This window comes from Somniosus microcephalus, chromosome 10, assembly GCF_052327205.1.
Source record: "Somniosus microcephalus isolate GS21.2 chromosome 10, FLI_Smic_1.0, whole genome shotgun sequence".
Taxonomy (NCBI): Eukaryota; Metazoa; Chordata; class Chondrichthyes; order Squaliformes; family Somniosidae; genus Somniosus; species Somniosus microcephalus.
Window position 1 is genome coordinate 73,968,594 of NC_140996.1, and position 72,089 is coordinate 74,040,682.

The 72,089-nt window shown below is 47.8% G+C and overlaps 1 pseudogene; it reads left to right on the top strand.

The window, feature by feature from the left end:
* The first annotated feature begins 15,742 nt into the window (after positions 1-15,742).
* LOC147111549 (uncharacterized) lies at positions 15,743-21,095 on the top strand (annotated as a pseudogene).
* Positions 21,096-72,089: the final 50,994 nt, after the last annotated feature.

Here is a 72,089-nt window from a genome sequence, read left to right on the forward strand (position 1 = left end):
CCTGCTGTGGAAGCTGAGCTGGAAGGGCTAGAACGTTCAGGAGTACTGTCTAAGGTAGACTGGAGTGAGTGGGCCACGCCCATTGTCCCCGTCATGAAGCATTCATCGAGCAACAAGCCGGGGGAACCGGGGAAGGTTCGCATCTGTGGAGATTTCAAGATCACTGTTAATCCGCTGCTTCACATGGTGCAGTATCCGCTTCCGCGGATTGAGGATATCTTCGCTTCGTTGTCTGGCGGGAAACACTTCACCAAGATAGACCTGGCGCAGGCGTACTTACAGGTGGAAGTTGAGGAAGAGTCACGCCAGTATCTCACGATCAACACGCATAGAGGCTTGTACCGGTATAATAGACTGTTTTTTGGAGTGGCATCGGCTCCAGCAATTTGGCAGAGGGCCATGAAGCAGGTATTACAGGGAATTCCAGGCACACAATGTTACCTGGACGATATTCTGATTACAGGAGATGATGACGAGGAACACCTTGCAAATTTGGAACTGGTGCTCACCAGATTGAAAGAATATGGACTTCGAGTTAATCGCCAGAAATGTGAGCTCTTTCAGAAGCGGATCTCGTACTGTGGTCATGTCATTGACCAGGAGGGGCTTCATAAGTCTCCTGACAAGATCAAAGCTGTTGTGAAGGCTCCCGCTCCGGATAATGTATCCCAGTTGAGGTCGTTCCTAGGGTTGATTAACTATTACCATAAGTTTCTGCCAAATTTATCCACGGTGCTGCACCCGCTGAACGCTCTTTTGCAGAAGGGAGTACCATGGAAGTGGAGCGAGGACTGTAAGAGGGCCTTTCGCAAAAGCAAGGCATTGATCACCTCAGAGGAAGTGTTGGCTCACTTCAACCCAACGCTGCCTATTCGTTTGGCTTGTGATGCTTCTCCATATGGTACTGGGGCAGTACTCTCACACAAGTTGCCAAATGGCCTGGAGAGGCCAGTTGCATTCGCATCCAGATCATTGACCTCCGCTGAGCGCAACTATGCTCAGATAGATAGGGAGGCTCTCAACCTTGTGTGGGGAGTAAAGAAGTTTAATCATTACCTGCAGGGCCAAAAGTTTACGCTTCTGACAGACCACCAGCCATTGGTATCCATTTTTAACCCTAAGAAGGGTGTTTCGGTGATGACAGCACAGAGACTCCAGAGATGGTCCCTTTTCCTAGGGGCACATCAATATCAGATCGAATTCAAAGGTACAAAGCAGCATGGTAATGCTGATGGGCTGTCGCGCCTGCCACTACCTACAGAGGAGGAGGCACCGACGGTTGACCCTGTTGAGTTATTTCACTCGACCATCATCGAATGTTTACCAGTCACCAATGCAAGTATTGAAAGAGAAACCAGGAACGACCCGACACTGTCCCGGGTCTACGAAGTGACAGTGAAGGGATGGCCAGCACATGGTGATCCACTGTTACCGGCATTCTCAGCAAGACGAGAACAGCTGTCCGTCTGTCAAGGAACATTGATGTATGGAACAAGGGTGATTATTCCTCCTAAGTTAAGAGAGAGAGTTCTAAAGGAACTGCATGAAGGTCATCTGGGGGGAGTCAAGATGAAAAGCCTTGCTAGGGCTTATGTGTGGTGGCCGGGTATCGACCAACAGATAGAGGATCTGACGAAAAGCTGCTCAGGTTGCCAAAAAGTGCAAAATGCACCTCCGATTGCACCGCTGCATCCATGGGAATGGCCTTCAACCCCATGGCAACATGTACATATTGACTTTGCTGGTCCATTCATGGACTCCATGTTTTTAATTGCGGTGGACGCACATTCTAAATGGCCAGAAGTGATTAAGATGACTACCACTACCTCGGAAAAGACGATCGCGGTGCTAAGAACGATATTTGCAAGAAATGGATTGCCAGAACAAATATGTTCAGACAACGGACCGCAGTTCGTGTCAGAAAAATTCCAGAAATTCATGAAAAAGAATGGGGTGAAACATTATACCTCTGCCCCATATCATCCGGCTACAAACGGGTTGGCCGAGAGATTTGTACAAACGTTCAAAAAAGCAATAAAGGCCATGAGCAAAGATCAGATTCCACTACAACACAATGTGGACAAATTCCTACTGGCATATCGAAACGCCACTCATGCAGTGACAAACCAAAGTCCTGCCATGATGTTCTACAACAGGAGGTTGCGGTCCAGGTTGGACTTGTTAAAACCAAATGTGCGGAGGGAAGTTGAAAACAAACAGTTCCAGCATATAAATAACAAGACCACTCGGAGTTTCGAAATAGGACAACCAGTGTTAGCCCGGGACTATAAAAACGAGAAATGGCAATCTGGAACAATTCAGGCCAGACAAGGACCCCTGATGTACACGGTAGATATTGGTGAAAATGTAATACGGCGTCATGCTGACCAACTGGTAGAATCGAGAACAAGGGTGGAACCCATGGTTACGGCAGAGACAACCATGGAAGAAGTTAGTGAACCTGAAGCATCTACCTCAGAAGTGAATGTACCTGATGATGATGTCCAATCCATAAGAGACCAACTAGATGAGTCACCCCAGCAACGAGAATCAGAGACCCCTGAAAGGCGTTATCCAACTCGAATCAGGAGGCCTCCTCAGAGACTGAATCTTTGAACTGTTTTGCATGAAGTTGTATATATATGTTATTATGTTATGTTAAATGGGGATATAACTGTTAAGCTAAAAAGGGAGGATTGTGGTGTATGTAACCTGTTCCACCTTAAGAGAACTACCTTAAGAGATGTACTGCTTTCTCTTGGCTGCTGTATACTGTAATACCGGTGTTGTGTAGGGATTTGCTGGGCAGTTCAGCCCTGACCTCCGAATAGTAAAGACCTGTTAAAGTTATTCTTGTGGTCTGTGTCCAGTGATTTATAATAAGCATAACTGGGACACACAGACTTAACAGGGATCTCACCGAAACTTATAAAATTCTAACAGGACTAGACAGACTAGATGCTGGAAGGATGTTCCCAATGGTCGGGGAGTCCAGAACCAGGGGTCACAGTCTAAGGATAAGGGGTAAGCCATTTAGGACAGAGATGAGGAGGAATTTCTTCACCCAGAGAGTGGTGAACCTGTGGAATTCTCTGCCAAAGAAGGCAGTAGAGGCCAATTCATTAAATATATTCAAGAAGGAGTTGGATATATTTTTTAAGGCTAAAGGGATCAAGGGATATGGAGAGAAGGCAGGAACAGGGTACTGAATTTGAATGATCAGCCATGATCTCATTGAATGGCGGAGCAGGCTCGAGGGGCCAAATGGCCTACTCCTGCTCCTATCTTCTCTGTTTCTATGTTTCTATCAGACTGATTCCTGGGATGGAGGGTGACGTAAGAAAACTACTAGGCACTTGGTCTGAGTATTAAACAAGGCTTTAATCAACTGTTTTTCAACATGGAGTTCTAGTTGTGTCCTTCACTAGTTCCTGTTAAAGAATGTCCTGAGCAAGCTGGACCCATGTCCGAGTATTTATACTCTTCCTGGACAGCGCCACCAGCAGGCCACCCAGTATTATTTAATTAGTCATTTCTACATGAATGACAAGATTCATGTCAGAGGGATTGTCCTATGAGGAGAGATTGATGAAACTAGGCCTATATTCCCTAGAGTTTCGAAGAATGAGAGGTGATCTCATTGAAACATATAAAATCTTTACATGGCTTGACAGGCTATTTGCTGGGAGGATGTTTCCCCTGACGGGAGTCTAGAACCAGGGGTCACAGTCTCAGAATAAGGTGTTGGCCAGTCAGGACTGAGATGAGGAGAAATTTCTTCATCAGAGGGTGGTGAATCTTTGGAATTCTCTACCTCAGTGGGCTGTGGAGGCTCAGTCGTTGAGTATATTCAAGACAGAGATTGATAGATTTTTGGATATTAAGGGAATCAAGAGATATGGGGATATTGCAGGAGGGTGGAGTTGAGGTAGAAGATCAACCATGATCTTATTGAATGGCAGAGCAGGCTTGAGGGACCGAATTACCTATTCCTGCTCCTATTTCTTATGTTCTTAAATGCTACTGCTCCGGACGCAGCCATCATAGGTGGGGTCCTGTGATGGGAGGCTGGACGCCCGCCTCTTTCAAATAGGAGGCCACTTGTAATATAGGATGTACACAAGACCCCGATTTCAATTTTGAGGTGCAAATGGGAGGAGCATGTGCCCATTTATATCAGACGGTGAGCAGCCTAACCAATGGTCCTTAAAGTGACCGCTGGAGGCTGATCATAAAACAGCCCAGAAAACGGCTGAAGTGGCCAACTTTCCCACCCTCCCAGAACCGACAAGCTGCAGCAGGTACATCGTTTGGCACCTGCAGCTCACCAGCGACATGCAAATAAGGCCTAGACCTCAAAATTGGCCTGGCCTTACACCAGCAAGAACAGATCTGCCCGTTGCCTACCCGCACTTGACCAGCTTGGCACTCCAGTAAGCGTCTGAGCATCTTAAGTTTAGCGGTCTGCCTGTTTGGCCTAATATCTAACTATGCAATAACTCGGCTGTAACAATTGTATTGCTTTGTGATCTGAATGGGATATTCTCATCTTTCACACATTTTTCTTCAATCCTTTTGAAGGTGGACCAAGAAAACAATTGGTGAGACAAAACCAGATATAAATTTCACAGCAAGTATAAACACTCTTTGAAGAAGTTACAGAAAGAGTAGATAAGGGTAATGTAGTGGATGTAATATAGATGGACTTTCAAAAGGCCTTTGATAAGATACCGCATGATAGGCTCATCAGAGCATGTGGAGTCAGGGGACAAGTAGCAGAATGGATAGCAAGCTGGCTACCAAACAGAACACCGAGAGTAGAAGCTAAAGGTAGTTACTCAGACTGGCAAAAGGTGGGATGTGGTGCTCCACAAGGATCAGTCCTGGAACTACCGCTATTGAACATTTACATAAATGATTTGGACTCAGGAATCGGAAGTGCTATATCAAAATTTGCAGGTGACAATAAATTGGGGGTATAATGAATACTGAGGAAGACTATGACAAAATATAAGATGTCATTAACAAACTTGTAGAATGGGCATGTAAATGGCAAATTAATTTCAATATAGGTAAGTCTGAGGTGGTGCATTTTGGTAGGAGGAATAAGGAGGTCACATGCTCCTTGGAAAATAGTCTAAATGGGGTAGAGGCGCAAAGGGATCTCGGGGTAAAGATTCACAATTCATTCGAAGTAACAATGCAGGTTACAAAGCCATAAATACAAACAAAGCACTGGGGCTCATTTCTAAAGGAATAGAATTGAGAAGATATGTTAAATTTATATAGAACCTTGGTTAGTCCACACTTAGAGCACTATGTACAGTTCTGGTCTCTGTATTCCAAAAGGATATTGAAGCACTGGAGAAAGTGCAAAAAAGATTTACAAGGGTGATAGCAGAACTATGAGAGTACAACTTTTAGGGAAGACTGAACAAGGCTGGGACTCTTTTCTCTAGAAAATAGAACTCTGAGGTGACCTGACTGAGGTCTGTAAAATTATGAAGGGGTTCGATAGGGTAGGTGTGGAGAAGATATTTCTACTTGTGGGGGAGTCCAAAATTAGAGGTCATAAGTATAAGATAGTTACTAATAAATCCAATAAGGAATTCAGAGGAATCTTCTTTACCCAGAGAATGGTGAGAATGTGGAACTCACTGCCACTTGGAGTGGTTGAGGCGATTAACATAGATGGATTTAAGGGGAAGCTCGATAAGTACATGAGGGAGACGGGAATAGAAGGATATGGTGAAAGGGTGAGATGAAGTAAGGTGGGAGGAGGCCTATATCTGTGCTGTAAATTATATGTATTTCTATATAAAATAGAACAACAGCTATGAACAAACACATACAGTACAATCAGTACAACTTGTCTTCATGTAATGATACAAAATAATGAATATGTCACACTTCTCATTGGGTCATCTAACTTGACTTAAACAGAATAACTCCTAATTAAACTCCTGCACACTCTTTCGGAGTCTGGTCAAAGCTTGTGCTTTTAGCTTTCTGTTTGTAGACCAGACTGACTGCCTGTGGCTCTGTCTCAATTCTTTTAACTCCCTCTGTTCACAGCCAATAAAAAATTCCACCAGAATCCTGCCAAGCACCCCGGACCAGTGACCTCCCAACACAATAGGTGGCTACAAAAGCAGGTCAGAGGCTGGGTATTCTGCGGCGAGTGTCTCACCTCCTGACTCCCCAAAGCCTTTCCACCATCTACTAGGAGTGTGATGGAATACTCTCCACTTGCCTGGATGAATGCAGCTCCAACAACACTCAAGAAGCTGGACAAAGCAGCCCACTTGATTGGCAACCCATCCACCACCTTAAACATGCACTCCCTCCACTACCGGCACACCGTGGCTGCAGGGTGTACCATCTACAAGATGCACTGCAGCACCTCACCAAGGCTTCTTTGACAGCACCTCCCACACCCGTGTCCTCTACCACCTAGAAGGACAAGGACAGCAGGTGCATGGGAACACCACCACCTCCAAGTTCCCCATCAAGTCACGCACCATCCTGACTTGGAGATATATCGTCGTTCTTTCATTGTCGCTGGGTCAAACTCCAGGCACTCCCTACCTAACAGCACTGTGGGAGTACCTTCACCACACGGACTGCAGCGGTTCATAAAGGCGGCTCACCACCACCTTCTCAGGGGCAACTAGGGACCGGCAACAGATGCTGGCCTTGCCAACAATGCCCACATCCCATGAACAAATAAAAAAAAGGTATGAGGTGTTTATTGATTACTTACACAATTTAGTGAATTGCTTATTATTTACAGTTTATGGGGAAACAACTTCAACGCCAGTTTACCTTCACTCAAGTGCCAGTATGATGAGACTAAAGTTCGAACATTGATGTCCTCCACTCTTGCAGCACACATCTGGCAATCCCATTTAGCAGCTCTATGTCCACATGACTTTGACTCCATGACTCTTGAATGATCCGATAGATACTTAATAATACAACACTGGATACATTTGAAAACTGTCCTGCATTCACTCAAGCAAGCATCCAGTGTTTCTGCAGTTACTGACATCAGAAATATTGCTTTCAATGTTGACCCCTTCTATCCAATTAAAATAAAGCTCCTAATCATTTTTTCCAGAGAATGTTTCTTTTTCAGTTATTGAATTACAAGAAATATGATTCATTTCAAAATTGTTCTAATGTTTGCTCTCCCATCCTGAACAGACTGTCACTTTGATTACGTACCATTTTTTAGCCGACAACCTGCCTGAAAAGCTCTTGACTCGGCAGAATACTAATAATGGTATTTATTCTAAGCAGGTTTGCGCTGCAGCTGGTTCTCATCTGATGGATCTATATTGTCACAAAGAGTCTTAACAAACACTTATCATCAAGGAGCACATTTCAACCCAAATTTCACCAGGGACATCCAACATTGAAGGTGCTCAGGCACACCACTGTAGGCTCTGCCTTTAGAATGTTTGATTATTTTAGACAGCAATGGTCTTTACTTCCAAGCAACCACATCTGCCGATCAAGCTCTTAGCACTTTTCTATTTAAGAGGTTTGAACCTACCATTTGTGGTTTACTGTAAGTGAAGTGATCCTTTTGCAAAATTTATTTTCAATAATTACAAAAACAATGGGCTAGAAATTAATTTACTTACAGCCACTCTGTAGTGCCATGAAATGGCAAAAATATGGCAGCCACCGCTTTTTCGCCAGCTGGTGCCAGTGGTGGCCGCCATTTTCCTCCTATCCCTTTGTGATACCGGTAGTGCCTGGAAAACAAAATGGCGGCGTGCTAACGTCAATCAACGTGCAACACCAACTGAATGTCACCACTCCGAACTTTGACTCTAGCACTGAATTCACCACTGGGTCCTAGGCACACAGGCAGGCTGACAGTGGCAGTGTCAGCACCTCTTAAAGGGACACACACATTTTGCGGGTAAGTTTGGATTTCAGCTTTTGGACTGTTTTTTATTTTATTGAAGTAGTGGCTTGCTGCAATAGACGTTAAAAGTTTTTTAAGTGTGCAGGGAGTGCTGATGGACAGTTGCAAGGCCTCAGATTTTTTTATTTATTCGTTTTTATGGGATGTGGGCGTCGCTGGCAAGGCCAGCATTTATTGCCCATCCCTAATTGCCCTTGAGAAGGTGGTGGTGAGCCGCCTTTTTGAACCGCTGCAGTCCGTGTGGTGAAGGTTATCCCACGGTGCTGTTAGGTAGGGAGTTCCAGGATTTTGACCCAGATGGTAAAGGAAGGCCTCTGAGAAGACAGAAATGCTGGAAATACTCAGCAGGTCAGGCAACATCCGTGGAGAGAGAAACAGGGTTCACGTCTCAGGTCAAGATGCTGCCTGACCTGCTGAGTATTTCCAGCATTTTATGCGGTAATTTCAGATTTACAGCATCCGTTCGCAGAGGGAACAGGAAGACACAAAAGAGGAAGAAGCCGAAGAGGAGGAAGCAGAAGGATGCAACCCAGACAGCCCCTTTGTGGCCGGGGTATCAAGGATGGAATCATCCGCCTGCGGTACCAGTGACCACAACCCCAATTCCCCTTTCAACATTTGACCCACACCTTACATTCCCTCTGTTACTGACCATCACAGCATCATCTTGGCCACAATGCTGAAATAAAAGCCAGCACAAATCAAACTTTCCAATCCAACTTTATACATCTATCCATCCAATATGACATCATAAAATCAACTCATCACCCTTATACATTCTCTTGGTGACTGTCTTGTGTGTGCCTTTGCCTATCCTACTGATGTCATGCAATGCTTCCTCAGTGGCTGCAGCATAGCTGGTGGAAGGCTGCTGACTTTCAGTGGGGAACACTGCAAATGGCCTTGCTGGTCGATCTTGAGGAGCTGGTGGCTGGGAGAATCAAATCAAATGATGGTGTTTCTCCTCTTCTTCTTCTTCTCTCTACCTCTTCTTGGTCAACCATTGGCTGGGCAGGCTGCATTTCTTGGGTGTGTGAAATGAGGAAGGCACAAGGATGGAGTTGTGGTGAGGGGAGGGTGGGAAAGCAAGAGGTGCATGTCAGAAGGAGGATAACGTATGAGGATACCAGCATCTTGTATCCTTTCAACCCCGCCGCTGGCCAAGGGCTCAGCCATGCCCCTGCCAAAAATGGCCTGCACCGTCTCCTCCAAGGGGGTGAGGTGAGGCTGGGAATGGGAGATGTGCCTCGTGATTGGTTCAGATTGTTGGTCGATGAGTGATGGCGAGGTGGCAGTGGGGAGTCATGCAGTAGCAGTGTGTGAGGCTAGTGGTGCAGTTGTTGGCTTTTGAAGATTCATTCACTGACCATGACCACTGGTCTGAGGTCATGAAGCTTCTTTGGGCACTGGAGCCAGGTGGAGGGGGTGACATTGCTGGCAGTGACGGCCTCACTGATATGGTCCCACCTTGTTCTTTCTGGAGGGTCTCCTGGTCCCTGTGAGTAGAGGACCTTTCTTCCAGTGTTGAGCCCCTGCTGGAGTGCTGTGTGCGAGACCGAGGGTACCCCTTCCCTGGCTTGCTAAGCCATTTGTGTTAGTGCTGAAGCACTTTTACATTTTTTTAGGTGTGGAAGACAATTCAACTTTAAGAGCTGAAGACTCCCGTTTGGGAATAATTTTTAATGTTTATGTTTATTTTGAAAGGCAGTAAGAGCTGAAAAATGCAGTTTAGAATGCATTGCCCCTTTAATTCATAGCCCCTTTAATTACCCATAATGCTTTGCAATCTCCACAGCCTCGCTCCCAGAGGCTGTAATAAGCAGCAACGCCAACTGTGGATGGGAACTTCGGATCGGAAGCCTCCATTAATGCCACTAGGAGGGCATTACATGGTAAGTTAGCACTGCGCTCCACATCTCCAACCTCCAGAGCCAATTTTTCAATGGTAGCACTGCGACCATTTTCAGTTGCCGTTAACCCGAGTTGCTGGTGCCACCAGCAATTCTGTTGGCACACATGAATTTTCCCCCCTTTGAATCTTACAGAAGGAAGCCATTCAGCCTTTCGTGTCTGTGCCGGCTCTTTAAAAGAACTATCCAATTCCCTGCTCTTTCCCTGTAGTCCTGCAATTTTCTCCCCTTCAAGCACTTATCCAGTGAGAGTTACTATTGAATCTGATTCCACCGCCCTTTCAGGCAGTGCATTTCAGATCATAATAACTCGCTGGGTAAAAAAATTCTCCTCATCTCATCTCTGGCTCTTTTGCCAATTTTACCTTGACAAAGAATAGAAACTTGTTGGCAGAAGTTGTTAGATCAGGCAGAGGTTTATGAATCAGCATAGCAACTAAACCACAATTCTATCTCCAGTCCAAGGAGGCCATGGTGCCAGCTTTCAAGAATGACACCAGAAATGCCTTGTGCACAAGGCTAGGACGGAAATAGTGGCTCGTGTAGGAGTCTGTGCACTCCTAACAAAAACACTGTGAACTAAACTGGTAGTTAACAAACTTAGTTTAATGCACTGAAAGTATTACAAAACAAAAACGCAGGAGAAACTCCAAACAGGCCTGTACACTAGCTCACTCCACGAGGACTAACTGGAAACGCCCTCCAACCCTGACGGCATGACGTCATCACGTTTTCCGCCGTTGGGAACGTCACGTGACCCACGTGATGACGTCATCGCGTCAGATCGCGATTTTATCGATCCCGCGCTGTTTAAACAGGGCAAACATTAAAAGGTAACAATAATGATTAAAGACAATTGTACAAGTTACTGTGAGAGTCTCTTTGGTGGCTTTGCCACATACGGCCCCCAGAATTGTCTTTAATGAGGAAAGTCAATCGCCGAGGAGGTCGGACAAGCCTGTTTGACCGACTCCTAAATTCCCAGAGAGGAAAATGCTGAGCAGGTGGCGAGCTGGCAGGTAGCACGGTGCGGTTAGGCATAGTGGCGGCCGGCCCCGGCGTGGAGGCTGCGCCAGTTCGACCAGCTGTTCGAGGTCCAGGTGCGCAGGTTTGAGGCGATCAACAGAGATGTGATCAGGCTTGCCCCCGACGTCGATCACAAAACTCTTGTCCCCAGTCTGTAGAACCTGGAACGGACCTGCATAAGGAGGTGCGAGTGGGGTACGATGGCCGTCTTGGTGCACAAAGACGAACTTGGCCTTTGACAGCTCCCCAGGGATGTTGGAAGAAGGCAAACCATGCTGCGAGGTCGGAACTGGGCGGAAGCACTGAGCCATGTCCCTATGGGCCTCTCGCTGACTGGCTGCAGACCACGGCCGCGTAGGAGACGGCAGGAACTCGCCCGGATCTCGAAGTGGCTGACCGTAAACCATTTCCGCGGCCAACGACTGTAGATCCTCCTTCGGCGCCGTGCGCAGTCCTAGCATCACCCACAGCAGTTTATCGACCCGTGCTGCATCCAGAAGGCTGGCCCTGAGCGACGCCTTCAATGAACGGTGGAACCGCTCGCACAAGCCGTAGTGCGGTGTAGTTTAGTGCCCAATACTGAGGCCACCTCATTCCATAGTTCTGATGAAAATTGCGGCCCGCGATCCGACGAAATATCCACAGGGACACCAAACCGGGCTACCCATGATGAAATGAAGGCTCGCGCAACATCCGCAGGGATGGTGGACGTCAGGGGAACCGCCTCCGGCCACCTCGTGGTGCGATCCACCATTGTCAGAAGGAGCGTAAAACCACAGGACAGTGGAAGTGGGCCCACTAGGTCAACGTGAATGTGGTCGAAACGCCGCTCCAGTACCTTGAAGGTGGCCAGAGGGGCCCTGACGTGCCGCTCCACCTTGGCCCGTTGACAAACCACACAAGTGTTCGCCCAGTCGCGGATGTCTTTGCGTATTCCTCGCCATATGAATTTGGAGACTAGCAGCTTCTGCGACGCCCGCACTCCAGGATGCGACAGCCCGTGTATGGCGTCGAAAACACCTCGGCGCCAGGTGGACGGCACAATCGGACGGGGTGCACCCAACGAAACGTCGCAGAGTAGAGTGGTACCTGCCGCATGGAACGGTACATCTCTCGGCTGGAGGCTGGTGGAGACAGAACGAAAGGCCTGAGTCTCCGGGTCGGCAGCCTGGTCGGCTGACATTCTTGCGAAGTCAATGCCTAATTGAACGGCCTGGACGGCGGCGCGGGAGAGGCAATCAGCGACGACGTTGTCCTTGCCGGCCATGTGCCTGACGTCGGTGGTGAACTCGGAGATGTAAGTCAGCTGCCGTTGTTGCCAATCCGACTACAGTTCAGCTGTCTTGGCCATCACGAACGTCAATGGTTTGTGGTCAACAAACGCAGTGAAGCGGCGCCCTTCGAGGAGGAATCGGAAGTGGCGGATGGCCAAAAATAAAGCTAACAGCTCCCTGTCGAAAGTACTGTGTCGACGTTCATGCTGTTGCAGCTGACGGCTAAAAAATGCCAGAGGCTGCCATACGCCATCGACCCATTGCTCCTGGACGGCCCCCACAGCGTAATCCGACGCATCCGTCATGAGGGCGATGATAGCTCCTGGCAGGGGATGTGCCAACATTGTCTCGTTCGCGAGCGCGGTCTTCGTATCCTCGAAGGCGTGACCCATTTCTTGCGACCAAACCACGGGCTCCTTTCCCGTCTTGCCCCTGAGGGCCTCGTACAGCGACTGCATGAGCTGTGCGGCCCTGGGGACGAACTGGTGGTAAAAATTAACCATCCACAGGAACTCCTGTAAGGCTTTCATGGATTGCGGCTTCGGGAACGCCGTGATCGCCTCCACCTCAGCTCGAAGCGGCGTTGCCCCTGCGGAAGTTATGCGGTGGCTGAGAAAATCGAGCTGCGCCAGGCCGAAATGGCATTTGTCCGGGTTCACAATGAGGCCGTGCTGCTGAAGCTGTCGAAAAAGGACACGGAGATGCTTGAGGTGTTCATCCTTTGTGGTGCTAGCAATCAGAATGTCATCCAAGTAGACGAACAAAAAATCGAGTCCATAAGGCACTGGAACGCCTGCGCCGCATTGTTAAGCCCAAAGGGCATGCGGAGGAATTCAAAAAGTCCAAGGGGGTGATGACATCTGTCTTTTGGACATCCTGGGGGTGCACTGGGACCTGATGGTACCCACGGACGAGGTCGACCTTTGAGAATATTGACTTCCCCGCCAAATGCGCAGAGAACTCTTGTATGTGGGGGATGGGGTAACGGTCGGGCGTCGTTATCTCACTGAGGCGACGATAGTCGCCACAGGGCCGCCATCCCCCGCCGGGCTTTGGGACGATGTGGAGCGGTGAAGACCAGGGACTACTGGACCGGCGAATAATCCCCAGCTTCTCCATCGCGGCGAACTCCGCCTTCGCTGCCGCGAGCTTGCTGGGCTCCAAACGCCACGCCCTGGCATAGACGGGAGAGCTGGTTGTCGAAATATCATGCTCCACCCGATGCTTAGCGGTCGAAGCTGAAAAGGTGGGCTTTGTCAGCTCGGGGAAGTCCCCGAGAAGGCGGGAGAAGTCGTCGGGAGGTGGCCACGCGCAGGAGACCGAGTGCGGCGCAGCCGTGATGCGCGCACCTGAAATACCATCAAGCGTGGCGGCGTGAACGAGGCGTCGATTTTTCACATTTGGGCGCCTAAAAAGTTGGCGCCCAAAAGGGCCTGCGAAATTTGAGCGGTGACGAAATCCCAGGTAAAGCGCTGGCCACCGAAACAGACTTGCACCCGTTGTTTCCCGCAAGTGCAGATCGTACCCCCGTTGGCAGCTTGGAGGGGGGACCCCGTCCGCCGGACCGAAGGTCGAGGACCGAGGCAGGAAGTATGCTGCACTGTGCCCCCGTGTCACACAAAAAATGATGCCGAGATGGAGTCGGTTAAATACATGAGATTCCCGGAGTCACCGATCACCATCATGGCCGCGGGGGACGCACCGGACCCGGTGTTCTTGACTCACGGCAGTCTGTTCGACGGTCTGGGCACGAAACCACACGGTGGTTGGCAGCAGCGGGCCTTCAGGCCAAAACGAGTGCGGTAGTAACAGTAACCGGCCGTCGGAGGTGCCAGGGCCGGGGCCAGGCCCCTTGGGGCAGGGCGTTGTGCGATGGCGCAGTGTTGCTGCCGGACCGCGTAAATTTTATCCGCCTCTTCGGCAAGCGCGCTGCAGTCCCCGGTGTCCGATCTGGCGAGGGCTGCCTGGATGTGTTCGGGCAGCTGCGTAAGGAACAGCTCGCGGAACAGGAAACATGGGGGTTGAGACCCCAGGAGCGTTAGCATGTGGCTCATTAGTTCCGAGGGTTTGGAGTCACCTAACCCTGGTAGTGTCAGTAAGCGGCGAGCACGCTCCGCCTTGGTAAGGCCAAATACCTGCAGCAGCCGAGTCTTGATGGCTACATACTTGTCAGCATTCGGGGGGTTCTCCAGAAGGCTGATGATCCTCGACACTGTCGAGCTATCGAGGGCAGAGACCACGTACAAATATCGGGTCTGGTCCTGCACGATGTTGCGGAGTTCAAATTGCGCCTCGGCCTGCACAAACCAGGAGGCCGCCTGTTGTTCCCAGAATTGGGGGAGCTTCAATGCCACAGCGTTGGCATCCATCACTGGCCTGCGTTCCGTGTCCACCGCGAAAAACGATCGCGAGGATTCGGGGTCATCAATGTAGGAGTCTGTGCACTCCTAACAAAAGCACTGTGAACTAAATTGGTAGTTAACAAACTTAGTTTAATGCACTGAAAGTATTACAAAACAAAAACGCAGGAGAAACTCCAAACAGGTCTGTACAGTAGCTCACTCCACGAGGACTAACTGGAAACGCCCTCCAACCCTGACGTCATGATGTCATCACATTTCCCGCCGTTGGGAATGTCACGTGACCCACGTGATGACGTCATCACGTCAGATCGCGATTTTATCGATCCCGCGCTGTTTAAACAGGGCAAACATTAAAAGGTAACAATAATGATTAAAGACAATTGTACAAGTTACTGTGAGAGTCTCTTTGGTGGCTTTGCCTCAATAGCGTAAATGCTGTCTCCAGAACTCGCTGCAGCTGGCAGGATGTGAGGAAGAAAATAACACATCTCAAGAACTCAGCTATGTTATGTCAAGTCTATTGATATCCGTGACAAGTATGTGCCACACATATGCTCAACACATCACAGAGAGTGCTATGCAAAGTTATTGGTGTTGCAATGTGGTTCATTAAGCCAAACTTTCATCCTCTATTTTTCCCCCACAGAGGAACAGAGTGAAGGTGCAGGCAATATCAGCAAACACATATCTCAGCACCCTGCATCGCTGTCACCGCTGCTGTGCACCAACACAATTACACATTCCCCAGAGGATGCAGTGAGACTGAGGACAGACCATAGCATAGTTGAGGTGGAGCAAGTGGTTTTTGGCTATTTAAGGTGAGGCATTTGCCATTTAGAGGACCAGCATGGCTACTGGTTCTGCTGCAGCACCTAAGGACTCAGACCTCACAGGGCCTGACAACAAATGGAAATAGCGGCCTGAGCAGAATCGTCTGCATGGGTCATTTGTGTGGGGAGGGGGGGCACACACACTGCAAGATCCTGAGAGGACTGTAGAGGAAGCTATGCCCTGGATCTGTGCAGTCGTGGGCAAAGGCTATCTGCACTGCAGGCTCTCATGGAGCATTTGACAACCCCAGTGGCATCTGCGGCCAAGTCCTCAGTGACCGAGGCCAGAGACATATGTAGGAGCATCTCTCATCAATGCTCACACTGCTACTATAGTGGCTTTCGTATCCAACTTCAACACTGGTGGCAGAGGTTCCCTTGGTTCCCCTGTGTGCAACCAATGACCTCTGTACTCTTGGGAAACCACACCGTCATTAGAAATGGAATGCCTCTACAATGTGACCTCCTTGATTCATCTGTGCACAGCAAGCTTGTGGAAATGGCATTGTAAGGGGTGGTGTGTGTGGTCAGCTTTACCTCTGACTCCCTGAGCGGTTCGAATCGCTCCCACTCCCTTGGTTCTAGACTTTGGACTTATTTGGGGGTTGTAATGAAATTGCAACGGACAACTGAGTTGGTGAAAAGAACTTGGATTTTATTTTGAGACAGGAAAATATACACAACACAATATTCTTATTACTCTAAAAGGGGGAACACTTCGTAATATACGAGGGAGAATGACAATAGACAAAATAAATACTTCACCCCTCCAAATCCCACTACACTAACTAGGTTGGATTCCAGAGGACCAGGGAAATGCTCACCAAACGACTTTCTTGACCATTGTAGAGGTTCGCGATTTCGGGGTTCTCTTTAGGTGTGGCAGTTGGGGCCTGCCGTACCCCGGACGTGGTGGAAGACTTCACCTGCGTTGGTTTTTCAGTCTTCGCATGTCCGCTGATGCGGTCGGGTGCGTATTGGATCTATCGGGTAAGTACCCAATTTCCTTTGGTTAGGTATAGGTCTTAGAGTCTTTTTCATCAAATCTTACCCAGGGGTAAGCCAGGATAGCTTGTAGAGTGGAAACACACTTACGAATCTTCGGTTTCTTCCAGGTTGATTTCTTGTTGGTCGCGGTGGCCCAATATTACCTAGTTGTTGGTAATATTGTTGGTTGTTTGTTTCTTGGGGCCCTTGGTTGCCACGATTCCTTTCTCCTTCCGTTCTCCTTCTCCTTTCCTCAAGTCTCCGATTCTCTGACTGTGTGTGATGATGAGGATGAATGTTCGATGATGTTTCAACTGAACAAGCAGGCCTCAATTATACCATTTGAGGCCTTGCTTATCTGCTCGCCAAATCTTCTCTGGCCCATTGTAAATTTTGGCGGGCTCGTTAACTTTAATAGTTTTAAATTCTTTATCGAGTTTCGACTTGATCCCATCTATTTTAATTGATTTTAAACTAGTTTTGGGATAGCTTCGAAATTGGTTTAAGTGTGTGAAGTGGTTTTGGATGTCTCTCTGAGTGGTTTAAACTGTTGTTCGATTGCCTTTGACTGCTGGGGCCAGGGTCCCTTTTGTTGATCAGTGGCATGTACTGTATTATTCATGTTCTTGATGGCTCTGTAATTTTGGCGGGAACTGTCCTTCTGTAGGCCTATTGTCTTTATGTGGAATGACTGAGATGGTCCAGAATGTTCCCAGACAATCTGGCCTATGCCAATACTCAAACTGTTTGTTTTACAGGGGCCCATCCCAACTCCTTTGTCGCAGCCTTCCACAGGCCTGGACATGTCCCTTTTAAAATGACCAAAATCCTGGGGTTTTAACTTTAAGCCCCTTTTGGCCCAATATTCTTTTAAACAGTCCCAAATCTCTTCTCTTCTTGGTTTGGGGCAATCTGTAAAAATGTTGCGAACCTTACAGCGTACATCAGCAAATGACTGCCTGGAAGGTCCCCAATGCACAGAAATATAGGGTCATAATGAATTTCAGAGCCACTGATGTTTGATCATGATCAGATATTTGATCATGTCTGGAGGTCTTCATTGGAGAAGTAGCCCTCAGGTTCATAAGGCACTGCTTCTCGTTCATTCCCAGAAAACTCTGCCTGCGGTAATAAATCTGTGCACCAACTTACAACATGGGCTGCACTTTTCTGTCCTCAGCCAGTTGGAGTGCCAGGGCAGCACCAAATGTAATACCCAATGGAGCGCAAATACTGTTTTGTTCTGTAGCAGATGATCTGTCAATAATAAGAACATAAGAACATAAGAAATAGGAGCAGGAGTAGGCCAATCAGCCCCTCGAGCCTGCTCCGCCATTCAATAAGATCATGGCTGATCTGATCCTAACTGCCAATCCACTATCACAGAACCATCTCCTGCATCTAACAGAATTAGACACACGAAATAGGAGCAGGATCAGGCTACACGGCCCCTGGGCCCGCTCCGCTAACCACAGGGCCATGACCGATCCAAACCTAGACTCATGTCCAAATTCCTGCCCGCTTCCCGTAACCCTTAATTCCCTTTACTTCTAGGAAACTGTCTATTTCTGTTTTAAATTTATGTAATGATGTAGCTTCTACAGTTTTTTGGGGCAGCATATTCCATGGACCTACCACCCTCTGAGTGAAGTAGTTCCTCCTCATCTCAGTTTTGAAAGAGCAGCCCCTTATTCTAAGACTATGCCCCCTAGTTCTAGTTTCACCCATCATCGGGAACATCTTCCCTGCATCCACCCGATCCAACCCCTTCACAATCTTATATGTTTCAATAAGATCGCCTCTCATTCTTCTGAACTCCAATGAGTAGAGTCCCAATCTACTCAACCTCTCCTCATATGTCCATCCCCTCATCCCCGGGATTAATCGAGTGAACCTTCTTTGTACTGACTCGAGAGCAAGTATGTCCTTTCTTAAGTATGGACACCAAAACTGTACGCAGTATTCCAGGTGCGGTCTCACCAATACCTTGTACAACTGAAGCAATACCTCCCTATTTTTATATTCTATCCCCCTAGCAATGAAAGCCAACATTCCATTGGCCTTCTTAATCACTTGCTGCACCTGCATACTAACCTTTTGAGTTTCGTGCACCAGGACCCCCAGATCACTTTGTACTTCAGTACTTTCAAGTTTCTTGCCATTAAGATAATAACTTGCTCTTCGATTTTTCCTGCCAAAGTGCATAACCTCACACTTTCCAGTATTGTATTCCATCTGCCAAATCTCTGCCCACTTACTTAGCCTGTCTATGTCCCCTTGAAGGTTTTTTATGTCCTCCTCACTCACTACTTTCCCCCCCATCTTAGTATCATCTGCAAACTTTGATATGTTACACTCGGTCCCCTCCTCCAAATTGTTAATATAGATTGTAAAGAGTTGGGGACCCAGCACTGACCCCTGCGGAACACCACTAGTTACTGATTGCCAGTCTGAGAATGAACCATTTATCCCAATTCTCTGCCTTCTGTTAGATAGCCAATCCTCTATCCATGCCAGAATATTACCCCCAATCCCGTGATTTTTTATCTTAAGCAATAATCTTTTGTGTGGCACCTTGTCAAATGCCTTTTGGAAGTCTAAATACACTACGTCCACTGGTTCCCCTTTATCCACTCTATATGTTACATCCTCAAAGAACTCCAGCAAATTTGTCAAACATGACTTCCCCTTCATAAAACCATGCTGACTTTGTCCTATTAAATTATGATTATCCAAATGTCCTGTTACTGTCTCCTTAATAATGGACTCCAAAATTTTACCTACCACAGATGTTAGACTAACCGGTCTATAGTTTCCAGCCTTCTGCCTACTGCACTTTTTAAATAAGGGTGTTACATTAGCAGTTTTCCAGTCTGCCGGGACCATTGCCGAGTCCAGGGAGTTTTGGAAAATTATTACCAATGCATCCACAATCCCTACCGTCACTTCCCTCAAGACCCTAGGATGTAAGCCATCAGGTCCAGGTGATTTATCCGCCTTGAGTCCCATTATTTTACCGAGTACCACTTCCTTAGTGATTTTGATCGTGTTTAGCTCCTCCCCCCCTTTAGCCCCCTGTTTGTCCAGTGTTGGGATATTCTTAGTGTCTTCTACTGTAAAGACTGATGTAAAATATTCATTCAGTGTTTTTGCCATCTCCATATTTCCCACCATTAATTTCCTGGTCTCATCCTCTAAGGGACCAACATTTACTTTAGCCACCCTTTTTCTTTTTATATAACTATAAAAACTCTTACTATCTGTTTTTATATTTTTTGCTAATTTACTTTCATAATCTATCTTCCCTTTCTTAATCAATCTTTTTGTTATTTTTTGCTGTCTTTTAAAGTTTTCCCAATCCTCTATCCTCCAACTAGATTTGGCTACCTTATATGCCCTTGTTTTTAGTCGAATACTATCCTTAATTTCTTTACTTAGCCACGGATGGCTGTCTTTTCTTTTACACCCTTTTCTTCTCAGTGGAATATATACTTTTTGGATGTTGTAAAATAACTCCTTAAATGTACACCACTGATCATGTATCGTCTTACCCTTTAATCTATTTTCCCAGTCCACTCTACTCAATTCCGCTCTCATACCTTCATAGTCTCCTATGCAGGCTAATGAATGCTGTACTAAGATACAAAAGCTTACTGCTCAAAAGTTTTGGTATTCCTTTAAGATTCCTCATTTGTCTTTTTATTTTACTAACCAGTAAATTGAACTTGGTCAGTTATATACAGAAGATGGCAACAGAGTGGGGAGAGACACTTCAGAAACTTGCTGCAAAGTGCCACCCACTGGCCTGAGCCTGAAACTACATCATTACAGGGAACAGTTGGCACCCAGGATTTCCAATCTAAGTATGGTTAGCTTCAATGAGAAATGTTGGCATAAAATTGTGACCAAAAATAAATGACACCAGGCTATACACAAGATTTTTAATAATATACTAGTTAATCCCTTGTGCTGTTACACATGGGGGTCTTGATCAATTGCATTCTTCAGGTGAAGCTGTTTTATAGGGTAGGGGATAATTGGTCAAGGATCAAGATTGTAAGCTTCAACAACTCTTAGATACCAACACCCCTCCGGAACCTTCTCCCCTTCACTTTCCTCTGGCCCCATCCCTTCTTCCAATTTCACCTCCTGCTGTGTTTTCACTATCCCCTCTGACCATCCCCTCTCTGACCCTGAACGACCAGTCCTCAGCAAAGGCCTCAGCCTGATTCCCTTATGCCCCCACCTCAATGAATTTTGAGCTCGGCTCAACGCTGAGCTCTACTTCCATCGCCTTCGCCTCCACACCCACTTCTTTAATCAGGGGTCTTTCACCGCACAGCGGACCTTTTCTCCCGTCATCAGAATTTTCGTTCCACCTGGACCCCTCCCTCCGGCCTCTTAAATTCTCTACATCTTTTCATTGGGAACTGCCGGTGTGACATCGGCCATCTCAATTTCTCTGCTCCCCTCACCCACACCAATCAACCTCCCTCTGAACTTGTAGCATTCCGTTCTCTCAGATCCAACCCTAACCTTGTCATTAAAACTGCTGACAAGAATGGCGTTGTTGTTGTTTGGCGAACCAGCCTCTACCTTGTGCAGGGTGTACGCCAAGTCTCTGACACGTCCTCCTACCTCCCCTGGACCATGACCCTACCACCAAACATCAAGCCATAATTTCCAAGACTGTCACTGACCTCATCTCCTCTGGAGACTGTAGGGGGTGGCGGGTGGCGCGTGCACCCAGTCAGTTATGCCCCTGACTGCCTGTGAGCGGTTCGAATCGCTCCCACGCCCCTGGGTTCTAGACAGCGGGCTTAGGTGCAGGCGGCGATACAGAAGAATTGAGTAGACAAGTGGTTTGGTGTAAGAAAACCAAGATTTTATTAAAACAGAAATAGAAACACAGGCCTAGAAATTCAGTCTGGACACTTTTGGGGCGCTAAAGTCGGGCGCTCGCTAAAGTTAGTGCCCGCCGGAAAGTGTAGGCCACATCGCCGAAATTCAGTAGAGTTGGCCCTAAGTTTGGCCGAGCGCTGAAACTGGCGTTGAAATGCTGTGTTCCGGCGCTAAGCCGGCGATGCGGCCTAATAACGCCGAAGCCGGGCGCAGCGCAGGTGCGGTCATGTTTTGATTGACAGCAGACACCCTGACGCTGGCCAGCTCTTAAAGGGGGAAGGGTCAACTTTGACTGCTGCCACACCCTGCATACTGGAGCCCTGCAGCTAGGCCTCAGCACTACTGGTGTGCCAAAATAGCGCCTGGAGCAATGGAGAGGGCCCGTGAGCGAGCGCAGCGCTTCTCAGAGCATGCTCTGAGTGTGCTCATTCATGGTGTGGAGAAGAGAAGAGAGATCCTGTGCCCGGACAGTGGCAGGAAGGCTCCCAGGAGCCAGTACAGGAGAGCCTGGGGCAAAATCGCCCGCAGGGTGTCATCCACCTGTGATGTCCCCAGGAGTGCGGACCAATGCCGCAAGAAGTTCAACGACCTCACTCGGATGGTCAAGGTGAGTACCCTTTCCAGTGTCCCCCTCATCCTTGCATGTGCACCTCACATTATGGGCAAAGGGACCTCAAAGGCCTAATGGGCAGCCCTCCTCCTGCAGCAATGGCACGTGCATGTTCATCAATAGCACTTTCTGCACTTAACACACTGGCCAAGCTATTCGACCATGGGAGGCAGTGCACCCAGCAACAGGGCACCACACTGGCCAAGCTATTCCACCATGGGAGGCAGTGCACCCAGCAACAGGGCACCACACTGGCCAAGCTATTCCACCATGGGAGGCAGTGCACACAGCGACAGGGCACCAAACTGTGCTTAGAGGCCGTCCTTTCTCTTGCAGGCCAAGCTGGCGAGCAATGTAAGGAACCAGGCTGTCGCTGGTGGAGGCCGTCCCGAGTACCAGGCGCTCACTGATCTGGAGGAGAGCGTGGCACGACTCATGCGTGGTCGGGTGACTGGCCCTGTCGCGATCGGCGAGGCGGACCCTGTACTGGTACCCACTGGTAAGGACATGACCGGTTACACCTCTCTCGTTGCCCTCACGCTTCAGATCTACATCCTTTCCCACTGACCGACAAATGCGCATAATGCACCACTCAGGCCTCCCTCGCTGACGGCCTGTCCTCACTCTAAAGCTACTCTTGTGCCTTCCTGCTTTCAGCTGGTGAGGAGGAGGTGGTCCCTGAAGCGCAGAGAGCCAGGCCCTTGGAGGAGGAGGACGTCGAGGACCAGGAGGAAGGCGGCACATTGGGGGAACCCTCCTCCGCGCCAGGGGATGGCAATGGAGGGGAGACGTCTGGCCTGCAGGAGAGCCAGGGGGAGGTGTTGGAGGGGAGGGCCGAAGCTGGTCCCAGTAGGGTGGACGAACGCGGGAAGTGTCCGGCAGCACGCCAGCCTTCTCCCCAGAGGGGGGAGGTGTTGGAGGGGAGGGCACAACCTGGCCCAAGTGGGGTCGACGCACGCGGGAAGGGTCGGCCAGCTCGGCGGCCTTCTCCCCGGAGGGCGAGTCCGCCCTCCAGTCCGGACACGGTCCTCGCCCAGGAGGTGCGCGTCCTCGATGAGATGTCGGCGGCGTCTGAGCGGCGCCACCAAGAGCTCATGGGGGTGGTCGAACAGATGCCTCACGCCATTGAGTCCCTGGCTCAGAGTGTGGTGGCTTTCGGGGAATCACAGGCCAGGGGGTTCGAACAACTCACGGCAGCGCACGACAGGGGTGTCCAGCAACTGGCCGCAGCGCACGACAGGGGTGTGCAGCAACTGGCAGCAGCGCAGGACGCGACTCGCGAGATGAGTGGTGCCGTCCACACACTGGCAGAGCTGATGCGGGCACATACCAGGGCAGTTCAGGCACTCACTTCTGCCACACTCGCTGTGGCACGGAGGCATCACCATGGCACCCGCCGCCCTGCTGCAGCAGAGCGGTCTGGCCTCCCCCAGATTGCTGCGCTTGCTACACTGCCAGCACGGCCGAGTGCCAGTGTCTCTGGCGAGCAGCGCGCACCTGCCATCAGCCAGCTTGCCCCCAATGGTGCTGCCGACACTGCCACTCCCCCAGCCAAGGTGCGACGAGCTGCTGCTAAGACTGATGCTGCCCAGCCACAGCTGCAGCAGTCAGCAGGCGGCCCCTCCCGGGCCAGGCCTCGTCTAGGCCGACCCCCAAGGGCATCTGCCGACACGCTTTGTGGCCCTCATGAGCCTTCCCCCAGCCTCGCCACACCCGCAGGGCCCAGGTTGAGGCGGAGCAGCAGGTCGGCCAGGGGCCGGAGAAGCCTGTCTAAGGACTCGCCCTCTCGGCACACCCATTAGAGTGTGGTGAGAGCGGTTTCTTTTATATTGGGGGGCTTGTGTTGTGGGGGGCATAATTTTGTTAAGGCCGAGGATCAAGGCATTTTTTGTTCTCATGGGGGTGTCTCTGTTGTGGGGGGGGGGCTTATTTTTGTAAGGCCGCTGTTGAAGGCCTTTTGGATGGGCAAGTTTTGTTAGTCCTCCCCAGGTTTTGGGAGTGACAGATGTTTTTGACTGTTTTTTGGGGGTCTTGTCTGTTTTTCTGTTTCATGTGGGAAGGGCCCTGAGTTTGTGAAATAAAGCTTTTGATTTATTCAGCATGTCCAGGTGTCATGTTTGAAGTGGTTTTTGCGTTAACTGGCTGAGGGCTTGCGGAGCGGCTGCCTCAGGTGCGCTCATTGCCACAGGCCATTCCCTGACAGGGGGCCTAGAAGTGTCGATCAATAAGCCCCCGGCGGACGGCCCTTGGCCCTTGTCACTCCCTCCTGGGCTGGTCCTCCTCCTCCTCCTCCTCCTCCTCCTGCTCGTCCTCCTGAGGTGGTGGTGCAATGTCAGGTGGCAGTGCCTGAGTCCTGTGGATAGCCAGGTTGTGCAGCATGCAGCAAACGATGATGAACTGGGAGACTCTATCCGGCGAATACTGAAGAGATCCTCCGGAATGATCCAGGCAGCGGAACCGTTGCTTGAGGACGCCTATCGTTTGCTCGATGATGTTCCTTGTGGCTTGATGGCTTTCGTTGTATGCCTCCTCCGCTGGGGTCCTGGGCGCGCGGAGCGGGGTCATGAGCCATGTACACAAAGGGTAGCCCTTGTCCACAATAAGCCATCCCCTTGGTGGAGGCTGTGCCTCGAACATGTCAGCCACAGTAGTCTGGCGCAGGATGAATGCATCGTGGCTGCTTCCTGGGAAGCGGGCATTGACAGCTAGGATGCGCTGCCTGCGGTCACACACCAGCTGTACATTTAGGGAATGGTAGCCCTTCCGGTTGCGGTAATCCTCGGCATTGTGGATAGGTGCCCGCATAGCCACATGCGTGCAGTCAATGGCGCCCTGCACCATGGGGAAGCCCGCGATCCTGCCAAATCCGACTGCACGCTGCTCCTGCCTCTGTCGGGTCATGGGGAAGGAGATGAATTGGTGTCTCCTCGCGTAAAGTGCATCGGTGACCTGCCGGATGCAGCGATGCGCGGCGAACTGGGAGATGTTCGCTATGTCCGCAGCAGCGGCTTGGAAGGAGCCGCTTGCTTAAAAGTTCAGAGCCACCGTGACCTTCACTTCCACCGAGAGAGACGTCCTGCACATCAGCTGTGGACGCAGATCTCTGTGAAGCAGCTGGCAGATCTCTGCAACCACCTCCCTTCTGAAGCGCAGCCTCTTAACACAATGCGCCGCAGTCATGGTGAGATAGGACACCTGCTGCCGGTATTGCCTGAGTGGGTAAGGCCTACGTTGCTGACGCCTGATGGCCCCTCTGCGTCTAGGCATGGCTGGCCCTCTCTCACAGCATCTGCGAGCCCTTCGCACATAATGCTGCAACTGAGGGTTGGCCCCCCATACAGCCCCCATAATAAAGTTGAGAACAGATAAATCACAATGCATCAAATGTCAAAGCACTGGCCAGAAGCCAAAAATACCTCTCCTATGTTGTCCCAATCAGTAACCTCTGTCCCTTGGTCTCTGTCCAGAAATCCAAAGCAGTAAAGTCATTGCAGCAAAATGGCTGGGCTTTATAGGTCAGTGTAAGTGCCCTTTAATTTGCGCTCCCCGAGGCCCACAGGGCCTCTTTTGCGTTCCACCTCACAGTTCTTAGCAGCGCCACGCCCACATTGGGCGGGCGCCACTGAATTTCCGGTTTGGGGCGCACAAACAGCGTTGCGCGACGATATGACGTCATAAGCTGCGCGCGCACCTGAGCGGGCGCAAACACTTTGCGCCGGCGCTAAATGTCAACTGAATTTGGGCGTCGGCGCAGATCGGACTGCGTTCAGGCGCTAAGTGTCTAGCGCCGGAAATATAGCCCTTTTATGGCGTTAGCGGCTGGCGCAACCCACTGAATTTCTAGGCCACAGTCTTATGAGAAATTACTGGTGAACAATTACAGGCATAAACAAAATAATATACTTATACAGGGAATGGGGAACACACGGCACATCGAGGGAAAACAAACTACATTAACAATCCCCTTATCCTTATCCCACCCCTATACCTAGCTAGATTAAGCTATGAGGGGCCAGGAATTCATGCTCACCAATCCAAAGCAAAGCCTGTTGATTTAGCAATCGGGAGTTTTGAGGTCTGGTCTCCTGTCCTTTGGGGTACCCCGTCGCCACGTGGTCTCAGGGCGTGGTGCTGGAGCTCTTGCTGCGACACACCATTCCTCTCCTCAGCTACCGTCATCATCTCGTCGCGATGTGTTCTCTTCTTCTTCCCCCTCGGGCAGTCGTCGGCGGTAACATTGCGTCAGCAGGAAGGTTGGCAGTCTTCACTGCTGGTTTGATTTTACTACCCAAGCGTCAATTGCCAGTATATTCATTATGGCGTGGACACCTGCGTTTAACGCCTGCTTAATTCGCAGTGGTCAATGGCCAAACTATTCTCACTGTCCATATATTTTCTTCCTCCAGGCACCAGCTTATAACTAGGCGCCCGGTTTTTATTAGTGCGTCTTCTGCTGCCCTTCTCTGCTCTTGTCGGGTCTTTACCTTTTTCTTCATCTCGCCTCGTTTCGCCTCGTTTTCTCTGCCCTCTCTCGTGGCCCGGGTGTCCTGGGTGACTTTGGACTCGGGTCTCGTCCCCCACCCGCGATTGGTATAGATGTCCTTGACTGCTGAAAATCCAATGCGGGGAGCGAGAAGAGAACCCGCCACGAGGCCAGGGACTGAGTGTGAGCGGCGGCAGCCCAAGACCAGACAAGAGGTCAGAGTCAAGAGAAGAGAGTGATTGCCACTGAGGGCCTACAGTTATACTCTTTTCGATGGCCCTTAATCTGCGCGCCAAATCAGGTCAGTCCATTGTTTCCCTTTTGGCGGGCTGTTTTAAATGATTATACCAATTTAAACTAACTGGTTTTAGATGGCCGTTTATCGCATCTAATGGCCTGATGTCCGGGCTGTATTGTCATTTTAACCGGCCTGTCCAGCCTTGGTGGCTTCCTTAAGCTGTTTCCGATTATTTATGCAGACAAACTAATGGCTTTACGCTTAGGCCTAACTGAGTTGATCTGATGCAATCTGACTAAATGCATATTTAGTGTTTGCTTAGCTGTCTGGGTTTTTCAAACACAAAATCCTTTTCACAGAAATGCATTTTAAGTTTTGATTTCCCAAAGCGGCCTGTTCTGTGCTGCAGAGTCCAAGCTTTTAAAAATCTTACAGGCTTTTGGTCACGAGGTGCGGACACCATCTTTTCGGGTACCCTTTTTAAATTGTCCATGCATGGTCCCTTTAATTAATAACCTTGGGGGAATGTGGGAATTTTGCGAATCTTACAAGATCTTCCCTCCATGGCCTCCAGCCGCATAATCCCCCAAGCTAGCACAGACCACTTCTAACTCCTTCCAAAGATCCACAAACAGGACTGCTCTGGTAGACCCATCATTTAAACCTGTTTTTGCTCCATGGAACTATCTCGACTCTATTTTTTCTCCCCTTGACCAGATTCTTCCCACCTTTTTCTGCAACTCTTCCGACACCCTCCGCCACTTTAACAGTTTCCATTTTTCTGGCCCCAACCATCTCCTTTTCACCATGAACGTTCAATCCCTCTACACCTCCATCCCCCATCAGGAAAGCCTGATGGCGCTCTGCTGCTCCATTGAACAGAGGCCCAACCAGTCACTAGCAACCACCACCCTCCTCCGCCTCGCTAAACTTGCTCTCACATTGAACAACTTCTCCTGAAGGGATATTGCAAGTCCTAGCCCTGCTCGGGCTACCCCAGATCAGGCGTATTCCCCAGACATTCCCCTTCAACTAAAATTAGAGATAGACAAATCCTATAAGATGCTTTATTGGGCCCAAGGGTCAGACTACATCTCCCTAAAGGAAAGAAACGGCCTGAAGATGTTACCGTCCTCTGGATAGCACTTTTAATAAGTTTAACCAGACTGTAACCTTCCGGGTATTATGAGGGTCCAGAATACCCCCCAGAATTCTGCAACTCCTTACAAAAGAGTGTACAGAAATTGAGTTTGCGAGGTTGATACAGAAATACTCTGAGACAATTCTAAAAATATATAGTTTTATTTAAGAGCTGACATTCAGTTAACAGCTGTTGATTCAATCGCAACTTTTACAGTTCAAAATACAATTAGCTTACACAATCTTATTCTCAGAGACCCTTATTCTCAAATCTTAACTTCGTTACATTTCCACTCTTCTACTTATTCTTAACCAGAATATCCACCAAAATCAAATACTTTGATTACCTGAGACTCAAAGTTAAAAACTTACAGAGCATGAAGTTGAGAAACGCTTGCCCTTCCAGCGACTTCTGTTTTCCCATTTGAAAAGGTCTATTTTTATATCCTTTTTGCAGTAGTAAATCCTTTGAAGTTTTCTGCTGATGTAAGCTAATTATCTGTAAGTTATTCCTTCTGTTGACTTCTTTCTATTCTTACTGTCAATTTAGCTGCTGCATGCATAATTATGTCTCTACCTTTAGGTGTTCCAAAAACTTATCATAAAACACTATGACAGTACTCTTTATTTGATGCCATTCTTATCGAAGGACTTTCATTCAATTCTTAATATTGGCTTAACTGGTTATAACCACAGATGTTGTGACTCCGTGGTGTTCCAAGTTCAATACAAAAACAATGTAATTGCTTGGTGCATCTATTGAAGTCATATCTTCAAAGTGTTCTGTAGGTATCATATTTACAATATGTAAATTAAAACCACTTTAACCAGGGTGTTTCATGCATTTCTAGCTATCTCAATTGGTTGCATATTTAATCTTATGTTTCCTCTCTTCCAAGTTTAACATAAAAACTATTTGACCAGCAGGTGTTTCTTTTACTTGATGTCATCTTTCAAAAGCACATGCCTCTTTTAATATTCTGTTTCTGTTTCCCTGAGTGTTAGCTTTTAACACTTTACTTGGGTCACTCCATTGTGTTTCTCCCAAACTCCAGACCTTTTGGAAGCAACAAACTACTATTTTAATAGTGACATTGTATTAACATATTTAACCAATTCCCATTTCAAAAGCTTGTGGTGTTTACAACTTTGTTAACAACTGATCTTTATCTCAAAAGCCTGTATTTCTGTTTCTAGCTTGTGTCTTCGCGATGTCTTCCTCCTTCGCTGAAATAACTCATTGATCTTTCCTCATTTCGGTTGTTGCTTTTCGCAAATCGAATTCCTGAGGCGTTGCCAAGCAACATGTAGAAGAGCCGGCGACACCGTCTGGCTGACCATTGTCAGGAATTTGATCGCATCCATTTCCTGTGTCGTGCTCCAAGCTGGGTCTTGAAAGACAGTGTACGACTGCATCTTGTATCACAGAAATCACAGAAATCACAGAAACCCCACAGTGCAGATAGAGGCCATTTCGGCCCATCGAGCCCACACCGACACATATCCCACCCGATCCCCGTAACCCCTACACCAACACATATCCCACTCTATCCCCATAACCCCACGTATTTAATCCCCCTAACACTAAGGGTCAATTTATCATAGCCAATCAACCTAACCCGCACATCTTTGGACTGTGGGAGGAAACCGGAGCACCCGGAGGAAACCCACGCAAACATGGGGAGAATGTGCAAACTCCACACAGACAGTCACCCGAGGCCAGATTCGAACCCGGGTCCCTGGCGCTGTGAGGCAACAGTGCTAACCACTATGCCACCGTGCTGCCCTCCTTTGTTCCTCCTTTTCGGTATCCCGCAGGACATCTTTTGATATTGTCTATGGAGACAGTTTTAAAAATATGCTTGCCATTCAACTGGTTAATATGTATTTGAACTGTTCTTTCATTAATAACAGAATGTATTTGAACAGGCTTTTTCCACTTCGGTCTTAAACCAGGTCTTTGCTCAAACTTCTTTTCCTGTACCCATTCTCTTACTATGGGTTGCCATACTTTATTTGTCAATTTTTTCTGCATATTTGCTTCCCTTATCCTCTGATCAATTCGATGAATCTCCTTTGTTACTACTTTTTTTTACTAACTGTCGCTGTCGGGTCAAGGATTCAGTGTGTGTAAAGGCAATAAAAGAACTATGGGTAAGCGGTGTATGCATCTCAACCCCATACATCAGGTAATATGGAGTTTCAGGGGACACTGTCCCTAATGCAGATGTGGGCACATTACCGAGTGATAGCTGTACTTCCGGAATGATGGCAGTCCACTTATTACCCCGATTCTCAACAGTTTGACCAATAGCTTTATTACTTCCTGATTTTTACATTCCACCAGCCCCGCTGATTGCGGATGACGTGGCGTGCTGTGCTCTAACCCAATCCCCTTTTGTTCGCAATAGTCTTTGAAGACCTTAGATACAAAGGCGCCGCCTTAATCGGAGTGTAAGATTTTGGGTGCACCAGCTACAGTAATTATATCAGAAATAGCCCTGGTGAGTGCATTTTCCAAACCAGTTTTTGTGGGGACCAGCCAGCAGAAGGAAGTGCATCCATCCACAGAAACGAGAACATGTCTATATCCCAAAGATGGGGGAAGTGGGCCAATAAATTCAATAAAGAATTTTCCCATTGGCTCATCAGCTTTCACAGGAGCCAATGGTGGTGGCTTAATTTAGTGATGACTTCTGGATCCAATTGCATGGCTCACAATTTGCCATGTATGTTTTACAGGCTTTAAGCATGCCTGGCCACCAATATAAGGGGGTCAATTTGCTGAATGTTATTCTGGCACTACAATGTGATTGACTTATGCCCTTGTGAGCTTCTTTTACAAGCTGTTCTCGTTTGTGGCTCGGGGGTAATTTTCGGTTTCCTTTGGGCAACTTAACTAGTACAATACCCACAGAGCTTTCTGAGTAAAAGTACTTTGGTGGACATTCTGGTGGATTCTCTGTTATTGGATCTAATAGCTGAATCAGTTCCTCATCCTGATTAGCTGCCCGTTCTGCCCTAGTGATTACACTAACATTGGCAGGCCCCTCTCGAGGGGGTGTCATGGAGACCAAACGTTTCGCTTGTTCGTCTGCAAGGCTGTTTCCTTTTGAGTGTACTGTTCCAGTGGTATGCCCATTTACATGAATCACCTGACAATTCTTTTTCTCCATTCTCGAACGGAGAATATCTTCCCACAGTGTGGGTTTAATAAGGTCTGCTTTCTTTAAAACATACCGTAATGCTACGGCTTCAGCATATTGCGCTGTCTTATGGTCAAGGGGTATAGACAATAATTCGTCTGGAAAAAAGAATCAAAATCTCGAAAAGTCCCTACTACTATCCCCATCCCAGCTGAGGATTGTTGGGAGGTCTCTTTTTTTAATCGTCATTGACGATCCATCACAGTAAATAACTTGATGGTATTCTGTAAGTGGTCTCATAGGTATTTGTCTGATTCCCTCCTCCGTATCATCATCCTCCATGATGGGGAGATGCTCTATCTTTCCACATTGATTTGGATGGCGTTGTAGATAAGGATAGTATTTATTAATTAATTTCTCGAGGAGGTCTTTACCTCCCCCTTCTGGGCAAGTTTAATCAAGCTGTGTTCATTTGTGGGCAAGGTTGTTTATTTGTGGGCAAGGTTGCCAAGGCATAGGGGAATTCAAGAGGACCTGGCTGGGCGCCAGGCCTTCAATCCTGGGATTGATCATCCTCAGGATCCTGAGCTTCATTTGCTGCTTTATCTTCAATTATTTTAACTGATTTTTGTTCCTCCCTCTTGGGGATTTCATGATTTCCAGGTCCCTGAAGGGTTTTGTCGGACCGTTTACTTTCTTGATGTTCCTCCTGTTGAGGGGGATGTTAGTTCTGCCGGGAATCTTTTTGATCCCAATTTCAGTTTTCTCGGTACCCTCCCATGGCTCTTTGATAGTTTTGGCCAGTGTAAAAGCTGTCCCCATAGGGAGTCCACTGTCCTTCACTTTCCTTTCGAGGTCTAGCCCCTCATTTATCCCATCTTTCTGGGGCGAAATCTGTCTCATATTGTGGGCGGGTTGGGGGTGTAAACCTTTTGGAATACCCTCTTCGGGGTCCTGAGCCACGAGTTTGTGTCTGGGCGAGGTGGACTTGAGACTTGGGTCTATACAGTCCTTCTTTCTGAGTACTGTAAGGTTCGCAAAAATTTCAGAAAATTTCTACAGCCCCCAAAGATTATTTTTGATTAAAGAAAACCTGGGTGGAATATACCTTAAAAACCCAGGGTATCAAAATGGATGTCAGGCCTCGTGGCAGAAGACAAAGACAGCCTGCCTGTATATCTTCCATTGCTGGCTGACAAAGGATTTGAAAAAAAACACTAGCCTGTGCGAATTTGTTGAAGTTCTTGAAACTGTCAATCAACTGCAGTTTAGGAAGTTTCACTCACAGGACAAAGGGTTGTTTGTTTATAAGCCCGCTACAATGTTGACTCAAGGGCTTAAGTACTTAAAGCTGTCAATCAGTTGCAGTTGGGCGGTGACTGCAGGACAATGGATTGTTTACAAACCACTTGAGTGTTGTTGACTGAACACGTAAGGATTCAGTGGGACATTTCAAACTGGTCAAAAACCAGTTTAAATGAATGGGTAACACATTCAAACCCATTACAGTCAATGGGGACAGTTCGGTCCCTTTTGTATAGCCCAGATATATCCAGATTTGGGCGCGAAGATTACGGCTCCCAATGGGGTATAAAGATAGCCCCTCAGGAAGCCATTCTCTCTCTCTCTGCTGCCTCACCTCCGTGCCCTGCCTACAAGGGGAACAGCTCAACAGCCCGCCCAAAGAAGTGGAATACCAGCAGTTACTTTTGAATTACTGGTGTATCTCTACTCCGGGGCGGTGAAGAATCCAAGACAGACTGCATGGGCACGGAGCAGGCGTTTACTGGTGAGCATAAAACTTTCTGGCCCTTTACAAGGCAACCTAGATAGATATTAGGGGTGGGAATTAAAAGGGGAATTTTGTTAAATTGTAATTTTAGTCAATTTTCCCTCGATGTGTCCGTTTCTCCTCCCGTTAAGCAAAAGAGTGCTGTATTAAGCAAAGGTGTGCTGTAGTAAGCAAAAGTGTGCTGTATTCATCATTATTTTCAATTTATTCTTTATTTCAATAAATACTGGTCTTCTTTGCACCCAACCACGAGTCCCGTTTTGTCTATATCGCTACTGAAATAAGTCCGGCGGTCAGAACCAGAAAAAGGGGAGCAATTCGAAACCACATGGAGCTCTGGAGCAGCTCAGATACTTCTGACTGGCCAGAGACAATAACCCCAGTACTCCCCTCTTTCTACAAAATGGCGACCGCAGCAGGACCATCGGCAACAATATGCGATGTAGCAGATGGTGGTCTGGGTCTGGAGAGAGCAGCAGTTATTGGTTTTCTTTTTATCCCACTGACCTGTTTGTGGTTAGGTTCCCGCAAGCTTAGGGAAGTTAGAGCAGAGAGTTGGGATAAGGAAAGGGAGATTGAAGAAGACCAGGCCAAGATAGAGCGCCTGATGGTCCAGTTTAGTGAGGGCAAAAGCCACATGAGGTACGAATTAGAGTACCTGAAGTGCCTAGTTGCAGAGGCCAAGAGCAATGAGATGAGGGTGCGGGAGGAGAACGCCCGCCTCATACAAGAAGTAAAGGAGCAGGAGGAAAAGTTTAGGGAGGTAAAGGCAGCGTATAAGCTGGCCTGCGACCAAGGGTTTGAGGAAGCAAATCATGGCCCCTGTAGGGAAGAGATAGAAAGCTTGAATATGGCTTTAAAGAGGGCAAAGGGGATGATATGCCTTATCAGCCCGAAAGCAGGTCAGTCGGATTTTACTGGCAACCCAAATAGAACTGTCCCACAGGCAACACCCAGAACAAAGTTGGTCAGGGAATCAGAGGTCCCACGACCGCCACCCATAGCTCCGAGCTTTCAAGAGCTCTGGCAGCAAAGGGGGGTGGAGGATGAGGTGGTAGAGGAAGCACAGCAGACCCCACTAGATAGGCCGGGACCAGGACCAATGTATCCCCTCCGACAACAGAGGTACGGTCCGCTCGTTGATGAAGATGACCCAGGGGCCATCCAGAATCAGTTTGTGGTGCCGTATGGCACCCACCAGCTCAGGGACATGGTTAGCCACATCCCCAAGCTCACTAAAAAGGGAGACCCCTCACTGCACTTCAGGGAGATAGAACAAGCAGCTTGTGTTAATGACTGTGATGACGCAGAGCAAGCAAAAATGCTGCTATTTTCCCTGGGAGGTGATCTCCTCCAGGCCCTATCTGGCGAGTGCAAAAGGGGGCAGAAGGATTATGAGGATCTGAAGAATGAGATATTGGAGGCCATGGGACTCAATGATGGTAGTCCGTTTGCCCGGGTAAAAAGAACGGTGCAGCTCCCAGGGGAGTCCCCGCAGGCGTTCGCAGACAGGCTGTGGCCAGTCTACCAGAGTGCATGCCTGGGAATGCCTGGGCGGGCAGCACTAAACCCAGTCCAATTGGCTCACTGGCTCCGTTGTCTTATGACAAACAGCCTACCCCAAATCCAAGCCCAGGTCGCGGCTTGATTTGACCCCCGAAACCCCCAGACCACCGAAGAAGCGGTGATCCGCCAGCTCACAGTAGCCTTTAGAAACATGAGGTGTATCGAGGTGCCCCAACCCAAGGGAAAAGTCCATGAGGTTAAACCTGGGAGCCAGAGTAAGAAAGAGTGTCACCAGGAGGGGAACCATCCCTCCCAGGCTAGGTTAAATTGTTATGGGTGCGGGAAAGACAGTCACTGGAGAAAAGACTGTAAGAAGCCCTGGAAGGATATCAAGGGAAAGGATCCCACAGCCCCAGCCCAAAAGGCAGGGCCAGATATCCCTCCCGCTGCGATCGAGTCCTTTTTACAGTCCCTACGGTCTCTTCTGACTGGCCAGGGGAGAGTAGCAGCCACCACCGGTGCTTTGACCCCGTCTGCCCCATCCCACTCCCAGCAATGACTAGAGCCAGCATAGCCTGTTGACCTGTGTCCCCGCAAAAATGCTGAGGGGAGCAGGCCCTATGATAAGATGGGGGTGAAGACGGTGCAGGGGAGATATTCGGTGGACACTGGAGCTTCCAGCACGGTGGTCCACTCGGAAGACCTGACCAATTCACCCCGGTCTAACAAGGTCCCATTTAGCTTAATGGGACCCACAGGGAAACGGGCAGCTGGGATTGAACCTGAGGTCAGAAATCCTCAGCCCGCAATGGGTACAAGCTCACAGGCTGCACAGGCAGGCACTGTGGCTTGTTTTAGGGGAGGAGCCATCCATGACCAGTGTAAGTTGTTTAAGCAGGGGGACAGGGAAGGAGAGTTCTGGGATCCCTGTAGAGCAGGCCCGGTAGCAGCAATCCGGGACAAGGGAAGCACACAGGGGATAGTTTTGGCCCCGGACCAAAAGCAGGTCCAAGCCCTAGATTCCACCTTTAAGGCTGCCCTGGTAAGGGAAAAGGATTTAGAACAGGGTTACTGGCAGGCTGCCAGTTATATTAAACAATGCAGGTTGTTTAAGCCGAAGGCAGGGAAACGGGCAGCTGGGATTGAACCTGAGAATAGAAATCCTCAGCCTGCAGTGCGTACACTCACACAGACTGCACACGCAGGTGCAGTCACGTGCGTGAGAGGAAAAGTTCCCCAGCACTTGGCCCAAGCGATTCCCCCTCTCTTGTGGGACTCCGGGGAGGAGCCTGAACCAGGTTTTAAACCTGAAGGGGAAGACTCTCATCCATCAGCAGCCGGTGGCAAGGGATTGCCTGTCCCCAGCCCAGGTTTGGGAAGGGAGGGACCCGAGGGAGAAGGCCCCCAGCCAGCAAGGACTGTGACCCAAGCTAAGGGTCCGCTCGCCAGGGTAGCCCCACCAGCGACACTCCCTAGGAGGTCTCTTCGGGTACTGCAGCCCAAGAAAGTATGGTCACCCACTTTCCAGTGGAATAGGGCGGTCTCCCGAGTCAGGGAAAAGCCAAAAGACAGAGGTCCCCGACCAGCAGCCATAAGCTGTGAGGGACCAGAAGTTGGGATCAATCCAGCCACGCCACAGGGAGCAGCCTGTGGCAGCCCAAACAGGGATTTGGCTGGCCACCCGGAGACGTGCAGCGCTTGTATATAGCTTTGGTCAAGTAATGTGTATAGAGGATTAAGTTAGAATGTGTTCATTTTAATTTTATATTGCAATTCGGTAGTCACAATCACAGAATCACAGAAACCTCACAGTACAGATAGAGGCCATTTCGGCCCATCGAGCCTGCACCGACATATATCCCACCCGATCTCCGTAACCCCTACGTTAATTATTAGAGTATAAGTTTTAAGTATGGTACCATTCCAGAGTGTTGCCTATGTGAGCCGAGGTCGCGGGACCCAATCACATTCCCCCAAGCCAGGGAACCTGGCTAGATGTATTTTTTTAACGTCTTTTTCAGAGTTTCGGAAGGTGCAGAGGACCATCGTGTCTTTGGATGCTCAGGGAAGGGAGCACCGCTAGCCCACAAAGGAAGGATGTTCTTGCCATGGAGGGAGTGCAGCGAAGATTCACCAGGCTGATACCTGGGATGGCAGGAATGACGTACAAGGAGAGATTGTGTCGATTGGGCTTATACTCACTGGAGTTTAGAAGATTGAGAGGGGATCACATCGAAACCTATAAAATTCTGTCAGGTCTGGACAGACTAGATGCAGAAAGGATGTTTCTGATGGCCGGGGAGTCCAGAACCAGGGGTCATAGTCAAAGGATAAGGGGTAAGCCATTTAGGACAGAAATGAGGAGGAATTTCTTCACCCAGGGAGTGGTGAACCTGTGGAATTCTCTGCCACAGAGTGGGGTGGAGGCCAGTTCATTAAATATATTCAAGAAAGAGTTGGATATGTTTCTTGAGGCTAAAGGGATCAAGGGATATGGGGAGAAGGCAGGGACAGGGTACTGAATTTGGATGATCAGCCATGATCTCATTGAATGGCGGTGCAGGCTCGAAGGGCCGAATGGCCTACTCCTGCTCCTATCTTCTATGTTTCTATGAAGGGAGGGGTCTGCAGGAGGCAGATGCCTGCAGCTATTAAACTGTTATTGGAAATCCAGATTGAGATTAAGAGTTTACAAAAAGCTTGTTAATTATTTTATATTTTGTATTATGTACTGGTCCCAACTCCAAAGGAAATAACATGTGAATTTAGTTCCTAACTGTGAGATTGTACTACTTGTTTAGAGTTAATTGAACAAATTGCATATGCCTATGGATTGTTGTGTCTGTAGATTGTGAAAGTTTGAAATACATTTATGGCTGAGGAATGGTGCCATTTATTAAAGTGTCAGGCAATTGGATTTAAAAAAAGGAAGCTCATTTTCTACCATTTGTATTTTTAACAAATAGGTTTTGGCTTGGTGCTAATCTCATTAAAGGTGTTGTATCATGTTAAAACTATGTCACAAGTGGTGCAGGGGCATTGGAACCCCTCCATGCTTGAATTATTGCAAATACTCAGTGGTGCAGGGGCATTGGACCTCCTCCATGTTTGAATTATTGTAACTAATCATGTTTTTCTATCGATAGATGCCTACCGTGTACTGCGATTCTCTCTGGGTAAGGGAGATGGAGGTGTCGGGGGATCAGAGATAGATATAGATAAGTATAAAGGAAGGTTGTTTGTGGGGGGTCAGAAATTATTGCTCACCTTTAAACAGGATACTACAAGCAAGTTTTAGTATCTGATGGGGGACTGTAATGTTCGCAAAAATTTCAGAAAATTTCTACAGCCCCCAAAGATTATTTTTGATTAAAGAAAACCTGGGTGGAATATACCTTAAAAACCCAGGGTATCAAAATGGCTGTCAGGCCTCGTGGCAGAAGACAAAGACAGCCTGCCTGTATATCTTCCATCGCTGGCTGACAAAGGATTTGAAAAAAAAACACCAGCCTGTGCGAATTTGTTGAAGTACTTGAAACTGTCAATCAACGGCAGTTTAGGAAGTTTCACTCACAGGACAAAGGGTTGTTTGTTTATAAGCCCTCTACAATGTTGACTCAAGGGCTTAAGTATTTAAAGCTGTCAATCAGTTGCGGTTGGGCGGTGACTGCAGGACAATGGATTGTTTACAAACCACTTGAGTGCTGTTGACTGAACACTTAAGGATTCAGTGGGACATTTCAAACTGGTCAAAAACCAGTTTAAATGAATGGGTAGCACATTCAAACCCATTACAGTCAATGGGGACAGTTCAGTCCCTTTTGTATAGCCCAGATACATCCAGATTTGGGCGCGAAGATTACAGCTCCCAATGGGGTATAAAGATAGCCCCTCAGGAAGCCATTCTCTCCCCCTCTCTGCCGCCTCGCCTCCGTGCCCTGCCTACAAGGGGAACAGCTCAACAGCCCGCCCAAAGAAGTGGAATACCAGCAGTTACTTTTGAATTACTGGTGTATCTCTACTTCGGGGCGGTGAAGAATCCAAGACAGACCGCAGGGGCATGGAGCAGGCATTTACTGGTGAGCATTAAACTTTCTGGCCCTTTACAAGGCAACCTAGATAGGTATTAGGGGTGGGAATTAAAAGGGGAATTTTGTTAAATTGTAATTTTAGTCAATTTTCCCTCGATGTGTCCATTTCTCCTCCCGTTAAGCAAAAGAGTGCTTTATTAAGCAAAGGTGTGCTGTATTAAGCAAAGGTATGCTATAATAAGCAAAAGTGTGCTGTATTCATCATTATTTTCAATGTATTCTTTATTTCAATAAATACTGGTCTTCTTTGCACCCAACCACGAGTCCCGTTTTGTCTATATCGCTACTGAAATAAGTCTGGCGGTCAGAACCAGAAAAAGGGGAGCGATTCAAAACCGCACGGGGCTCTGGAGCAGCTCAGATACTTCTGACTGGCCAGAGACAATAACCCCAGTAGTCCCCTTTTCCTACAGTACCAAAGTTACCTTCTCCATTTTTTTTAATCCCTAGTTTCTGATCTCATTATAGGTTTAGTTTGGGGTAGACCTAAGAGTTCATGATTTAATTCTATAATGCAATTGACATTATTCCATCTTTGTTGGTTATCTTGATAATCATTTAGAGCACCCTCACAGGCAAGTTTGAGGGCTGTATTTTGATATCGATTGGCCAGGCAACCATGGACAATGTCCCAGTTATCCTGTGTAAGTACTTTGCCTATTCTGGAGGCAGCTACCAGCCCTTTAGTTGTGGCTGTATTAGTGAGTATTTCTTTGATGGAACCCATTACATGACCGCCCTGAGTTGCTGTGAGAACATAAGCATATATATGAACCCAATTGTTACACTGGTATAATGGGGGAATTAAGTCTGAACTTAGTATCATTTGCAGTAGTTGCCTCAGGTGTTGAGCATTCCAATCTTGGCAACAGGTTTCCAATTTAACAAGGTTAGTTAGAATCCAGCAGGTTTTTTCCTGGCTGGTGTTTCCTGGTCTACCACACATTGGGCTCGATTTTGTCATTGGGGCGGGCTGGGGTCGTGCCATCCTTTTTCGTGTTATCCACCTGATTCCAAATCTATGTGGGAGAATGATGCGATTTTCACCTAATTGGGCAATTGAGTTCCAGCGTGTGGGAACCCATGGCCCAATTAGATTTTTCAGTCTGAAACTCGCCTCCGATGACAGCATCATTGCTGCTGCATTTAAGGTCTGCAACAAGCCTTGCTTCTTCTGCAGACTGTGAACCTTTTGGCCTTTGCTGTGAGAGGGACCTGGAGGCAATATGAGCAGTGGGAGACCTAAGTCTGCTCTCAGATTTGATGACGTCGCCCTGCAAGCTTTGGTGGAGGGAGCAAGAGCTAATAAGGAGGTGCTCGTCCCTTCTTCAGGGAGGAAGAAGCCTCCCCCAGCAGACGAAGGCTGTGTGGATCCAGGTGGCCCAGGAGGTCAACTCGTTGTTGATGATCTGCAGAACCTGGCTTCAGTGCAGGAAGAGGTTTCATGACCTTCTGCGCACTGGAAAAGTGAGTATGACTTTCCCATCACCCTCAATCTGATCCCCAATGCCTCTCCTCACCAGCACTCAGCTTTAGCAACCTCTTCCTCCACATCCCACTTGACACTGACATCCATGCACCCTTACCCATTCCCTCTCTCTCTATGGTCTCATTCACCTAACTATTCGACTATGCAGCCCTCACACTACCTATCACTGTGATGCTATTAAAACTACTTACAAAACACAGGGAGGGCCCTTGGTCTTGCCACCTCACTCCAACTTTGTCTCCTTCTAAGCATCTATGCTATGGATTCTCTGCACTCACTCCTTCATTCTCACTCAAACTCCACTTGTCTCCCTCATTGCAGGAAAAGAGAGCTCACAATAAGAGGGAAAAAGTGAGGACAGGAGGAGGGCCACCCTCAGTAGCCCACCTCACCCCTTGGGAGGAGGCGGTCCTGGAGATCGTGGGGCTCGAGGACGATGCACAAGTCGGGGACGGACAGACGGGTGCATCACAGAAAGCTGGTGACAGAATAGTCTTTCATCTCTCTCATTGACATTGCAGGAGTCGCTGATAATGATTCTGAAGCTCTAAAAGATGGACTTATGATCATCTGCAATATGCATGTAACCTTGGCCTCACATCGCTGACTCTTTACTTTACTCCCCCACAGGACCATCACAAGCACCCATCCCCACTATCCAGGAGGAACAGCCTGAGCCTCCAGACTCCTCAGAGGTTGCGCGCAGCATCAGCAGAATTCAGCCTACCCAGCACCAGTGCAGACACTCACACCTCGGTGGGACCATCGCGAGATAGAGTAGTGTTGTCACCTGGTGTTTCACAGCTCATAAGTGGGCATCAGCAGATTGTGGAGACAGGGACAGCAGTGGAGAGTCCTAGTTGGAGGGCGCAGGACTCTCCCAGCTCGGCTCAGCTGTATGTCGACAATCTGCCTCTGGGTCCATCCAGAAGAACAGCGGTGCTGGAACTCCAGGAAGAGGTGCAGGGGTCTCTGGCAGGTTTTGTCTCCTGGATCGCTGCGAGTGTGGAGCAAATGGAGGAGTCCATCGCGAACATGAGCAGAGCCTTTCTGGAGTCATTAGCGCATGAACGCAGCACCACGGAAAGGATGGCAACCTCCGTGGAAAGGATGGCTACAGTAGATGAGAGGATGGCTACAGCCATGGAGGAGCTAAGTCGCCAGAGTGTAGTAAACAGGGTGAGTGTTCAGAATAGCCTGACATCTCTGGAGGAGTGATGGTCAGCTATTGAACAGAGAAACCAGACCTTCATAGAAGTCCCTCTGAGTAGGACTGCCAGTGCAGATACGGGTTCCCATGGCCCCCCTGATGTGCAGCAAGGTGCTCTCAAGCCACTTATAAGTGCTGAGGGGGACCTGACCCATGAGAGGGAATTTGGTGGCAGACATAAAGGAAGTGGGGGCTCCTCTCCAAGCACTCACACTTCCATGCCACTGCCAAGTCCTCGGTCAGAGCCCCACCAGACTCCCCACCCAACTGAGATCGGCATCTCAACCCCTGCACAGCCGCAGGAGCAGCAGACTGTTGACGAGCCCTCACAGGTTCGCAACCCCAGAGGACACAGGTGTCGAGACAGGAGCAGCAAGAAAGTGAGCAAGGGGCCTCCACATCTGCTGAAGCCACAGGGGAAGCACCACATAGGAGCACGCATAAGAGAAAGATACTGCACAAATAGTCACAAGGGTAGTCACTTGGGTGAAATGATGTGTTTATTTTTTAAATGCCATCAGTTGGTTATTGTAAATAAAAAATCTGATGGCAACTGTTGCAGTTGTGGCGTGTGTCATTTCGCTAATGGGACTTCCACATTGATGGCTTAGGATTACTTGCAATTGTCAGTATAGTGGTCAGAGTGCTAGGAATCTGCTGGTTGTTGGCCATTGTTGATGCTCTGGTAAGAAGTTGTGAGGCAAAAGTGCTTGATTGGCTAGGCTAAGCAAATCTGGCCATGATGAGTGCGTTCCTTGCATCCTGGGCAGCAATGTTCTCACGTACTGCTGCCACTGGTTGATGGGCCTCTGCAAGATGTTTGTTTTTGCCCTCCTCCTCCTCCTCCTTCCTCTTCCTCTTCCTCCTCCTCCTCATCTGAGGAGGATATGTGAGGAGCCACTTGGTCCTCAGGAATCTGCAAGCCACGACACTGTGCCATGTTTGAAGTGCACAGAAAACCACGACGATTCTGGAGACCCTGGCTGCTGACTACTGCAGGGCTCCACCTGATCTATCCAGGCATCTGAAACGCATCTTCAGCAAGCCGATGGTTTGCTCGATTATGGATCTGGTGGAAATGTGGCTGTAGTTGTAGCTCTCCTCAGCTTCGTTGGATGGGCTGCTCAACGGCGTCATTAGCCACGTCTTCAGGGGATAGCCCTTGTCTCCAAGTAGCCATCCGTTAAGTTGGTCTGGCAGACTGAAGAGCGTAGGCACACTAGACTGGCGCAGTATGAAGGAGACATGGCAACTACCAGGGTACTTGGCACAAACATGCAAAATTTCCTTCCTGTGGTTACACACCAGCTGCACGTTAAGGGAGTGGAAGCCCTTGCAGTTGACAAAAATACATGGATTGCGATGGGGTGCCTTAATGGCCACATGTGTGCAGTCAATGATGCCCTGCACCCTTGGAAAGCCTGCCAGATTAGCTAATCATAGAAACATAGAAACATAGAAGATAGGAGCAGGAGTAGGCCATTCGGCCCTTTGAGCCTGCTCCGCCATTCAATGAGATCATGGCTGATCATCCAAATTCAGTACCCTGTCCCTGCCTTCTCCCCATATCCCTTGATCCCTTTAGCCTTAAGAAATATATCCAACTCTTTCTTGAATATATTTAATGAACTGGCCTCCACCGCCCTCTGTGGCAGAGAATTCCACAGGTTCACCACTCTCTGGGTGAAGAAATTCCTCCTCATTTCAGTCCTAAATGGCTTACCCCTTATCCTTAGACTATGACCCCTGGTTCTGGACTCCCCGGCCATCAGAAACATCCTTCCTGCATCTAGTCTGTCCAGGCCTGACAGAATTTTATAGGTTTCGATGAGATCCCCTCTCAATCTTCTAAACTCCAGTGAGTATAAGCCCAATCGACACAATCTCTCCTCATACGTCATTCCTGCCATCCCAGGTATCAGCCTGGTGAATCTTCGCTGCACTCCTTCCATGGCAAGAACGTCCTTCCTCAGGTAAGGCGACCAAAACTGCACACAATACTCAAGGTGTAGTCTCACCAAGGCCCTGTACAACTGTAGCAAGACATCCTTGTTCCTGTACTCGAACCCTCTTGCTACGAAGGCCAACATACCATTTGCCTTCTTAACCGCCTGCTGCACCTGCATGCTTACCTTCAGCGACTGGTGCACAAGAACACCCAGGTCTCTTTGCACTTCCCCTTCTCCCAATCAATTGCCATTCAAATAATAATAATAATCTGCCTTCCTGTTTTTGCCACCAAAGTGGATAACCTCACATTTATCCACATCATAGTGCATTTGCCATGTTTCTGCCCAATCACCCAACCTGTCCAAATCGTAATGGAGTTTCACGACATCCTCCTCACAGCTTACCCTCCCACCCAGCTTTGTGTCGTCTGCAAATTTGGAGATATTACATCCAATTCCCTTGTCCATATCATTAATATATATTGTGAACAATCCAACCGCACGCACCGTGACACTTGCTTGATCCTTGGAGAAATGGATGTGATTGTGCGCGATGGTAAAGAGGGCTGTGGTTACCTGCATGATGCAAGTGTGTGCGGCCGCCTGGGAGATGCCGCTGATGTCTGCTACTGAACCCTGGAATGAGCCTGAGGCAAAAAATTTGAGTGTGGTGGTGACTTTGACGGCCACTGGTAAGGGGTGTCCACCTGCTCCTCTGGGCTCCAGGTCTTGCTGCACCATTGCGCAGATGTCACCCACTACCGCTCCCGAAAGTCGGAGCCGCCTTTGGCACTGCTGCTCAGTCATGTTGAGGTAGCTGATCGTCTGTCTGTAGACCCTGTTTGGGGGGCACCTCCTGCACCGACCGGCTTCCATGCACTGGCGCCTTCTGGCCTGTGCAGCTTGAGGTGGGTGAGCAGCTGCTGCTGTTGGTGCTGCTGTTGTTCAGGGTTCTGCTGCTGCCGCGGCTGGTCTTCGTCCTCATCTGATGTCCAGGAGGAAAGGAAATAAATGGTTCCCATGCTTCTGGTATATGCCTCAGTTGAGGAAGCGCTCAGTCAAGGTGGCGAGAGGGGTTTCCCAGGAGGTCACACTGGAGATGGGTGTCAGGCTCCAAACTTCCACAGCTATGGTTATGCCTGATAAAAGTTCCCCCAGACCTGAGACAACAAAGTCCTGCCACCTGCAAATGATGACTGATCAAATCTCCTATTTAATGGTGGAGCTGCAGCTGATAGTCAGCAATCCAATTGTGCTACCGTTAGGTTTCACTGTTGTGTTTCAGAGGAGGCATGCATCACGTGGGAAAAGTGTTAAAACCGGAAAGGCCTCTCAAAATGGGAATATAGAGGCAATTCAGTGGTTAAGGGCCTTAAGGGCCTATCCAGCCTCTTGGAGGTGGGACAGAGACGGGATCAGAAACCACGCATTTTGGAAAATTGATTGGAGGTGGGTTGGAGGTGGGGTCGGGCCTGGCCGCCACTTTTTGCAATTTTAACACCCCACATGCCCCCATTCCCGCCTCCTCGGGCCTGGGAAAATCAAGCCCATTGTGTAGATAGAGCTCAGGTTTACTTGACTTAGGGGCGCAATTTATGGTTCCTGGGGTTGGTTTACTGGACCATTGATCATTGCACCTCCAGCATTTAGATAAGAGTGAACTGGTGCCTGTCGGCATTGATTATAATGGATTCTATAGCTGTCTATAGTTTTCTCGAATATTGTTGTCATTTATTTCATCATGAGTTTGCCACCTTAACCGGAATCCATGGCCCCCAGGAGCATAGGCTGCTCTGGGTCCTGCTATTTGGCCATGGTTGCCACCACCTTGTTGGGCACCATTCATTAGGCCTCCCAATTGTGCAGGTGTGCACCTTATCATTATGGAATTTAGTGGATTTGGAGTATTTATTTGATTATCCCACAGGATATTCTGTATCCCCTGGTTCTGGTGATCAACATTAATCGTACCATGAGTTCTAACAGCTCCCTCGGCATCAAAGCCTTCTATTTCAAAAATTATCACTTGGTTTTGTGAAGGTACAGGAATAGGATTATTTCCGCTAATAAAGCAATTGTTTAAATTTTCTAATAAAGACTTGGCCAATTCCGACAGGGTTTGCCATTTCTTCAGGACCTAAACTCAGTTAGGGTTTAATATTTCGTCAGGACCTAACCTCGGTTAGGGTTTAATATCAACTTTATAAGAAGCTCCTAGACCTCAATGGTATTTTGAGGGAGTTCTTATTTAAGTTCTACAAGGCCTGATCAGGGTCATGTTGTCTCCAGAGACTTAAATTTGGGTCTTAGAATCACTGTCAGTAAAACAATCCTTCTATATTTAACAATCTACAAGATGGATATATATATAAATATAAGTATAGGTTCTGTATCAACTCGTTAACACACACGTTGGGCACCAAGTGAAGGGATAATTACAGGTCCTAGCCCTGCTTGGGCTACCCCAGATCAAGTGTATTCCCCAGACGTTCCCCTTCAACTAAAGTTAGAGATAGCCAAATCCTATAAGATGCTTTATTGGGTCTAAAGGTTAGACTACATCTCCCTAAAGGAAAGTAACAGCCTGAAGATGTTACCATCCTCCGGATAGCACTTTTAATAAGTTTAACTAGACTGTAACCTTCCGGATATTATGAGTGTCTGGAATACCCCCCAGAATTCTGCAACTCCTTACAAAAGAGTGTACAGAAATTGAGTTCACGAGGTTGATACAGAAATACTCTGTGAGGCAATTCTAAAAATATATAGTTTTATTTAAGAGCCGACATTCAGTTAACAGCTGTTGATTCAATCGCAACGTTTACAGTTCAAAATACAATTAGCTTACACAATCTTATGCTCAGAGATCCTTATTCTCAAATCTTAACTTCGTTACATTTCCACTCTTCCACTTATTCTTAACCAGAATATCCACCAAAATCAAATACTTTGATTACCTGAGACTCAAAGTTAAAAACTTACAGAGCATGCCTGTGAAGTTGAGAAATGCTTGCCCTTCCAGCAACTTCTGTTTTCCCATTTGAAAAGGTCTATTTTTATATCCTTTTTGCAATAGTAAATCCTTTGAAGTTTTCTGCTGATGTAAGCTAATTATCTGTAAGTCATTCCTTCTGTTGATTTCTTTCTATTCTTACTGTCAATTTATATGCTGCATGCATAATTATGTCTCTACCTTTAGGTGTTCCAAAAACTTATCATAAAACACTATGACAGTACTTTTTATTTGATGCCACTCTTATCAAAGGACTTTCATTCAATTCTTAATATTGGCTTAACTGGTTATAACCACAGATGTTGTGACTCTGTGGTGTTCCAAGTTCAATACAAAAACAATGTAATTGCTTGGTGCATCTATTGAAGTCATATCTTCAAAGTGTTCTGTAGGTATCATATTTACAATATGTAAATTAAAACCACTTTAACCAGGGTGTTTCATGCATTCCTAGCTATCTCAATTGGTTGCATATTTAATCTTATGTGTCCTGTCTTCCAAGTTTAACATAAAAACTATTTGACCAGCAGGTGTTTCTTTTACTTGATGTCATCTTTTCAAAAGCATATGTCGTTTTTAATATTCTGTTTCTGTTTCCCTGAGTGTTAGCTTTCAGCATTTTACTTGGGTCACTCCATTGTGTTTCTCCCAAACTCCAGACCTTTTGGAAGCAACAAACTACTATTTCAATAGGAGCATATTTAACCAATTCCCATTTCAAAAGCTTGTGGTGTTTACAACTTTGTTAACAACTGATCTTTATCTCAAAAGCCTGTATTTCGGTTTACAGCTTGTGTCTCTGATTTTTGTTAGACTTTTAAGCCCAGTTTCTTATGTATTAATAATGTCAGAAATCTATTCATATGATGCTGTATCTCTTGGAATATGGCTTATTCTGTCACACTCCTTTGACTCCATTCACTTCCTCCAAGTAAAAGGTGTTGCTATGGGAACCCACATGGGTCCTAGCGATGCCTGTTTTTTTCGCGGAATATGTAGAACATTCCTTGTTCCAGTCCTACTCACAGCTTTTGCCGATACATTGATGACAGTATTGGTGCTGTTGCTTGCTTTGGCCCTGAACTGGAAAAGTTAATCAACTTTGCTTCCAATTTTCACTCTTTCCTCGCCTTCGCATCTCTGACTCTTCCTTTCCCTTCCTCAACTTCCCTGTTTCCATTTCTAGAGATAGGCTTTCAACCAATATCCACTATAAGCCCAAAGACTCCCATGGCTAGCTTGACTACACTTCCTACCAGCCAGCTTCCTGAAAGGACATTATTCCATTCTCCCAGTTTCTCCATCTCCACCGTATCTGTTCTGACGATGCCATCTTCCACACCAGTGCTTCCGATATGTCTTCCTTTATCCTCAACCGAGGATTCCCCTCCAACATGATTCACCTGGCCCTCCATCATGTCCATCCCATTTCCCGCACTTTTGCTCTCCCACCTCCCCATCCATCCCAGAACCACGCTAGGGTTCCCCTTGTTATAGAATCATAGAATCATACAAAGTTACAGCACGGAAGGAGGTCATTTTGGCTCATCATTTCCGCACCAGCCAACAAAGAGCTATCCAGCCTAATCCCACTTCCCAGCTATTGGTCCGTAGCCCTGCAGGTTACAGCATCCCACTGCACATCCAAGTGCTTTTTAAATGTGGTTAGGGTTCCTGCCTCTACCACCTTTTCAGGCAGTGAGTTCCAAACCCACACAACCCTTTGGGTGAAGACATTTCCCCTCAAATCCCCTCTAAACCTTCCACCAATTACTTTAAATCTGTGCCCCCTGGTTTTTGACCCCTCTGCTAAGGGAATAGGTCCTTTCTATCCACTTTATCTATGCCCCTCATAATTTTATACACCTCAATAAGGTCTCCCCTCAGCCTCCTCTGTTCCAAGGAAAACAGACCCAGCCTATCCAGTCTTTCCTCATAGCTAAGATTCTCTACTCCCGGCAACATCCTTGTAAATCTCCTCTGTACCTTCTCTAGTGCAATCACATCATTTCTGTAATGTGGTGACCAGAACTGCACGCAGTACTCCAGCTGAGGCCTAACTAGTGTTTTGTACAGTTGAACCACAACCCCCCTGCTCTTGTATTCTATGCCACGGCTAATAAAAGCAAGCATTCCGTATGCCTTCTTAACCACCTTACCTACCTGGCCTGCTACCTTCAGGGATCTGTGGACATGCACTCCAAGATCCCTTTGTTCCTCTACACTACTCAGTGTCCTACCATTTAATGTGTATTCCCTTTCCTTGTTAGCCCCCCCAAATGCATTACCTCACACTTCTCCGGATTGAATTCCATTTGCCACTGTTCTGCCCACCTGACCAATATATTAATATCTTCCTGCAGTCTACAGCTTCCTTCTTCAGTATCAACCACACAGCCAATTTTAGTATCATCTGCAAACTTCTTAATCATACCCCCTATATTCAAGTCTAAATCATTGATATATACCACAAAAAGCAAGGGACCTAGAACTGAGCCCTGCGGAACCCAAAGGGAAACAGCCTTCCAGTCACAAAAACACCCATCAACCATTACCCTCTGCTTCCTGTCTCCGAGCCAATTTTGAATCCAACTTGACACTTTGCCCTGGATCCCATGGGCTTTTAACTTCATGAGCAGTCTGCCATGTGGAACCTTATCAAAAGCCTTGCTAAAGTCCATATACACTACATCAAACGCACTACCCTCATCTACCTCCTTGTTAACTCCTTAAAAAATTCAATCAAGTTTGTCAGACATGACCTTCCCTTAACAAATCCGTGCTGACTATCCTTGATTAATCTGTGTCTTTCTAAATGAAGATTTATCCTGTCCTTCAGAATTCTTTCCAATAATTTTCCCACCACCGAGGTTAGGCTGACTGGCCTGTAATTACTCGGTTTATCCTTTTCTCCCTTTTTAAACAAAGGCACCACATTAGCAGTCCTCCAGCACCACACCTGAAGCCAGAGAGGATTGAAAAATGATGGTCAGGGCCTCTGCTATTTCCTCTTTTGCTTCGCGTAACAGCCTGGGATACATTTCATCTGGGCCCGGGGATTTATCCACTCTTAAAGCTGCTAAACCCCTCAGTACTTCCTCTCTCACTATGTTTATTTCATCTAATATTTCACACTCCTCCCCCCCCCCCGATAGCAATGTCTGCTTCACCCCTCTACTTTGTGAAAACAGACGCAACTTATTTATTAAGAACCTACCGAAATCTCCCACCTCCACACACAGATTACCCTCATGATCTCTAATAGGCCCTACCCTTTCTTTAGTTATCCTCTTACTCTTACTATATTTAAAAACATCTTTGGGTTTTCCTTGATTTTACTTGCCAAGAATTTTTCATGCTCTCTCTTTGCTTTCCTAATATCCTTTTTAATTGCACCCCTGCACTTTCTGTACTCTAAAGATTCTGGAGTATTTAGCCCTTGGTATCTGTCATACGCCTCCCCTTTTTTCTTTAACCTACCCTGTATGTCTCTAGACATCCAGGGGGCTCTAGATTTGTTAGTCCCACCTTTTTTCTTTAAGGGCACATATTTGGTCTGAACCCTCCAGATCTCCTCCTTGAATGCCTCCCACTGCTCTGACACTGATTTACCTTCAAGTAGCTGTTTCCAGTCCACTATGGCTAAAACCCCTGTGAGCTTAGCAAAATTTGCTTTTTTTAAAATTTATTGATGGGATGTGGGCGTCGCTGGCTGGCTAGGCCTGCATTTAGTGCCCATCCCTAATTGCCCTTGAGAAGATGGTGGTGAGCCGCCTTCTTGAACCGCTGCAGTCCATATGGTGTAGGTACACCCACAATGCTGTTAGGAAGGGAGCTCCAGGATTTTGGCCCAGCGACAGTGAAGGAACGGCGATACAAGTCCAAGTCAGGATGGTGTGTGGCTTGGAGGGGAACTTGTAGGTGGTGATGTTCCCATGCATCTGCTGCCCTTGTCCTTCTAAGTGGTAGAGGTCGTGGGTTTGGAAGGTGCTGTTGAAGAAGCTTTGGCGAGTTGCTGCAGTGCATCTTGTAGATGGTACACACTGCAGCCACAGTGCGCCAGTGGTGGAGGGAGTGAATTTTGAAGGTGGATGGAGTGCCAATCAAGTGGGCTGCTTTATCCTGAATGGTGTCGAGCTTCTTGAGTGTTGTTGGAGCTGCACTCATCCAGGCAAGTGCAGAGTATTCCATCACACTCCTGACTTGTGTCTTGTAGATGGTGGAAAGGCTTTGGGGAGTCAGGAGGTGAGACACTCGCCGCAGAATTCCCAGCCTCTGGCCTGCTCTTGTAGCCACAGTATTTATATGGCTGGTCCAGTTCAGTTTCTGATCAATGGTAACCCCCAGGATGTTGATAGTGGGGGATTCAGCGATGGTAATGCCATTGAATGTCAAGGGGAGATGGTTAGAGTTTCGCTTGTTGGAGATGGTCATTGCCTGGCACTTGTGTGGTGCGAATGTTACTTGCCACTTGTCAGCCCAAGTCTGAATGTTGTCCAGGTCTTGCTGCATATGGACACGGACTGCGTCAGTATCTGATGAGTCTCGAATGGTGCTGAACAGTGTGCAATCATCAGTGAACATCCCCACTTCTGACCTTATGATGGAGGGAAGGTCATTGATGAAACAGCTGAAGATGGTTGGGCCTAGGAACTCCTGCAGTGATGTCATGTGATTGGGATGAATGACCTCCAACAGCCACAGCCAACTTCCTTTGTGCTAGGTATGATTCCAACCAATGGAGAGTTTTCCCCTTGATTCCCATTGACTTCAGTTTTGCCAGGGCTCCTTGATGCCACACTCGATCAAATGCTGCCTTGATGTCAAGGGCAGTCACTCTCACCTCACCTCTTGAGTTCAGCTCTTTTGTCCATGTTTTCCCCAATTTAGAATTTTTATTCCTGGTCTATCCTTGTCCTTTACCATAACTACCTTAAATCTCACAGAATTATGGTCACTAGCACCAAAATGCTCCCCCACTGATACGCCTTCTACCTGCCCAGCTTCCTTCCCTAAAACTAAGCCCAGAACCGTCCGCTCCCTTGTTGGGCTTGCTACATACTGGCTAAAAAATTCTCCTGGGTGCATTTTAGGAATTCCGCACCCTCTATACCCTTCACACTAATTTTATCCCAGTTAATATTGGGGTAGATGAATTCCCCTACTATTACTGCCCTATAGTTTTTCCACTTCTCAGAAATTTGTGTACATATTTGTTCTTCTATCTCCCTCTCACTGTTTGGGGGTCTATAGTACACTCCCAGCAGTGTGATCGCCCTTTTTTGTTTTTCAATTCAACCCATATGGCTTTGTTTGATGATCCCTCCAACATATCATCCCTCCTCACAGCTGTAATAGTTTCTTTAATCAAAACCACGATCCCCCTCCCTTTTTACTTATAATTTTTTCCACCCCTTTGTTTTGGGTCTTCCTCCCCCCCCCCCTTTCCTTTTGTTTCTCTCTCCCACCTGGCAGCTGTCTCCTATCCTGCCAGCACACTTCACACCTAATCTCAGCTGTCTTTTGTCTCCACTGGCCTATTACCATCTCGTCTGGTTTCGAATACCTTTTATTGTCTCTTTTACTTCTTTTGTTCGATCGCAGCCGTGCCTTTGATCTATTTTATTTTATTTCCAGTTTTGAAGAAGGGTTTCGACCTGAAACGTCAACTCAAATTTCTCTCCACGGATGTTGCCTGACCTGCTAAGTTTTTCCAGCAATTTCTGTTGTTATTTCGGATTTCCAGCATCTGCAGTATTTTGCTATCGTCTTACGTTGAGCTTCATTGGAACAGTGCAGGAGGCTGAGGTCAGAGTGGGAGTGAGGTGGAGAATTAAAATGACAGGCGACCGGAAGCTCGGGGTCATGCTTGCAGACTGAATGGAGGTGTTCCGTAAAGCGATCACCCAATCTGCATTTGGTCGCCCCAATGTAGAGGAGACCGCATCATGAGCAGTGAATAGAGTATACTAAATTGAAAGAAGTACAAGTAAATCACTGTTTCACCTGGAAGGCGTGTTTGGAGCCTGGATGGTGGGAAGGGAGGAGGTAAAAGGGCAGGTGTTGCATCTCCTGCGCTTGCACGGGAAGGTGCCGTAGGAAGGAGGGTGGGTGTTGAAGGTGATAGAGGAGTGGACCAGGGTGTTGCGGAGGGTATGCTCCCTTTGGTAGGCTGAAAGAGGAGGGGAGGGGAGGGGATGATGTGTTTGGTGGAGGTGGCGGAAATGGCAGAGGACGACTTGTTGAATGTGAAGGCTGGTGGGGTGAAAGAGGAGAGCATAGGTAGGAAGAAGGATGAGGTCCTGCAGGCAGAGTTTAGGGAGCTAGGGAAGAGGTTAAAAAGCAGGACCTCCAAGGTAGTAATCTCTGGATTACTACCAGTGCCACATGCTAGTGAGTACAGAAATAGGAAGGTCGAGCAGATGAAGGCGTGGCTGGAGAGATGGTGTAGAATGGAGGGCTTTAGATTCCTGAGGAATTGGATCCATTTCTTGGGGAGGTAGGACCTCTACAGGCCATACGGGTTGCACCTCAATGGGGACAGGACCAATATCCTCACGGGAGGGTTTGTTAGTGCTGTTGGGGAGGATTTAAACTAGCTTTGCAGGAGGATGGGAACCTAAGTATAGAGTCAATAGGGAGGGAAGAAAAACTGGAATTGGAAAACAAAAATGTAGAAAGTAAATTGGAAGGACAGAGGAATCAAGGGCTAGATAGTAGTCAACAAGGAGGTTTGCCTGTACTAAATGGTATATACTTCAATGCAAGGAGTATAGCGAACAAGGCAGATGAGCTGAGGGCACAGATAGATACTTAGGACTATGATATTATGGAGGAAAGATTCAGTTGTTTGCACCTCCCGTTAGCGCCTTAAGAGGGTGCTAATGGGGCGCAAAGCAACCAGCGCCCAGGCGCGGCGATGTTTGCGCCGCTCACGAAATTAACTAGACATTTTGCGGCAGCGCTAAACACTACCGCCATGAACTCCTGCGCTGGCAAATCGTGACGTCAGTCGAGTGCGCAATGCCCCGGTTGCGCCCTGGACCGGATATTGAGTGGCGCCCCCTGCCTTACCGCCTGCCGGTAGCAACGACAGGTTAAGGACAGCATTTTGCAGTCAGAAAGGGACTGGGGGAGCACTATTTAAAGGCGACCGCTTACTGTCTTTTTTTGTTGATGATATTTTTGCACCATGCATTCTGAGAGAGAGAGAGACTTCTGGAGAGATTCAATGCTGTGTGAAAGAATTTTGGGTACTGAGCAGCACTTTGCAGGTTCATTTTGATTTGCCCTTGTATCGATTTAGAAGAGACTGTGGGGGCTGCACTCTGAGCTCTTTCCCTGGGCCTCTCCATTGTTCTTTCCAGCAGATTTGATGTACAGGTCTCTCCAGGCCGAGATTCAAGGCTGCAATGAGCAGGTTGTGGATAGAGAGCAAAATCAACCCTCCCCTTTAAGATAAAAACAAGAAATGCTGGAGATACTCAGCAGGTCAAGCAGCATCTGTGAAGAGAGAAACAGAGTTAATGGGCCCGATTTTTGGCTTGTGTGGGAAATGGTCGGGTTTCCCTGAATGTGGGGTTTCTGACGCACACAAAAATGTGTCAGCCAGCTCCACGCAATTTTCCCTCAAGTGGCCAATTAATTCCCAGCATGTGGGCAGCCTTGCTAATTGTCCAATTCGTGTCAGAAAGCCCCACAGTATGATGCCATCATTCGTGGTGCTTTCAAAATGTCCAGCAAGCTTCTCCACCTCTGCAGGCTTCTCAACCACTCTTGCACAATGGCAGAGGAGCGTGCACCAGCTGCTGCCTGTGGCAGAGGCCGAGCTGCGGCCAAGTTCAACGAGACGTCATTGCAGACCTTGGTGGATGGGGTAAGGGCCCACAGTGAGGTCCTCTACCCTCACTCAGGGAGGAAGAGGCCTCCCAAAGAGTCCACGGCTGCCTGGATGGAGGTGGCAGCAGAGGTAAACTCTCTGGGTGTCACCCATCGCACCTGGCTGCAGTGCAGGAAGCGCTTCCATGACCTTCACCGCACAGGGAAAGCAAGTATGAAGTTTCCATCACCCTCAACCTGATCCTCATTGCCTTTCCCCAACAGCACTCAGCTTCAGCAATCTCTTCTTCCACATCCCACTTCACAGTCACATCCATGCACCCTTACCCATTCCGTATCTCTCTATGCTCACATTCACATAACTATTCCACCATCCAGTCTTGGAAATAGTTTTAATGCCATCATTTTCCTGTACATAAAAAATCTGGTGCCAGCTGCTGCAGTTATGGCGTCTGTCATTTGGCGAATGGGGATGTCACATAGAGGCCTTAGGATAACTTGCAGATGACTGCAAGCTGGTCAAAGTTGTTGGAAAGTGCAGGCATGGGCCACTGTCCATGGTCAATTCAGAAGCAGTGAGGCTGCAGTGTTTGATGTTCCAGGCTACGCAAATCTGCCCAGGATGAGTGCGTTCCTCGCATTCCGCCCAGCAATGTTCTCGCGCACTGGTGCCGCTGGTTGGTGGGCCTCTGCAGGATGCTCATTTCTGTCCTCCTCCTCCTCCTCCTCCTCCTCCTCAGCATCGTCCTCATCCGCGGCAGCTCTGTGAGGAGCCTCTTGGTCCTGTGGAATCGGCAAGCCATGACGCTGTGCCATGTTGTGAAGCACACAGCATACCACAACAATTTTGGAGACCCTGGCTAATGAGTACTGTAGGGCTCCACCTGATCTATCGAGGCATCTTAAGTGCATATTCAGCAATCTGATGGTTTGCTCAATAATGCATCTGGTGGTAATGTGGCTGGAGTTGTAGCGCTCCTCAGCTTTGCTGGCTGGTCTCCTCAACGGCGTCATTAGACAAGAGCGCAGGGCATATCCCTTGTCTCCAAGTAGCCATCCTTGAAGTTCGTTTGGCAGACTGAATAGCGGAGGCACAGTAGACTGGCGCAGTATGAAGGAGTCATGGCAGCTGCCAGGGAACCTGGCACAAACATGCAAAATCGCCGCCTTGTGGTCACACACCAGCTGAACGTTAAGGGAGTGGAAGCCCTTGCGGTTGACAAAAACTCCTGGATTGCGGTGGGGTGCCCTAAGGGCCACATGTGTGCAGTCAATGATGCCCTGCACCCTTGGAAAGTCTGCCAGCTGAGCGAATCCACGCGCTCACGCCCTCACACTTGCGCGATCCCTGGTGAAATGGCTGTGATTGTGCGCGCTGGCAAAGACGGCATCAGTTACCTGCGTGATGCATGTGTGTGCGGCAGCCTGGGAGATGCCGCTGATGTCTGCTGCTGATCCCTGGAAGGAGCCTGAGGCATAAAAGCTGAGTGCGGTGGTGACTTTGATGGCCACTGGCAAGTAGTGTGGACCTGTTGCTCTGGGCTCCAGGTCTTGCCGCAGCATTGCGCAGATGTCAGTCACAACCTCTCGCGAAAGTCGGAGCCGCCTCTGGCACTGCTGCTCAGTCATGTTGAGATAGCTGACCCTGTGTCTGTACACCCTGTTTGGGGGGTATCTCCTGCGCCGACGGCCTTCCATGCGCTGACCCCTTTTGGCCAGTGCTGCCTCAGGTGGGTGAGCCACAGCCTGCCGCTCCTGCTGGTGCTGCTGGTGTTGCTGGTGATGCTGTTGCTGGAGTTGCTCCAGCCTCCTCTGCTGTTGGAGTTCCTCTAATGCCAGGAAGGGAAGGTACCAAAGGCCTCCCATGCTTCTGGCAGATGCCTCCGTTGAGGAGGCGCTGAGTTAGGATGGTGAGAGGGGCTTCCCAGGAGCTCACGCTGGAGAAGTGTGTGAGGCTCTAACTTTCTACAGCTGTGCCTAAGCCTTCAAAAAGTTCCCCCAAGCCTTCATCAACAAGGTCCTGCAGCCTGCAAATGCTGCCTGTTTAAATCTCTTCAGTCCTCATTGACCTGCAGCTGCAAGCAAGCAAGCCAACTTTTTTTCACACCAGGTCTCATCAGCGGGGTTCCCCGCAGTCGTGTTTCATGTGGGGAAAGCCCCAAAATTGCAATGGCCCCTTAAAATCTACTTAAACAAGGTAATAATTTGTGATTTGTGTTCCGACGGCCAGTCCCGCCAGCGGCGGCCGGGACTGAAGCGGGTCGCGGAGAAACGGCGGTCCGAAAGTCGGACGGGGCGGGGATCAGACGGGGGGGGGGTCGCGACCCGCTTTTTCGGTGATTTTCAGCCCCCGGCCGCCTGGAAAGCCGCCCGACGGCTGGCAGAAAATTGGGGCCAACGTTTCAGGTCGATGACCTTTCGTCAGAACTCCCCTTTAAGAACTGGCCGGCGCCAGTGTGTCTGTGTTCCATTGCTGACTGACATCACATGAGCTTCGCCAGCGCTCTGAGGTAGCGCCTCGTTCCTCGGCTTTTGTGCCTTAAGACAGCCGAGGTTATGATGAAATTGTTGAACTTGATATTGAGTCCGGAAGGCTGCAAAGTGCCTAATCGGAAGATGAGGTGCTGTTCCTCGAGTTTACGTTGAGCTTCCGTGGAACAATACAAGAGGCCAAGGACAGTGAGGTCCGAGTGGGAATGGAGCGGTGAATTAAAATGACAGGCGACCAGAAGCTCGGGGTCACCCTTACGGACTGAATGGAGGTGCTCCACAAAGCGGTCACCCAATCTGCATTTGGTCTCCCCAATGTAGAGGAGACCGCATCGTGAGCAGCGAATACAGTATACTAGATTGCAAGAAGTACAAGTAAATCGCTGTTTCACCTGGAAGGGGTGTTTGGGGCCCTGGACAGTGGGAAGGGGGGAGGTATAGGGGCAGGTGTTACATCTCCTGCGCTTGCACGGGAAGGTGCCAGGCGAAGGGGAAGGGCTGTTTGGGGTGATAGAGGAGTGGACTAGGGTGTCTTGAAGGGAGCGGTCCCTACGGAATGCTGAAAGGGGAGGGGAGGGGAAGATGCGTTTGGTGGTGGCAGAAATGGCGGAGGATGATCCGTTGAATGTGGAGGCTGGTGGGGTGAAAGGTGAGGACAAGGGGAACCCTATCGTGGTACTGGGAGGGAGGGGCAGGGGTGAGGGCAGATGTGCGGGAGATAGAATGGACCAGGTCGAGGGCTGTGTCAACCACGGCAGAGGGGAATCCTCGGCTGAGGAAAAAGGAAGACATGTCGGAAGCACCGGTGTGGAAGGTGGCATCGTCGGAGCAGATGTGGCAGAGACGGAGAAACTGGGAGGATGGAATAGAATCCTTACAGGAGGCGGGGTGGGAGGAAGTGTAGTCCAGGTAGCTGTGGACTCAGTGGGCTTGTGGTGAATGTTGGTCAATAACCTATCCCCAGAGATGAAGACAGAGATGGAGACGGAGAAGTCGAGGAAGGGAAGGGAAGAGTCGGAGATGGACCATGTGAAGGTGAAGGAAGGGCGGAAATTGGAGGCAAAGTGAATGAAATTGTCTAGTTCAGGGCGAGAGCAAGAAACGGCACCGATACAGTCATCAATGTACCGGAAAAAGAGGTGAGGGAGGGGACCCGAGTAGGACTGGAACAAAGAATGTTCCACATAATCCAAAAAAAAGGCAGGCATAGCTAGGACCCATGCGGGTACCCATAGCAACACCTTTAATTTGGAGGAAATGAGTGGAGTCAAAGGAGAAGGTGTTCAATGTGAGAACAAGTTCAGCCAGATGGAGGAGGGTGGCGGTGGATGGGGACTGGTTGGGCCTCTGTTCAAGGAAGAAGCGGAGCGCCCTCAGGCCATCCTGGTGGGGGATGGAGGTGTAGACGCATTATACATCCATGGTGAAAAGGAGGCCGTTGGGGCCAGGAAACTGGAAACTGCTAAAGTGGCGGAGGGCGTCAGAAGAGTCGCGGATGTAGGCGGGAAGAGACTGGACAAGGGGAGAAAAGATAGAGTTGAGATAGGAAGAGATAAGTTCCGTGGGGCAAGAACAGGCTGAAACAATGGGTCTACCAGGGCAGTCCCATTTGTGGATCTTGGGAAGGAGGTAGAAGCGGGCTGTGCGTGGTTGGGGAACTATGAGGTTGGTGGCTGTGGGAGGAAGATATCCAGAGGAGATGAGGTCAGTTACAGTCTTGGAAACGGTGGTTTGATGTTCGGTAGTGGGGTCATGGTCCAGGTGGAGGTAGGAGGAGGTGTCGGAGAGTTGGCGTTCAGCTTCCGCTAGGTAGAGGTCGGTTCGCCAAACAACAACAGCACCACCCTTGTCAGCAGGATTAATGACAATGTCGGGGTTGGATCTGAGAGAATGGAGTGCTGCAAGTTCAGAGGGATTCAATGGATCATCCTCCGGCATTTCCACCACCTCCAAAGTGATCCCACCACCAAACGCATCTTCCCCTCCCCTCCCCTTTCAGCATTCCGTAGGGACCGCTTCCTCTGAGACCCTAGTCCACTCCTCTATCATGCCCAGCACCCCTTCCCCTTCACCCGGCACCTTCCCGTGCAAGCGCAGGAGATATAACACATGCCCTTATACCTCCCCCCTTCCCACTGTCCAGGGCCCCAAACACCCCTTCCAGGTGAAACAGCGATTTACTTGTACTTCTTGCAATCTAGTACAGGAAACTTTGGTTTATCCGGAGGTTGTATGTCCGGAAACCTCGATCTAATGGCAGAAATCAGCAGCCGTTTTGGTTAGGTTTTTTTCTTGTCATAGCATTTTTTTAACAGTCAGGCTCTGGAAAGCGTCTCTGTAGCTTAGCAACAGCTTCAGAGATGCTTCCAAGGTACGGGCCGAGTGTTTACAAGCTGATGCTAAGCAACAGTGTTTGTTGTCAGATACGGAGATGAAAACCTCCGTATCCTTCAACAGTAGCGCTGGTCTATCCGGAAGTTTTGATAGATCGGCAGCAGCTCGGTCCCGTCGGTGCCGGATATCGCGAAGTTTCCTGTATACTGTATTCGCTGCTCACGATGTGGTCTCCTCTACATTGGGGAGACCAAACGCAGATTGGGTGACCGCTTTGCGGAACACCTCCGTTCAGTCCGTAAGGATGACCCCGAGCTTCCGGTCGCCTGTCATTTCAATTCACCATTCCATTCCCACTCAGATCTCACCATCTGTGGCCTCTTGCATTGTTCCACGGAAGCTCAGCGTAAACTCGAGGAACAGCACCTCATCTTTGATTAGGCACTTTACAGCCTTCCGGACTCAATATCGAGTTCAACAATTTCAGATCATAACTTCGGCCCCCATCATATTTTTATATTTTTTATCCACACTTTTGGTTTGTGCCTTTTCCTTCTCTCTCTCCCACATGGCAGCTGTCTCTCACTCTGTCGGCGCATTTCACACTTCATCTAGAGCCATTGTTTGTTTCTTTACCTGTCCAATGACTATCTCGTCTCACCTTGAATATCTCTTAATGTCTCTTCTTTCATCCCAGACCCCAAACTGCCTTTTAATCTGTTTCATTTCCTGCCCTTTTTTTCTCAGTTCTGTAGAAGGGTTTCAACCCAAAACGTTGACTCTGTTTCTCTCTCCACGGATGTTGCCTGGCCTGCTGAGTTTTTCCAGCGTTTTCTGTCGTTATTTCGGAGAGTGGGTAGCCCTTCTCTCCGAGCAGCTGCCCTCGAGCTTGACGTGGTGGCTGAAAGAGTGCTGGCACACCAGTCTGGGGTAGGATAAAGACATCGTAGCTGCTGCCAGGATAGCGGGCATTGACATTGAGGATTCGCTATCTGTGGTCGCACACCAACTGCACATTAAGTGAGTGAGTGATTTTTAGCAAGTGTTGTACTTTGAAGCCTTTCAAAAATAATGAGGGAGTTTTGTACTTGCCAGAACACTCCCTGATATCAATAAACATTGAAATGACTATGGAAAACTCTTCCAGTTGAAGGAAGCAGCATACAGTCATTCAAGCTTCAAAACCCTGACAGGTGTGAGTGATTGGTGAGGATCCCTTTAAATATCGTCACTGGAGCCGGCTTCCTGCTGCTGCCACCACCTCAACCTGTCGTTGCTTTCTCCAGACAATAAGTACATTGGCTGTAACGAAGTTGGAAGATCAGGCATCCGGTGAGCATTGCACACTCACTGACGTCACGATCTCCATCAGGGTGAGCTCCCTGGTGATTGAGGTTACCGGCAACACCGATATAATGTGCAATGCTGGAACTGACATCAGCTGTCATTACAGCTGTCAACGGCACTGGGTGGTGCATTTCTCCCCCTAGGAATTTCTCTGCAAGTTAGGACATGGAAAACACAAAACTGAGACGCTACAGTGCAACCACCAGTGAGAGCATGTAATTACAGTGCGATATGTTTATGTAGGCAGTTTTAATTATAAATGTCAACATAGGAATTTATAATGAGAAAAGGTTAACATAAAAGTGTGACAAAAACAGCAAGTAAGATTTTGCAGATAGGCAATTCACACAGAATATATGTTATAGGTGATGATTACGCTATGGAAACTGAATATATTTCAATAACCCACTCTCCATGCTTAATGATGTCCTACACTATGGGTGTAGGGCATTCAGAAAGAGATATAGCACCATTAGTCTTAATTAATGACAAACAAATAGGCAAATGTGGCAAAGCCACCAAAGAGACTCTCACAGTAACTTGTACAATTGTCTTTAATCATTATTGTTACCTTTTAATGTTTGCCCTGTTTAAACAGTGCAGGATCGATGAAATCGCGATCTGGTGCGATGACGTCATCACGTGGGTCACGTGACGTTCCCAACGGCGGGAAACGTGATGACGTCATGACGTCAGGGTTGGAGGGCGTTTCCAGTTAGTCCTCGTGGAGTGAGCTAGTGTACAGACCTGTTTGGAGTTTCTCCTGCGTTTTTGTTTTGTAATACTTTCAGTGCATTAAACTAAGTTTGTTAACTACCAGTTTAGCTCACAGTGTTTCTGTTAGGAGTGCACAGACACCTACATTGGTGACCCCGAATCCTCGCGATCGTTTTTCGCGGTGGAAACGGAACGCAGGCCAGTGATGGATGCCAACGCTGTGGCCTTGAAGCTCCCCCAATTCTGGGAACAACAGGCGGCCTCCTGGTTTGTGCAGGCCGAGGCGCAATTTGAACTCCGCAACATCGTGCAGGACCAGACCCGATATTTGTACGTGGTCTCCGCCCTCGATAGCTCGATGGCGTCGAGGATCATCAGCCTTCTAGAGAACCCCCCAAATGCTGACAAGTATGTAGCCATCAAGACTCAGCTGCTGCAGGTATTTGGCCTTACCAAGGCGGAGCGTGCTCACCGCTTACTGACACTACCAGGGTTAGGTGACTCCAAACCCTCGGAACTAATGAGCCACATGCTAACGCTCCTGGGGTCCGAACCCCCATGTTTGCTGTTCCGCGAGCTGTTCCTTACGCAGCTGCCCGAACACGTCCAGGCAGCCCTCACCAGATCGGATACCAGGGACTGCATCGCGCTCGCCGAAGAGACGGATAAAATTTACGCAGTCTGGCAGCAACACTGCACCATCGCGCAACGCCCCGCCCCGAGGGGCCCGGCCCCAGCCCTGGCGCCTCCGACGGCCGGTTACTGTTACTACCACACTCGTTTCGTGCCCAGACCGTCGAACAGACCGCCGCGAGTCAAGAACATCGGGTCCGGTGCGTCCCCCGCGGCCACGATGGCGATTGGCGACTCCGGGAATTTAGGAGTCGGTCAAACAGGCTTGTCCGACCTCCTTGGCGATTGACTTTCCTCATTAAAGACAACTCTGGGGGGGCGTATGTGGCATAGCCACCAAAGAGACTCTCACAGTAACTTGTACAATTGTCTTTAATCATTACTGTTACCTTTTAATGTTTGCCCTGTTTAAACAGCGCGGGATCGATAAAATCGCGACCTGACGCGATGACGTCATCATGTGGGTCACGTGACGTTCCCAACAGCGGGAAACGCAGGGTTGGAGGGCGTTTCCAGTTAGTCCTCGTGGAGTGAGCTAGTGTACAGACCTGTTTGGAGTTTCTCCTGCGTTTTTGTTTTGTAATACTTTCAGTGCATTAAACTAAGTTTGTTAACTACCAGTTTAGCTCACAGTGTTTTTGTTAGGAGTGCATAGACTCCTACACAAACATTCTTTCTACAAACTTATTTTTATTCTTTGCTTTTTTTGTTTAACTAAGTACTTTTAGCAAATTTTCTATTTCAAACAAAAGCAATTTGCTCAATTGTAAAGACAGAAATAGTAATGGATGAGATTGCCACAAAGCACCTCTGTTTCAGTGAGATTAATTCTATTTATAGTCATAATCAAAGCAACATCAAAGTACTTGAGTGCAAAAGGGGCAAGTCAGATACAGCGTGCCCGCTGCACCTTAATTAGAATCATTTTAGATGGCATTACAACCCCACCAGGTTCCCAATTTTAGGCCTGTTTACAGCCATCTTTAATGACTGAGCTGAACAAAAACTGCTTCTGTACCATCCTAACTACTGCATGATATCAAGAACGAAACTAACCTAAAGCGTTTAATTCAAGAAGGCACACACATTTCTGAACTCTCACTGGACATTTTGCTTTGGAGCTGTTGTTAAGGCTGTGATTCTTTCAGCAAATGATCATCTGCATTTAGGTTTACAGTAAACTACAAAAATATATTACCTACTGATCTCAATAAAAAAATTATTGCTAATTTTCTGCAGGAATTATTCAAACATTTCTGATAGATGCTTTTGAGAATTTATTGTGTGGTTTCAAACGAGTGCTCCGTACAACGGATGTAAACTCCTTCACTTCTGAGGGAGGGAGTTCCAGGATTTTGACCCAGCGACGATGAAGGAACAGTGATATATTTCTAAGACAGATGGTGCGTGACTTGGAGGGGAACTTGGAGGTGATGGTGTTCCCATGCACCTGCTGCCCTTTTCCTTCTAGGTAGTTGATGTGCCTCAATAACTTCAAGGCTCAAAGTTAACTGGATAAAACAAGGCTTTTATTAGCAAAGAAAGATGCCTGTGTCTTCACCTAGCATTCTGCTGTTCTGCTGCAAGACAAGCCTGGGCTTGTCTTAAGTAGGGCCAGGTATGGGCGGAGCCAACACACCCAATGGGGAGAAAGGGGGTGGTGCACTATATACAATACAAGGTAAAACACAGGAGCAGGCAATACAATATATGTAGTTAAATACAGAGTCTGATGAATGACATATTTCATCACAGTAGTGAAGGTTATGTGTTTGGGAGGTGCTGTCGAAGAAGACTTGGCGAGTTGCTGTAGTGCATCCTATAGGTCAGCCACAGATGGAGGGAGTGGATATTTAAGCTAGTGGATACAGTACCAATCAAAGGGACTGCTTTGTCCTGGACAGTGTCGAGCGTCTTGAATGTTGTTAGAGCTGCACTCATCCAGGCAAGTGGAGGGTATTCCATCACACTCCTTACTTGTGCCTTGTAGATGGTGGAGAGGCTTTGGGAAGTCAGGAGGTGAGCCAATCGCTGCAGAATACCCAGCCTCTGACCTGCTCTAGCACCTTAGACATTTAGGTGGCTGGTCTAGTTGTTTCTGGCCAATGATGATCCCCAGGCTGTTGATGAGGAAAGAATTGGCGATGGTAATGCCACTGAATGTCATAGGGAGGTGGTTGGGTGGCTGTAAAAGACAGGCTACTCCAGGTGATTCCTGTTCCTCTATGTGAGCCATAGAAGAAATGTACCATTTTATAGTCAGTCAATTTGTCAGAACAAAATATATGGCACTGAACAAACTATAATAAAACTCAAAGCTCTTATACAAACATAATGTTAGCTTTAAAGAGTCATCAATTTTAAAAACGGTCTGTCTGTACAAAATGCCACACGCTGCTGAGTGAGTTATGATTTTCATCTGGTGCATGTTGATATTGTCATAACTCATGAATGACAGAGTGGCACTCAAGTTATCCAATCACCCCCACATTAGATAAAAGTCAGATTTCATCCATCCGTGGGTAGAATTCAGTACATACACAGAGTACTTATTGCTTTCGGTAAAACTGTGATTTTAATAAGACAGTTGGGCATTGAATCAGAAAGCTAAAGAGCTATCATTTAAACAGCTCAGGTTAGATCAGAATCAGTCATCTTCTAGTACAAAAATGAACTTGTATGCTCAAGCCCACAAGTTAATTAGGAACAGGCCCACTTTAAAAAATCTAAAAATACATTAATTAAATCTCACTCATTCATGGTTCCTTAAACACATTTGCCTGGAGCTTTCATTAAGTTGCACTGTTTTTTTCTATGCAGTGTGCCTGATGTCAGCCAAACCAGCACAATAGATTAACGAATTTCAAGCGCAAGTTATGTTCAGCGCAAATTGAGTTTCCGTTATCTTTTGCGCTAGTTACTTTCTCTTTTGACAACAGTCATTTCTCTGTTATAAATGACTTCACCCACTTTCGGTCTCTGATGTCATTAATAGAAATAAAAGAATAAGAAAGGAAAGGAAGTAGAGAAAGTAGAGGAAGGAAGGAAGGAAAGAAGGAAGAGGAAGGAAGAAAGAAGAGGTAGAGGAGGAAGAAAGAATGTCTCATCCTGTGCGGCGACATAATGGCCCAGAATTTGCTGTCAGAATAACAGTGAGACTAATGGTGCTCACTGTTATTTATGTGTAAATGGTACAGCAACTTCAGGTGAGGAGCAGAAGTGAGGTTAAATGCCAGTACCCAAAGGTTTCTGTCCTAGTTGCGCCTTTCCACTATTAGCTTCATAAAAACAGCATTTTGTTGTCTGCCTCACCATTGAACTGCATTGAATAGCATGAAATTGCAATATTAGTGTGGTAAATACAACCTGAGCTCACCACAGAAAGTTAAATTTTATTATAATGACATGATAATTATTAATTACTGGAACTGAAAATTAACTATTGCAAGAGTTGAGTCTCATTCCTTCAGGTATTAATTGTTGTTGGAGATTTTAAAAATCTCCATTAGCCTCACTGTTATTTTGATAACAAATTGTGGGCCACTATGTCACCGGACAGGATGAGACATTTTTTCTTTCTTCCTTCCTGTCTTTTTTCTCTCTCTCTCAATACAATTTTTCTTTCCCTCTCTTTTGTTTTTGTACTGGATTTTACATTGAATTCACCCATTCTAATTTACACTTCCTTCTCAGTCCTTGTCCTGTTAATTTCACAATCCTTCAATCTGATTGGTTAAGGAGATACACAATTGCTTGCCCTGTTCACTCAGGTCCCAGATGCCGTGTGTCATTATCAGCTCGCACTTTCAGCAAGTTTTCACAATAAAAATTTTAAAACCTAACTAATGACAGATGCCGTTAGATGCCCTGTTGCAGCAAAATCTGGGACTTTATCTTCACTCTCTCATCTGAAAGACGGCACCTCCGACAATGCAGCACTCCCTCAGTACTACACTGGAGTGTCAGCCTGGATTTATGTACTCAAGTCTCTGGAGTGGGGCTGGAACCCACAACTATCTGAACATTTTGTTGGATGAGATCAAAAGTACTAGGCAATCCTAATCTGCTAAGCTGACTGGCAATAAGTTATCTCTGCTGCATTTCATTCATAGTGATGCATACTCACATACAACAAGGCCTAACCTAGGGACATAGAAACAGGAGTAGGCCCCTCGAGCCTGCTCCGCCATTCAATTAGATCATGGCTGTCTGTAATAAAAACAGAAAATGCTGGAGATACTCAGCAGGTCAGGCAGCATCTGTGAAGAGAGAAACAGAGTTAACGTTTCAGGTCGATAACCTTTCGTCAGAACTGGCGTAAGGTCATCGACGAAAGGTCATTGACCTGAAACGTTAACACTGTTTCTCTCTTTACAGATGCTGACTGACCTGCTGAGTATCTCCAGCATTTTCTGCTTTTATTTCAGATTTCCAGCATCTGCAGTATTTTCTTTTTGTATGGCTGATCTGTACCTCAACTCCATTTGCCCGCCTTTGCTCCATAGGCCCTTACCTAACAAAAATCTATCGATCTCAGTCCTGAAAGCGCCAATTGTCGCAGCATCCACAGCCTTTTGGGGGAAAGAATTCCAGATTTCTACTACCCTTTGTGTGAAAAATTGCTTCCTGATTTCCCTCCTAAATGGCCTAGCTCTAACTTTAAGATTATTCCCCCTCATTCTTGATTCTCCCATCAGACGAAATAGATTCTCTGCATCTACCTTATCGAATCCTTTCAATATTTTAAACACCTCGACCAGGTCACCACAATCTTCTATACTCTAGGGAATACATTTTTCTGCAACCTGACATTATAATTAAACTCTTTTGGGCACGAAATTCGGTTACGCCCCGTTTGCGGGCGGTAACCGAGTCAAAGCTGGACATTTAGCCCTCGGCACGGAAGTATCGCCCCGGCCGCCAAATTCGGCTTACTGCACGGCACAGGAGGTGGAGCGCCATGTCGGGCGTTCCATTTCCTGGTGGGGCGGTAACATAGAAACAGAAAAATATAGCAGGAGTAGGCCATTCGGCTCTTCGAGCCTGCTCTGCCATTCAATATGATCATGGCTGATCCTCTATCTCAATACCATATTCCCGCTCTCTCCCCATACCCTTGATGCCTTTTGTGTCTAGGAATGTATCTATCTCCTTCTTAAGTATATTCAGTGACTTGGCCTCCACAGCCTTCTGTGGTAGAGAATGCCACAGGTTCACCACCCTCTGAGTGAAGAAATGTATCCTCATCTCAGTCCTAAATGTCCTACCCCGTATCCTGAGACTTTGACCCCTCGTTCTCGACCCCCCAGCCAGAGGAAACATCCTCCCTGCATCCAGTCTGTCTAGCCCTGTCAGAATTTTATACATTTCAATGAGATCCCCTCTCATTCTTCTAAACTCTAGCGAATACAGGCCTAGTTGACCCAATCTCTCCTCATACGACAGGCCTGCCATCCCAGGAATCAGTCGGGTGAACCTTCGCTGCACTCCCTCTATGGCAAGCATATCCTTTCTTACATAAGGAGACCAAAACTGCACACAGTACTCCAGGTGTGGTCTCACCAAGGCCCTGTATAACTGTAGTAAGACATCCTTGCTCCTGTACTCAAATCCCCTTGCAATGAAGGCCAACATATCATTTGCCTTCCTAACTGCTTGTTGCACCTGCATGTTTGCTTTCAGTGACTGGTGTACAAGGACACCCAGGTCCCTTTGTACATCAACATTTCCCAATCTATCACTATTTAAATAATACTCTGCCTTTCTGTTTTTCCTACCGAAGTGGATAACTTCACATTTATCCACGTTACACTGCATCTGCCAAGTATTTGCCCACTCACTCAACTTGTCTAAATCACCTTGAAGCCTCTTTGCATCCTCCTCACAACTCACAATCCCTCCTAGTTTCTTGTCGTTCACAGAATCACAGAATCACAGAAACCCCACAGTGCAGATAGAGGCCATTTCTGCCCATCGAGCCTGCACCGACACATATCCCACCCAATCCCCGTAACCCCTACATCAACACATATCCCACCCTATCCCCGTGTATTTAATCCCCCTAACACTAAGGGTCAATTTATCATAGCCAATCAACCTAGCCCGCACATCTTTGGACTGTGGGAGGAAACCGGAGCACCTGGAGGAAACCCACGCAAACACGGGGAGAATGTGCAAACTCCACACAGACGTTGGCAAACTTCAAAATAATACATTTGGTTCCCTCATCCAAATCATTGATATATATTGTGAATAGCTGGGGCCCAAGCATTGATCCCTGCGGTACCTCACTAGTCACTGCCTGCCACCCCAAAAAAGACCCATTTATTCCTACTCTCTGTTTCCTGTCTGTTAACCAATTCTCCCCATCCCATGTGCTTTAATTTTGCACACTAACCTCTTATGTAGGACTTTATCAAAGACCTTCTGAAAATCCAAATACACCACATCCACTGGTTCTCCCTTATCTATTCTATCAGTTACATCCTCAAAAAACTCCAGTAGGTTTGTCAATCCCGATTTCCCTTTCATAAATCCATGTTGACTCTGTCTAATCCCATTGATATTTTCTAAGTGTCCTGTTATCACATCCTTTATAATAGACTCTAGCATTTTCCCTACTACTGGTGTTAGGCTAACCGGTCTGTAGTTCTCTGTTTACTCTCTCCCTCCTTTTTTAAATAGTGGGGTTACATTTGCCACCCTCCAATCTGCAGGAACTGCTCCATAATCTATAGAATTTTGGAAGATGACAACCAATGCATCCACTGTTTCCATGGCTACCTCTTTTAATACTCTGGGATACTGATTATCAGGCCCTGGAGATTTATCGGCTTTCAGTCCCATTAATTTCTCCAGCACTATTTTTTTACTAATACTAATTTCCTTTAATTCCTCCTTCTCACTAGACCCTTGGTTCCCTAGCATTTCTGGGAAGTTATTTGTGTCCTCTACCATGAAGACAGAACCAAAGTAATAGTTTAATTGCTCAGCCATTTCCTTGTTCCTCATTATAAATTTTCCCGTTTCCGACTGTAAGGGACCTACATTTGTCTTCACTAATCTTTTTCTTTTTACATACTTGTAGAAACTTTTACAGTCCGCTTTTATGTTCCTTGCAAGTTTACACTCATACTCTATTTTTCCCCTCTTAATCAATCTCTTGGTCATTTTTTGCTGAATTCTAAACTGCTCCCAATCCTCAGGCTTGCTACTTTTTCTGGCAACTTTATATGACTCCTCTTTGGATCTGGTACTATCCTTAATTTCTTTTGTTAGCCATGGTTGGGCCACTTTTCCTTTTGTGTTTTGCGCCAGAAAGGAATGTATAACTGTTGCAATTCATGCATTCATTCCTTAAATGTTAGCCATTGCCTATCCACCATCATACCTTTTAATGAAGCTCCCCAATCTATCATAGCCAACTCACTCCTCATACATTTGTAGTTTCCTTTGTTTAGATTTAGGACCCTAGTTTCGGATTGGACTACTTCACTTTCCATCTTAATGAAGAATTCTATCATGTTATGGTCACTCTTCCCTAAAGGACCCCGCACAACAAGATTATTAATTAACCCCCTCTCATTGCACAATACCCAATCTAGGATAGCCTGTTCCCTAGTTGGCTCCTTAACATATTGCTCTAAAAAACCATCTCATACACACTCCAGGAATTCATCCTCCACAGTATTATTACTAATTTGGTTTGGCCAGTCTATATGTAGATTAAAGTCACCCATGATTACTGTAGTGCCCTTATTACATGCATCTCTAATTTCCTGTTTGATGCCCTCCCCTACATTACCACTACTGTTTGAAGGCCTATAGATAACTCCCACCAATGTTTTCTGCCCCTTGGTGCTTCTTAGCTCCACCCAGACTGATTCTACATCTTTATTTTCTGAGCCAAAATCCTTTCTCACTATTGCTCTGATTTCATCCTTTACTAACAATGCTACCCACCTCCTTTTCCTTTTTGCCTGTCCTTCCTAAATATCGAATATCCTTGGATATTCAGCTCCCAGCCTTGGTCACCCTGCAGCCATGTCTCTGTAATTACAATTATATCATATCTGTTTACATCTATTTGCACTGTTAATTCGTCTATCTTATTACGAATGCTTCATGCATTGAGATACAGTGCCTTTAGATTTGTCCTTTTAACATTTTTAGACATCTTAACATTTTTTTGTACTATGGCCCTATTTGTCTTATTACCATTTTTTCTTACCCGGACCCCATTTGTTAGTGCACTCCTTTGTTTGTACGTTCTGTCCCTTCCTGACACAATCGGGTTATCTTTACCTCAATCACTTTCCTGCACTGCTCCCTTGTCTTTTCCCTTTAGCATTCTAGATTTCTCTCCACCAGGACCCTCCCCTCCTTAATAACCGAGGCGATGTCAGAGCGCGATCAGCAGCACTCCATGGAGGCTCCACGGAGCGCTGCCGCGTTTCAACGCTCCTCCCTTTCAGTTTAAGAGGAGGGCCACTGTGCACTCCGCAGGGCCTCCGATGGCCCACACTAGGCCACCAGGGCAGCATGGTGTCGCGGCCACAGCCTAGCTGCAATATGTGGTTCAGCGGTCGCAGCCCGGCACCGAGACACGGTGCCAGGTTGCATGATGTTGGTTGCATGCCACAGAGGGCCGACCAGGAGGTCGGCCAAACAAAGAAAATGGTGGTGCAGGTCGCGGCTGAACCTCCCCTTTAAATACCGCTCCGCGAGCGGAGGTTGGCCTGGTTAACGACCCGCGAGGCTGGCGCTGACATCGCCCGTGGCAGCCTCACAGGGCGCAGCTGAATTTCTGTCGTGGGCCAGTAAGGGGCTGCGGCGGGGCGCGAAGGGGTAATTACCAGCAGCGCAACAGCCTGGGGCGCTACCAGCGGGAGCGCAGCACTATCGGGTAGTGCCACAGCAACGCCCCACCGAATTTCTCGGGTGGTGCTTTTTTTGCTCCCCGGGCGATAAGACCTTTGCGCCCCGTTAGCGCCCTCCGGAGGCGCTAATGGCAGGCGCAAAAGAGCTGAATATCTAGCCCTTTAAACCCCAGGATCATTCTGGTGAATCTGATCTGCACCCCCTCCAGGGCCAATATCAGAGAATCATACAGTACAGAAGGAGGCCATTTGGCCCATGGTGCCTGTGCCGGCTTTCAAAGAGCTTTCCAATTAGTCCCAATCAATTTTCCCTCTAAAATTTTGTTGCTGTGTGTGACTAGTTTTTTCAATGCGCCGTATTTGAGAGCTTGTGAACAGCCTGTGCGGTGCCTTCAAGATTGCTGCATGTTTGCACCCACGCCCACGCACAGCTTAGAGGGTACATTGGTTCCAATCCCCTGCTCATTCGCCATAGCCCTGCAAATTTTTCCTTTTCAAGTATATATCAAATTACTACTGAATTTACCTGCACCAGCTTTTCAGGTCTGATCATACCAACTCGCTGTGTAAAAAAATGACTTCTCATTTTCCCTCTGGTTCTTTTGCCAATTACCTTAAATCTGTGTCCACCCTCCTGCCAGTGGAAACAATTTTGCCATATTTACTCAATCAAAATGATTCATAATTTTGAACACCTCTACTAAATCTCCCCTTAACCTTAACTGCTCTAAGGAGAACTATCCCTTCGCTAGTCTCGCCACATAACTAAAATCCCTCATTCCTGGTAACATGCTAGTAAATCTCCTCTGCACCCTCTCCAAGGCACTGACATTCTTCCTAGTGTGGTACTCAGAACTGGACACAATACTCCAGCTAAGGCCTAACCAGTGATTTATAAAGGTTTAGCATAACTTCCTTGCTTTTGTACTCTATGCCTCTATTTATAAAGCCCAGGATCCTATATGCCTTTTTAGCATCATCAACTTGTCCTGCCTCCTTCAAAGACTTATGTATGTGAACCTCCAGGCCTCTCTGTTCCTGCACCTCATTTAACATTGTAAAATTTAGTTTATATTGCCTCTCCACACTCTGGCCTAGAAATTCAGTGGATAGAGCCAGCCGTTAACGCCATAAGAGGGGTCTACTTCCAGTGCTAGGCACTTTGCGCCCGGGCGCAGCGCGATCCGCGCCGACGCCCAAATTCAGTTGACATTTAGTGCCGGCGCAAAGTGTTTGCGCCCGCTCAGGTGCGCGCGCAGCTTATGACGTCATATCATCGCGCAACGCTGTTTGTGCGCCCCAAACCGGAAATTCAGTGGCGCCCGCCCAATGTGGGCGTGGCGCTAAGAACTGTGAAGTGGAACGCAACAGAGGCCCTGTGGGCCTCGGGGAGCGCTAATTAAAGGGCACTTACACTGACCTATAAAGCCCAGCCATTTTGCTGCAATGACTTTACTGCTTTGGATTTCTGGACAGAGACCAAGGGACAGAGCTAACTGATTTGGGACAACATAGGAGAGGTATTTTTGGCTTCTGGCCAGTGCTTTGACATTTGACTCATTGTGATTTCACTGTTTTCAACTTCATTATGGGGGCTGTATGGGGGTGCAACCCTGAGTTGCAGCATTATGTGCGAAGGGCTCGCAGACGCTGTGAGAGAGGGCCAGCCATGCCTAGACGCAGAGGGGCCATCAGGCGTCGGCAACGTAGGCCTTACACACTCAGGCAATACCGGCAGCAGGTGTCCTATCTCACCATGACTGCGGCGCATTGTGTTAAGAGGCTGCGCTTCAGAAGGGAGGTGGTTGCAGAGATCTGCCAGCTGCTTCACAGAGATCTGCGTCCACAGCTGATGTGCAGGACGTCTCTCTCGGTGGAAGTGAAGGTCACGGTGGCTCTGAGCTTTTATGCAAGCGGCTCCTTCCAAGCCGCTGCTGGGGACATAGCGAACA